General features: G+C 39.0%; 1 long non-coding RNA gene across 1 annotated transcript; it reads left to right on the top strand.

The window, feature by feature from the left end:
* Window positions 1-17,801: 17,801 nt before the first annotated feature.
* LOC121012672 (uncharacterized) lies at window positions 17,802-54,470 on the top strand. Its single transcript, XR_005782216.1, has 3 exons — window positions 17,802-18,008; window positions 24,579-24,700; window positions 54,275-54,470. It is a non-coding gene; the product is annotated as an uncharacterized LOC121012672 (long non-coding RNA).
* The last annotated feature ends 5,377 nt before the right edge of the window (window positions 54,471-59,847 follow it).

Below are 59,847 nucleotides of genomic sequence, written 5' to 3'. Positions count from 1 at the left end.
GAAAGAAAGAAAGAAAGAAAGAAAGAAAGAAAGAAAGAAAGAAAGAAGAAAGAAGAAAAGTTTAAAAAAATGGAGAACAAAGGATAGGACAGTTCTATTGGGAGTTCCTGCATGAGCAAAGGTAGGGAGTTGCAGAACAGGCAGTGCTTGCAGAAAAACAAAGTAATTAGCTAGTTGACTACTTGGGGTTGGACAATAGGTATGGACCAAAGGAAAACAAGTGGGATTACAAATGTCTGGGGCCCTGCTGGAAATAGATACATTCATGTATTCTTCTGGTTCTCAAGGAAAACATGGAAACTGTCTTCTTTGGATCAATATTGAAAAGTTGGCACAGCTAGAGGAATTTTTTTTGTTTAATAATTGGGCTTCACTGTCTCTCTCACCAGGTGAGAGAGGAGTTAGTTTCTTTTATAGTTAGTTTCTTTAAATATTAGTTTCCATGACTTCATTAACAAATTGCTAAAAGAACAGACATTTATTTTCTTACAGTGGTGGAGGACAGAGGTCCAAAATGATGTTAGAGGTCTAAAACCAAGGTGCCAGCAGGGCTGGTTCCTTCTGGAGGCTCCCGAAAAGAATCAGGTCCTTGTCTCTTCCAGCTTCTGACGGCTGCGCACGTTCCCTGGCTTGTGACCACATCACTCCAATCTCTGCTCTGTCACATTGCCTTCTCGTCTCTACTCAAATCTCCCTCTTTCTCTCTCATACAAGGACACTTGTGATTACATTTGCGGAAGATCCTGACAAGCGCTCTATATCCAGATCCTTAATATAATCACCCTGCAAGGTTCTTTTTGCCATATAATAATCACAAACTCCAGGAATCCAGACGTGGTTGTCTTTGGATACCGTTATTCAGCCTACCACAAACATCTTGGCCTCTCAGTTCTTTGGTCCTTCCCAGATGGACTGTTTGTGTCTCCAGACACTGCTGAGATGTGTTTGGCTCCTTGGGCTGCACATTTCTCTTTCAGTGAACTCTGCAGCCATCTGAACCAATCTCGGCCTTGAGGTCTGCGTCTCTTCTGTGGAGGGGAGAATCTGGCTGAATGATCCTTGAATGACAGGATTTGATGTAAATAACATGGGGCAGGGAATGGCAGCTGCTGATGTAGGTCTGATAGCTAAGCAATGCCAGCAATGAAAGGATCAGAACACATGGAAGAAGGTGCTAGGACATGTTGAAAATCCGGGTGCTTGCTGTTGGTACAGGGCCAGATCGATAAGAACAAGGGACAGAGAAAGGGCAGCTTTGCAGATAAATTTCTGCACACATCAAAGTCCCTCTTTCCAGTTTTGCCCTGGAGCCATCTTATTTGTTGTTTTTCCCTGCCCACGTCCAATCTGTCACACTAGCCTGCTGGTTCTGTCTCTTTACATCCCTGTGTCTATTCTTTTCCCATCTGATCATTTACATCTACGAGGCTCTGATTCCCTGGCCTGGTCCATGAAAACCTGAACTCCTCATGTTCGCCACTCAAGCCTCTCTGGCGATCACACCAGCTGCATTTCTCTCTTCATTTGTCTTGCTGGTCTCTTTTCTGTTTCAGTGCAAATGATCAATCCCTATCGTTTTCTCCAGGGACCCTTCCCTCTTACCTTTATCTCAAGGCCCAGTTGAGCTCCCTATTTGGGAGCTGGGAAAACTATCTTGCCTAGTTTTCCTTATGTCATCGTACATAGTACTTCTCTTTCTTTTCAGTGGTCGCATTTTCTGGCCTGCCTGCCTTCCACATCTCTGCAAAGTGACACGGCAGCCCCTAATCCCATCAACATTGGCTAAAATACCACCTTCTCCACTAGCTCTGTAATTAAATGGAGAGTCAGTGTGGTGCAGTCTTCCAGCCGCAAGGGCACTGAGTACTTTTACTTTATACCTCATTGGGTGGTGGTAAGGCTGGAATTATATGGCACGGGAGCTTAGAATAATGTGGGGATGTAGGATGCACTCAGTAAACATTAGCAGTTGTCATTATCATCATGATTACTGGTTAGTTCCCTTAGTTTTACACTAAAGATCAGTTCTTTCTCACATTATTGATCAGTTAATATACGTAGATCAGTTCTTTCTAGTTTGCCTATCTTGTCCATTTTTGTAGCAAGTCTGTATCAGTACAGACTACTTTTGAAAATGTGTTCTGCAGGGGCGCCTGGGTGGCTCAGTCGGCTAAGCGTCCGACTTCGGCTCAGGTCATGATCTCACAGTTTGTGAGTTTGAGCCCCGCATCGGGCTCTGCTGACAGCTCAGAGCCTGGAGCCTGCTTCAGATTCTATGTCTCCCTCTCTCTCTGCTCCTCCCCTGCTCATGCTTGGTCTCTCTCTCCTTCAAAAATAAATAAAAAATAAAAAAAAAAAAAAAAAGAAAAAAGAAAATGTGTTCTGCAGTTCAATGACTAATGTTTTGATTAGTGTCTAGCACAGGACAAAGCCTTTAAGGACATTTATGAAGAATCGCTCAAATATGATAATTCTTTAAAAAGAAAGATTCTAAAGAAGAAAAGAAACTATCGATGCCTCACACCACCTTCATCACGTGGTCTAATCGTTACCATAATCCAGAGCCATCAGCACACAGAGACAGCAGAAGTGACAATTTATCATGAGAGTTGGGACTGAGCGTTCTGACTTGATTGGACTTATTCTCTTAACCAATGCCAACTGTCAGGGATAAAAGGATGGATCATATAAGCAACTTGAATTTCAAAAGTGGTTTCTGTCTTCCTAATCTGATATGTAAGTTTATCACCCGATCAAGTGAGAAAAAGACCTGTTTAAGGATATGTCAGGTGACACTGTTCTTCAGATTGAACTGAGCATTCTCCTGATCCAAATCTATCAATGTGTAGACCTTCTGCTTCATTTGTATTCACTCCCTAAGAGTGTGCCATATGCACTTACAGAGAAATACACATCTATATCTGTAGGAGAGGGCCAGGCATCTCTGAAAAGAAGCCAGCCAGAAGGAAAAGGATGGATTCTGTCTACGTTGCTCACCAATGCATGGCATGAGGCACAACATGATGAACACATTGAAAGTGTGTCATAGAGGGGTGCCTGGGTGGCTCAGTTGGTTAACTATCTAACTCTTGATTTTGGCTCAAGTCCTGATCTCAGTTTGTGAGATTGAACCCCATGTCAGGCTCTACACTGGCAGTGCAAAGCCTGCTTGGGATTCTCTCTCCCTCTCTCTCTCTGCACCTCCCTTGTGCTCTCTCTCTCTCTCTCTCTCTCTCTCTCAAAATAAATAAATAAACTTAAAAAAAATAAAGCGTGTCATTGATAAATGAACAAGTGAATGAACTGACAAGTCCAGGGACCGTGGAGGAGACACGACTTCTCTTCCTTTGAATATGAGAACACGGTTCCTCCTTGTCTATCCTCTACTGTAGGTCAGGTTGAGCACAACTTCTGAGTGTCTTCTCTGTAGAAGTCTGCTTAGGCCTTGAGGCCCCTAAAGGCAGGGGTGGAACAGGGAGTATCACAGTTGCTCCATCCTCTCTCTTCAAGGTCCACAAGGGCTAACTTATGATGCATTAGCTCATTAAAGCCTTTATTCTAATGTAATTCCTATGCCTTTATTTTCTCCTTAAAGTGCAAATTATGAAGATTGCTTGTGTGAAAACTGACCTTTTTTTTTTTTTTTTACAAAATGTTTCCATACAGTCAACATGCCTTTGCAGTGTCATTTAGAAATATATTTGAGGCATTAAAAAGCAAAGGGAACTAGCATTATTTCTCTCTCATTTTCTGCAACAAAATTCCTACCCTTTTTTAAAAGGTAAAAAAATAATACATTTCTATACCATCCCCCAAAACAGTTTTTAGAAATGCTTGCCAGGTGCCAAGTAGTACTTGGTAGTGGATATTTGTTGGGATTAGCTGCCCAGCAACCACCTAGCTTTTCTACTTGGAAAGAATCCCATAGAAGTTGAAGGGAGACAGATATTAGGTTTAGTAGCTCCTTGGCTGCTAGAAGATAAACACATGAACATACCTGGTCCATCCAGTGCCCTCACCAGGGCATAGAATCCAGAGCCTATAATGTAAATACCTGAGAACGGCTTGGAAGTCTGGCTGACTCGCAGCGATGGTGCTCTGGTAAGTTGTAGGCCTCTATGGTAGCAGCATCCTGTATTCAGTAGGTGCTCATGGTATCCATGCCCATGGTGATGATGCACAGTAAACCACAATGGTGACCACAGCCTCCCGACCAGGTTCCTTAGAAGGCACAATTGAGGTTGTGTTTCTGGCTGCCTGGACTTTTCATGGCTCCTGACTTCTTCAGATCTGGTTTTAAAGCCTTCTCACTGATACTTTTGGAAGAAGATGGGTCTTCCAAAAGTTTCGGTGCAAATCGGACGACATTTATCAAAATTAAATGAGAAAATATGGTAACTAGCTCCTAGGAATTTATAGTTACAGATAAGCCTGTCTTTCAACAACCTTAATAACATATGTAAAAACGAAGATTCACAAATCCAATAAATTAAATGTGAGTTATTTCTTTCATCATAAAGGTTTTCTATAAATTGTTAACTCCCCTGTGGATTCCGAATAATGTAAGGGATATATAGACAATGCATTAAAATAAATATAGCTATCAAAATAGCCCACAAGAGGACACATTTAGTTAAAAAAATATGTAGGGTTGCAATGGCCAAATGGCAATCTTGCATCAGATGTCAAAATCTGAATTTGTAGGGAGGATGAGCAGATCTGAATTGTGGAGACTTGAAGCTCTTCTCCAGCCCGTGGTCTTCTCAGAACAACTGCTCTTTAGGCCTTTCCTCTTACACTTGGATTCCTGGATCTGAACCTCTTCAATTCAGCTGACAACACAACCCATCCTTTGAACAAAGCATTGCGGTATTTACCTAAGGATAGGGTAGAAGTGGTGGTTGTGGAGTTTATAGTTCATTTTAGAAGCACCGCCTTTCTTGATTTGCCTTCATACTGCGAGCACTTTGTTCCTCTTCGGAAAACATGTACTTATCATATTTCACTGTAATCAAGGAACCAAAAATAGTTCTGAAATGGGCTTAGCATCTTTACTCCAGGTGTGGAGTTTCTGTTGTTCTTTTCTGTCTTCAGGCCATGGTGTAAGAATCCACCTGTTGTTTAGATTTCTGCGGCAATGTCAGATGGTATGAATTCATCTGCACCCACCTAGTCGATATCTTAATTTTTAAACTATCTTAGAGAGAGATCCTAAGAGGAAATCATTCAATGGTGAAAATGAAGAAACATGACTCTAATAATGGATAGCACTTCACTTTACTACATGGAAATTTGAAAGTACTATTAACAAGAGTAGTAAATGAAAAGTATAGTCTCTGTTTTATTTGTGGTTTTCTTAAGCCTTAAATGATCCCAGATTTGGGGGAGGAGAAAGCGAAAGGGAAGTTCACTAAGCTCTGATATTTACATTTCTCCCAGTCTCTGTGCCTAAGAAAAATTTCCTGTTTAAAAATGTGTGTAAAAATCCGTATATATAAGTAAGCATATACTTATAGCTGAAGAACCTTGTCTTGATAACTGTGCTCCTATATTTTAAAACTACTATCAACTTTTAGGGGCGCCTGGGTGGCGCAGTCGGTTAAGCGTCCGACTTCAGCCAGGTCACGATCTCGCGGTCCGTGAGTTCGAGCCCCGCGTCGGGCTCTGGGCTGATGGCTCAGAGCCTGGAGCCTGCTTCCGATTCTGTGACTCCCTCTCTCTCTGCCCCTCCCCCCTTCATGCTCTGTCTCTCTCTGTCCCAAAAATAAGTAAACGTTGAAAAAAAAATTAAAAAAAAAACAACTAATATCAACTTTTAAAAATGCTGAGTTGATTGCAATTTCTGAAGCTTTAAAGGCAAATTTGGCATTGCTGGAATCTTCATTGTGCTGCTTCTGGGTGATGAACTGATTCTTCTCTGAAACTCAACCTTCTTCTCTCGAGCCCCTTCATGCCTTCCAAGCACTTTTACAAAACTTTGCTCTGGGTAAGTTGAAATCTTTGGATGACCATGTTCTTTCATTCCTTCCCTGCTACCTATAAGCTGCCCTCCTCCCAAATTCAAAGGAGCGGGGACTCTCCTACTCTCCAGCATCGGCACTTTGAATTCATGCCCTCTGCTCCCCCAGAGACTCCTCCATCAACCACCTCTCTTTTTTTCTTTAGCCTCCCTTTACTACTGACACCCCCTTCTTATGCCTCCCTCACTCTTAACATAGAAACAAACATATAGTCAGTTATCCCTCATGTGAGAGCCAAAACGCCAACATTTTATTAAGCCCTAAACATTCTCTGTGTCAGCTCTTTGAGGGACAAACCCAGCCCTGCTCTGTCTCTTACTCACTCTGACCCTGTGGTCTGACTTCCAATCCCACCCGCTGCGACAAGGCTCTGACACAGGCCCCCGATTATCCACAATCATGGAAGCCAACAGACTCATCCCAGTTCATATCTCACTAGATCTGCCTTATACTTGATCCTAATGGTCACAACCTCAAATTAAAAACTCTCCTTGGGGAGCCTGGGTGGCTCAGTTGGTTAAGCATCCCACTTAGGCTCAGGTCAAAATCTTGTGGTTTGTGGGTTTGTGCCCCACATTGGGCTCTGAGCTGACAGCTCAGAGCCTGGAGCCTGCTTCAGATTCTGTGTCTCCCTCTCTCTCTCTGACCCTCCCCTGCTCACTTGGGTTCTGTTTCTCTCCCTCTCAAAAATAAACATTAAAAAATTTTAAAAAGTCTCTCCTTCATTGGCTCCTCTGGCATTTCTCTCTTAAGGTTTCCATGCTTCCCCTCTGACCTCTCTTTACCATGTATAGATTTATTATTTTGGGCCAAACTTTTGGTATTCCCCAGGATTATGTCCTTAACACTGCCCTCTCCCCTTTATGTTTCCCACCAAAGCCCATGGTTTCATTTATGACCGATACTCTGGTGATCCCCTAATCCATATTGTTCATAGATCTTTCTGTCAGCCTCCAGCTCATATTTTCTGTAATGTGTGAGACACGTCCAAGACTTAATTTGTTACACTGTTGCTCCAATCCTAACTTTGCATCCTCCAGTGACCCTAGGAGGAAACAAAGACACAGCTTAAAACATCTTAGATATTTTCTGCATTGACCCTGATTCTGCCATGCTTCCCATCTGTTACTAATTCCTATATTCTGCCTTAAGCCAGATTCTCTGTAAACCACCATCTCTTTCTTGACCATTTCTCTAGTCTTAGTTTCAGGACCACATTCCTTCTCCTCTTGACCACTGTAACAGCTTCCTGAGAACTGGTTTCCGCCCTGCCTCTACTCCCTCTACTGCAATGCTCTTTACTGCTGCCATAGCAGTGTCTTCTGAATCACAAAACTGCTTATGCGACTCCTTTGTTTGAAAACTGTAAATGTCCCACATCCTTCATAGAGTTTTCAGGATAAAGAGCCAATCCCTTAGTTTAATGTGCAAGGTCTTTGTGTTTTAGACTCCTCTCTTCTCTGTACGATATTTCCAAAGTTTGTTTCTAGGAATACAGGGGGAAAGAGGGAGAGGGGTTCTTTCTTCCCACTGAAGGCCTTTCATATGTTAATGTGCACTATTAGTCTACCAGAGGTGATACAGTTTATAACCACACGGTGTTTCCTCAAATTGTTTGGCGGAGGCATCTTTTTTCCCAAGGACACTTGCCCTTGCACACTATAGTCTAGCCAAATGGAGATTCTTGAGGTTCCCAGGAAATATACTTTTTTTAAATATGAAATTTATTGTCAAATTGGTTTCCATACAACCCCCAGTGCTCATCCCAACAGGTGCCCTCCTCAATGCCCATCACCCACCCTCCCCTCCCTCTCACCCCCCATCAACCCTCAGTTTATTCTCTTATCGTTTGGCTCTCTCCCGTGAAAATATGCTTTTTTTCACCTCTGCCTCACACAGGCGTACCCCTCTGCCTACTGTATCTTTTCCTGATGGTTCCTATTTTTTTTGTAGGATTAGTATCACTGCCTCTGAGCATTCCTCCCTGCTTGTCTTCACCTCCTGGATCTGATTTTGAAATTTTTCCCCTGTGTGCCCGTTAAACTCCAAAGTGTATACGATGTATTCACATCTGACTCTGTAACAGTCAGACTATGTCCTATTTCACTTTGTGTCATAGGCATCAATATATATTGCCTGGCACAGAGTAGATGTTCAATAACTGTTTGCTGGATTTAAAATGAATAAATGGGTTGGGTTGGAGAAGAGGCAAATGTGACCCAACATATGGCATTCTTGTGGAAAGGTTTGTGATCAGGACAATGGCTGAAACCAGCTGTGCGCTTCTTAGAAGGGGAGGGCTGGAATGTAAGGGGGGAGAGTAGAGAGAGTTTAGGGAGAGAGGGAACAAATGTCCTGCTGGAGGAACTGGATTGGGGCCTTGCTTCCCTGCTAATCTATAATAGATAATTTAACAAAATCAGATTTTTAAATGACTTTTGTCTGATCATTAAAAAAACATTTACGTTTGTTGTGGAAAATGTGGAAGTCGCAGGGAAGCACAGTGAAGAAAATATTATCATTACTAAAAAAAAAAAATCGTTCTTAAGATCCAGGATGAAGTTGCCGCTCAGATCAGCAAAATTGAATTGTACTAACATTATTTTGAGACATGCTTTTCTTTATTTAATGATGGGCTATAATCATTTTTCCAGGTCATTTTATATTCTTACACAATGTGATTTTTAATAACCGCAGTGCATTCCATTGTATGCTTCCTCCAACTTTGTTTGATCATTAATTATTATTGGATATTAGGCTGTTTAAAATTTTTTACTACTTTAAATAACATCACGATGAAGGTACTTGTACTTAAGAAATTTCTGGGTCAAAGGGTTTGAACATTCTGATGATTCTGGTTGCAATTTGTCTTTTAGAAAGATGATATCAATTTGTACTTTAATCAACAGTATATGAGAGTGATAATTTTCACTCATTCTCATCAATTGGATTCCAAAAAGAATTCTCTCCTATTTGGGAGATAAAAAATGGTATCTCCCTTAATTTCAGGTTTTTTTTGTTGTTATTAATGATATTAGAACTTTATTCATTTTTTGACCATTTGTATTTTTCCTTTATAAAATGTCCTTTGTCCATCTCTATTGGGCTATATATTTTGATTTTATGGATGAATATGTAATGTGGATTAATTACTAAATTACCTTTTGAAACAGATTAGTGTTATTAAAATAGTTAACGATAAATATTATAGATGTTCTAAAACTAAAAATTTAGATGTCAGTAAATCCTTAAAACTAGATGGCAGCCATTTAGTCTTGGTAGTTCTCAAGAATGAAATTGTAGAATTTTTGGCCAATTAATTGCTTCCCTCTCATCTGTGTTCCCAGAATATATTTTATTTTATTACATTATATTTTTATTTTATTTTTTAATTAAACATGTTTTTTAATGTTGATTCATTTTTGAGAGACGGAGAGAGGACAGAGCATGATCAGAGGAGGGGCAGAGAGAGAGGGGGACACAGAATCCAAAGCAGGGTCCAGGCTGTAAGCTGTTAGCACAGAGCCCAACGTGAGGCGGGAACTCATGGACCGGGAGATCATGACGTGAGCCAAAGTCGGCCACTCAACTGACTGAGCCACCCAGGTGCTCCCCAGAATATATTTTAAATCATACCATATGCAAGTATTCTTAATTATGTTTTGACCAGCACGCTCTGTGTGGGCCTTTGAGTGAAGGACCATAGTCTTTGGATTTAGAAAAAGCTGGGTTAGAAGCTCCACTTTTATAGTTCGTGAATTTGAAATTCAGTCTCCCTAAAGTTAAGTTTGTTTTATTTTCTGTAACAAATCGGCTTAACAAACAATTGGGTTAATATCTTTGACACTGGGTTAGTGTTTAAGTGAGATATGATAGAAAAGGAGTCTAGCTCAATACTTAGAACATAGTAGATGTGCTCTAATGAACCTAATAATAGTATTTCGTGATTGTTTACTATATATGATCTGGACAAAAAAATAATAATAGTGCACAAGCTTTGGCAAAACTCTGCCTCATCCACACGAAGGAAGAGTCTGTCTTGCCAGCTTTGTTCCTGGCTCCATGTCTAAGCCTGGAGGTTTTGTGAGATCAGTTGGATGACAGACCAGACTACAGAGTTACAGTGAAAAAGGTGCTGAAGACAGATCTCCATGAGGCTGTGAGGCGACTGAGCCTCTGGCTGAAATAAACAGGCAAGATCTTCTGGCTCCAGAGCCTGTGTCCTTGCCAAATTTAATGTATTTTAAACCGAATTTTTTATATATTTCCTAGACTGAGTTCCCTTCCCAATCATCTAGTTTCTGTGAGCAGCGTCCCTTTGGATTCATCTCTATTTCCACTCTTTTCCTTAATTTGTCATCCTGTTGAGCTTTCTGAAATGTTTGTTAGAAGCTCCCTTTCTGCTCCCATGTCTGCTGCCTAGTGTGGGTCCTCATCACTTTTGATTTGGGCAAATGCAGCTGCCTGCTTTCCTGTCTCCCAACTGGAGACCCTCCATGACATGATTGCTCGTCATCTACGTCAAATCCAAGTCCTCTTGTTCTCTTAAAGCCCTGTCATTTTGTTACCAGGTTTGGATCCTTAGACCCAGCAATTATACAAACAAGGTTGGACCCCAAATTTAAAAGCACTGGCAAGTCTTTACTGGGGTAACAGCTGCAGCGGAAGGGAGACACGATCACGACAAAGGTGCCAGATGGACTCCCTGAACAACAGCGGGAAAATACAGGGAGTTGGGCACACAGGAACAGTTGACAAAACATGCTTATTCATACATCATATATTGCATTTGCATGTTAAGTCTTCACCTCTGGGGATGATTTTTAGCATTGTAATGAGGGGAAACGTCTGTGAAAAGTCACACTTGGCAGCCATCTTGTCTTGGACTAGTTTGAAGGGTCTAGGCTTGCTTCTTGGCTGGTGCTTTGCTCTGCAAGAAAAAGCAATAGCTGCCAGCAGGTTGTTCTGCAAGAAAAGTGATAACAGTCACCAGGGAGTGTCCCTGGTGCATAGGAGCTTATTTCCCGGATCCCTGACTCTCTCATCAGTTTGGCCCCTATATTCATTGTATTCAGTCACACTTTTTCCTACTCTCCGGTGTGACCTTTCTGTCCTGCAGAACACAAATCATGCTTATTTTTGGTGCCCCTGGTGCTCTTCCTTCTGCTCAGAACAACCTATCAAAATCCTGAGCACCTCTCAAGGCTTAGCTTGCGTTCTTTCCTCCATGAGGCTTTCTCAGATTTGTGTCTTACTTTTCTGCGTCCCTGTTCCCTGATAATTACATTTAAGGTCAATGGTTTTGTGTGTCGGTTTTTTTCTCTGCAGCCCTGCTGTGGAGACTCTGGAGGGAATGCTCATCTATGCACATCTATGGCTTTTCCAGTGACTGGTCCAGGTCTGGTACCCATACTTTCTATCAATGCCTTATGAATAGGATGTGGCTGCAATGGGGCAGCCCCAGACTGTCAGGGTCCTTTCTGCCCCTGAGCCTTCATTTGCTGCTGGGAATGCTCCCACCCTCTAGCGCATCCTGTACAGTCCTTGATGATCTGCCGATCTTTCTTGCCAACCACAGCTCTTTCTCTTTTTCTCTCCCAAAGATTTTTCTGGTGTATATTGATCTCCGCCCTTCCTACTCTGCGCAGCACAAATTGTCATCTCTATCCTTTTTGACACTTAACCGTATGCCGTTGGTTATAGCCACATCAGCGCTTCATGTTTGGTGAGCTGTGAGCATTTTCTACGTTGAGAAGCCTGGGGCCTGTTTTCAGGCTGAGGAGCCTCCTTATGTTTCCCTTCTTCCACTCTCAGGCCCTAGGGATAACTCAGCCTTTCTTTTGTCTTTGCAATAACCTCTACCTACTTTATTTCTTGGGCTCTTCTACTATTAACACTCGCTGAAGAGTCAGCCCCTTGTATTATGCAAACAAGCATATAGTTCTTTTAAATTTTTAGGGCTCAGCTAATAACTAAAGGGAATATGAATTTGAGGGAAAATACAGGGATGCTACACAGATATACAAAAGAAGCTACACAAATATAAGAAATAATATTATGCTTATAATATTTTATTTATCATTTCTGATATTGTTTACCAGCTGCAACCCAGAAAGGCTGCTTATCTCAAGCATTTTTCTTGTAATTGAATAACTTAGTTACTTGCACAACAGTTTACTATGCATAAGGCACCGGGATAGCACTGAGATTGGCAGATGGATAAGACAGAATTCCTGCCGTTAACCTACAAATATGCTCAAGCCGTTGTATTGGAAAAAGTACCAAATTCTCCTTATACCTCCTCATTTCTTCAGAACCTACAACGTAGGTCTTAAAAGTCTCATTTTTCCATTGGGCTCTTTAGTCCTTAAAGTATAATTAGAGGGGGAATAATGGGCTCTAACTAGCGTCTTATAGTTGCAACTTCATCATAACTATAAAATGTTGGAACTGGCATTTTTAATATGAATGGTGGAAGCTATACATGGACATGAGATTTATCATTCTAAGTAATTCTCTTGGGAGTCTACACATTTATTTCACTGATGTTGCTCTCGCTAAAAAACATTTTTTAGCATCTTTTTAGATATTGTTTTCAAACCAATCTGATCACCATTTAGGCAAATTATACCCAACACATTTTAGCTGCACTTAATTTTGTATCCTAAATAGTAGACTCTAGCTTAATCACAAAACTTATTTTTTAGGCTCAGCTTAGAATAACTTCTGGTTATTTCCAAAAAATATACATACGTACCCCCAGATGGTAAAAATTTGGCACTTTGGGGTAGATCTCGCATAAAATGTGCTTCTAGTTCTAAAAACAGATCATCAAATGGAATTCTCCGCAGGTTCTGAGCAAGGACAGAATGATTAAACTTTGTGTAAAGCTTCCCAAAGGGGTCATTTTGATTGACAATCGCACGCTAGGTTGGGTTACCTGGAGACAGACTTTGAGACGTAAAGTTGCCTGCAGAACGCGTCCTGGGAAATGCTCTTGGGAGCACTTCTTTACCCTGTAAAGAAGTGAGAAAAGTAGGACTGGGTAGAAGGGAGAAGCCGACTCTCAACGCAACTGTTGCATAGATACAAGGATTTAGGATTCTAGAAGACCATAAAACATTCCAATAAGTCATATTCCCTGAATATCACTCAAATTATACAAAAGACTAAGGCAATTTAGTAAGGAGTGTTGCTTCATGGATACGATATACACTGATCTGACAGTAAGCTTCTCATTTGATAAATGTAGGCCTACTAATACAGATCGAATTATGCCACTTAATAAAATGGTCAACAAAGGGCAGCCGGTTAGAGAATCCCAATGTAATTTAAATTTCTTAAGTGGATCGCAATTGCATTGTAATTACAGGAATTATTTCTCAGTTTCTCTACTTAAGTTGGTCCAATTTTATAGTTTGAGGTATATTTTGATTAACATTGACTCTACACCAGCTGGTTTATGTGGAGAAAGGAGAAAGGAATCTATGCTAATCAGTTCAGTTGGGCTCAACCAATGCCTGGAGTAAGGGGCAGCTGAACTCCCGTCTTAGCATTAGCATTTCAGTAAAACACTCACCCTGACTGATGCTTGTTACTTCGCTGAACAGATAATAGCTGAATGAATAAATGAATAAATAAGTGTATGTTATTTTACTGGTTCCAATTTACTCTCAAACAAGAAAGAGCACGATGAATGGTCAGCCTGCACCTTTAGGCTGTGTAGATAGGATGCTCTATTAGAACTTGTCTGGCTAAGTGAGCATAGGGGAACTTTAGTCCCTAAATTTGATAAATCAGGGTGCTGTCTTGATTGCAGGCCCTTCTACCATATCCACAAATTCTTTATCAAGTCCCCTTTCACCCAGGTCTCCTGTGCTTCCCTCTATGTGCATATACCTCCCTCGTAGCATTTAGGGATCCATGTGTCCATTTATCCCCACACTGGTTTCTGAGCTACTCAGTGGAAGCAACAGCTAACTACCCGAATCAGATGATAGGGATTTTAATAGCTTCACTTTATAAATGAGAAAGAAACACTGTCTCACAGCTACTCAGAGATGGAACCATGACTCAAACTCATGACATTGTATCTCTCTTTACCTGTGTCTGTAGAGAGTTATGTCCTAATCATGTCTGTATCTCCAATATGAAGAGAGTGCCTGACACATAAAGGACCTATAACATAATTTTCAGCTGCCCAAGTAATCGAAAGTTCCCTTTAATAAACTCAGCCATCTTAAAGAATATAATAGCTATAATTTTTTTTAAATTTATTTACATTTGAGAGAGAGAGAGTGTGTGTGTGTACATGGGAGAGGGGCATAGAGAGAGAGGGTCAGAGGATCTGAAGCGGCCTCTGTGTTGACAGCAGTGAGCCCGATGCAGGACTTGAACTCACGAACCGTGAGATCAGGACCTGAGCTGAAGTTGGACGCTTAATTGACTGAGCCAGCCAGGCGCCCCAAGGAATACAATTGACTATAATCTACATAGGTTTTCTTGTCCAACCGAAGTTGTATCCCACACAGACAATCCAGCATATTCTCTGCCCCTGTTGTTCTAGCTTCTGAGACACAGGCACCATTACTGACTCTGAGGAAGTATCCTTCCAACCTGTAACAAGATCCAATCTTTTCCCCTAGAGTTAGAAATCCCAGTGGAGAGACAGACCTCTTTTGGGAGAGGGGTAAGGAAAAAATGTAACTATTCATCTGGTAGGTACCAGAATTCTACATGGCCTTTCAAATCATTCATTTACCCTTTCATTTGTCCCCTTTCCTCATGAGGTCTATTACCAATCACCATAATGGTAAGAATAATCCCTGGTGCATTTGTAGGAGAGCACATGAATAGGGAGTATTAACATTAATTCTCAGTGCAGACTTTACTATTAGGGCTGCTGATTTGCTAACGAGTTGATAGGATGATGGAGCTGGATGCAAGATGAAGAGAAACACAAAATGAAGAAAAGCACTTATTCTGAGGGACAAGTCATTAGCCAAACTATTGGTACCTTCAAGGACTCCCAAATCTACGTGTTCTTATCAGGGTCACTGAAGACCTTAGAAGAAATCTTTCAAAGCTTGAGTGAACCCACCTGCCTAGGTAGCCAATTGGTCTACCAAGTTGTGTTCGCGTTCCAAGATAACGAGAGAGCAGCTAATTTGATTTCCCATCGGAATAAGGCTCGCTGGGCTGCAGATCACATTGGTGCACTGGTTTTTCTGTTAGTCTCCTGAAGGTCATTGTGAACTTAAATTAATTTTCTATTTCATTATCATTGCATGTTCCCGATATTTAGGCAGCAGAACTTTGTGATGGCTTCATGACTGGTTCTGCAAGGCTGATGGAAATCTCTGGCGATCTACTAGTTTTTCTGGCACAGTTTGCCACTTAACCATGCACCACCCCTGTCCTGTCCAGAGTTTCGATGCCACCCTACTTACACTGCCCTGCAACGTTGTCTGTCATAGTATCTGAATTCTTTGCCTATTCTTTTGGTGTGTGGAGGAGAATGAGAGTTGAGCTGAGATAAAGCATGTATTACAAAGACATAGGAGTTAGCATATAGCATTTCCTGAATGAGATTTCAGGACTTTGTAACTATTTCTTGCCTTTTAAGTTGAAGGAGATGCCCTGATGTAGAAGAGCATATTCTGACACTAGCTTTTCTACATTACGGTACAAAAGGTACCAACAAAGAGCACTCCATCTGGAAAGAAAATGCATATTTATCTTGAAGAGAATGATGGCAATCACAATAAAAAAATTAACAAAGACAGTATCCAAAGGCTGCTGTAACACATTACCACAAACTTAGTGACTTAAAGCAACAGAGATTTATTATCTGACTGTTCCGGAGGTCAGAATTCAAGGTATCGGCAGGGCTAAATCAAGGTATCGGCAGAGCCTTGCTCCTTCTGGAGGCTCTGTGAGAGAATCCATTCCTCGCCTTCCCTAACTTTCAGAGGCAGCCCATGTTCCTTTGCTCATGGCCACATCCCTTCAACCTGTGCTGCCATCCTCACACCTTCTTCCCTATCTCTACCCCTCCTGCTTCCCTTGTGATTACATTGGGCTCACCCAGATAATCCAAGGTAATCTCCCCATCTCAAGGTCTTAACTACATCTGCAAAGCCCATTTTGCCACGTAAGGTAACATATACAGGTTCTGTGGATTAGGGCAGGGATATCTGCCGCGGCTCATTATTTCTGCCTATCACACATACTATTGCTTCTGGTGTTGAATAAAAGATTTATTTGAGTAGATAAGAAATATGACCCCGTGCATGCTGAAAGACAGAATGGAGGTTAGTAGTACACCACGCAGTCATTTCACCCTGCTTCCCTCTCTTTGGCCCTCTTGTGTTGTCCATCTGCTACTGAACGTACATTAACATTATATTCATGCACTTGCTTGCATATTTTTCCTTCTTCCCTTATCTATGGACAACACTTAGGCACTTACACCTGTGCTATGCATGTGTCTACACATGAACATACAAACTCGACAAAGACCTCATCACAGTGGCAAAAGTGAACTCCCTTCTGAGCCCTTTCCTGGTAGCATCTGTAGCAGTGGAGTGCTTATCCAGCTTGGGATTTCTCATCTCAGAAATTGTTGAGGTAGGAAATAGCTTTCCTGAATCCTCAGGATCTCTCTGAGAACATCATTAGATGTAATTTTCTGACTACATTGTACTACAGAGAGCCTTCCATGTCTGGAATATCGACATCTTGTCTGCGTCCACCCTTTACGTCATGGCTCCAGGCACAATAGGAACTGGCTAAAATCTCAAATAATTAGTTTTTGATATAACAAAGTTTAAAACTCTGGTTACACTGATGCTACAAAAACCAAAAATCAACACACACACACATACATATATGTGAGAATGTTCTACTAACATAAGTAATAATTGTACATTTCAATAAGACTAAATGATTCAGAGGAATTATCAGGAAAGAGCTCAAATATGAATCTTGCTTGCTTATTTATTTATTTATAAATGTTTCTTTATTTTGAGAGAGAGACAGCACATGCACCTGAGCAGAGGAGGGGTAGAGAGAGAGAAAGAGAGATAGAGAGAGAGAGAATCCCAAATAGGCTCCACACTGTCAGCACAGAGCCTGATGTGGGGCTTGATGCCATGAACTGTGAGATCATGACCGGAGCCAAAATCAAGAGTCAGAGGCTTAACCGACTGAGCCACCCAGGCACCCTGAATCTTTAGTCTTTTAAAAAGTTCTTTATGTCTTTCCTTAAGGGAAAACTGGGTTTGCTTTTGCTAAGCAGTTTTTAATTTCCTTTTTATTTTAGGTTCTACGGGATGTATATAATTTACAGTTTTCAAGATGTTCGTTGTTTATTCTACATGAAAGTGATACAGTGTTATCATACATTTTAATTGATGATATAGAGTTAATCACTTTTTTGGTTCAGCGACGAATGTATTAATTTCTAAAGTGGTTCCTCATTCATAACCATTGTTTTAGGCTATTAAAATGAAGTTATTCTCAAAATTACTTTGCAAAAGGCTAAATATTAATTTTGCATTTTCTCAATCATGAGAGTTCTTTGAAACGTTCATGGTACAGAGTAGTATGAAATGGTACACCAGGCAGTACTGTGAATTCTCCATTATTCAAGAGTCTTTCCTCAAGCAGAGACTTCAGGCAATTTGAGACTTTGTGATCAATTGCTTGTGGCTATTTTTTGGTTTTCCCACTTACAAAGCTACGAACACTGTTTTTGTTTGTTTGTTTTTTAGAATAATAATTTAGGCCGGCTCTTGAGGAGAAAATTGCAATAATAATCAGTGATTGCAACACGTTTTAGAAAAATGAGAGATTGAAAAATAGATTTACTGTGTTCACCAACAGATTCACTGAAAACTAAGAGACAGTCCTGGAGTGTGGTCTAGCAAAGAAGATGATTCACCTGCAGATAATTTAGAATGTTCCGTGGTTTTTGCTCTGATGGAGGTAAGAACTGAGTGGTAAGATACAGAGGCATGGAACTGCCTCATTTTGTTTGGGAAAGCTAAGGCAAGCTTCACAGTAATGGTGTTTGAAATGTCTTTGTGTTCTTGTGCTTTTCCAGCTAGGGATATGACCGGGGGAGTGTACTGTGGATTGGCCAGCCAGTCAGAGGGGAGAGATGGGAACTTTTTTCTCATATAGATCATAAAATTGCTATAGGCATGATGAAGAAGTGATACAGGACTTTAAATATATAGACATATCTTGACAGTCTTATTCTGCTGAAAGTGAAGCAGCTGATAAGCTCTTGCCTGGTTTTGCTGGCGGGTTCCTCATTTATAGGTAGTAATGAAAGAAAAATGTTAGTGAAATCGCTTGTCCAATTTGAAAAGTTTTCTGACTTTGCAGAAGAAATTTATCAGATGATTTGATGACTGCAGTTTTGCACAGTGATAAGCCATAGACTCAAGTGTCAGCTATGCTCATTCAAATCCCAGGTATACTATTTACCAGCTGAATTACTTTGAACAAGTTACTTCTTTGAGACACACGATTTTTATTTGTGTAATGAAGAAAATGTTCATTCATATCACATAAAATTGCTGTCGGGTTTACACAAGATAGTGCTTATAACGTGCTTGGCACACAGTAGGCACTCAAGTATTTGTTGTTTTTATTATGATTAAAAATAACTTTAGAAAAGGGGCGCCTGGGTGGCTCAGTTGGGTAAGCAGCCAACTTTGGCTCAGGTCATGATCTCACAGTTCATGGGTTTGCGCCCTACGTCGGGGTCTGTGCTGATAGCTCAGAGCCTGGAGCCTGACTCAGATTCTGTGTCTCCCTCTCTCTTTGCCCCTCCCCTGCTTGCCCTCTGTCTCTCTCTCTCTGTCTCTCTGTCTCTCTCTCTCTGTCTCTCAAAAATGAATAAACATTAAACATTTTTTTAAAAAGAACTTTAGATAGGTATCGATGAACAAAGCCTGCATAGACCTGTCTTGCTATGCTGTATTACTCACGAACATTACTTTACAACCTACATGTCTGGCGTAAAAAGGCAGAACTGTCTTTGAGGAGTTGGAATCAATTATGTGTTAACAAGACCAACATGTATTTGGAATTTTTAACCCTTCTGCCATTAATTAATCTGGGAACTATGGTAATAAAATTTAAGATTTTTCTTCTTTTAAAACTAGCTGTGAATTGCATCTAAATTTACATTAAGTAGGCTATCAAAATCTTCTGCTTTTATTACAAAAGACTTGTGTAGTGGAGAGAGACAGTTTAAATGCATAAGGAATGAGGTAGAATAATGATTTGGTGCATATATTCTGATAATTACTACTTCCTTTCCCAAGGCTCCCCTGCGATAAATGTGCTGTCTTTTTAAACTTCATTAACAAGAGATTACAAATTTTAATGGGGTGCAATAATTTTACCTTAATTTTAGAGCAATGCATTCCAGGTATCTGATGTTCCTGAGTTATTTTCCCTGAAATAACCTCATGATTCAGAAAAGTTCTTTAAGAATTGAAATACTATATAGTGTTAGTACCAAATGCATTAATAATTTAATTCTCATGTTAGAAATCATTAAATCTTTAATAATGCAAGGGAAACAGTAGACAATTGTGTTCTTCTACAAAAACCAAAATCTTTTGACCAACTTTAAAAATTTTAGTAGGAATTTAGATTTTTGTAGCAGTATGTGGGGCTTAGTGGATAACACACTAAGAAAATCTGGGAGCCAGATCTAAGGGCCTAAACTGACTGGGCTATAATTCAAGAAAGCACTTGGACCATTTTAACATTTTATGAAAAATCACAGCAACAATGAATATGTTTCAATACTGAAAACGGCAGCTGTTCAATTCAGAGACCACCATGGACAAAATCCTGGCCTTTCATTCACTGGTCTGGCATCTAATCTTTGTAACATTGATTTTTTTTTTTCTTTTCTGATCGTGTTTCATATCCAGTGATGTTTATAAACCTCTGAATTTGAAGAATGATAATCTACTGAAGCAATTAAGTACACAGATCCACAAGTTTATGCAAAATCCATTTCCAAAGTTCAAGAAAGAGCTAAAAAAACTTTTCCAGAATGGTTTGCATTTAGAAGGAACTTCTAAGTGGGAAACAGAAATTTTCCCCCAAGAGAAATTGTCCTTTAAAACTGTCAAGAATAAACAAACAACAACAATTATTCTCTGGTTCTCGCTTCTCCAAACACTAATAGCTTTCCAGATTGGTCCTGTGGGATATGAGAAGCCTCTGCGTTTTCTCTAAGTAAGAATTTTTGGATTTGACTTCATACTTGTAATTTTTTTTCCTGCCTCATCATGTTATCAATTACACCCTGAGGCATTTTTCAGCTTCTGTTTAATTGATTTCCATACTGTTCTGTAGAGACTGTCATTGGTCATCAATTCCTTCAGAGTTTAATTAATTAATTAATTAATTATTGAAAGGGGGGATGGGTAGGACAAGACAGCATCTTAATATGTTTCATTATGACTCCTTCATTCAATATGACTTTCTATCCAGCTGATCCAATGGACTGGCTCAGAGAAAGGGCACAATTAAGATAATTAAAAAAAATAAAAATAAAAGAATTAGTAGATCCAGTCATCCCTTCTCAGCTAATTTGTTGGCCCTTAGGGATTTTACCTGTGGAGAAATTATGTGGCAAATTGCTTTCGGACAATCCTGCTGGAGTCAGAAGCTCTTTGTTCTTCAAGGTCTTCTCTCCCACCCAGCCTGATTAGCCCCTTGTCTCCTGTGACTTCAAGGTCATCTGTCCTCTGAAACCATTTCCTGCCCATGCCAGGAGATAAAATAAGGAGGGAGCTCCAGTACAATTTATTGGAAAGGGCAAGAGATTTTCAGTTAGGTAAGTTAGAATTTCCTTGATTTACAGATGGTTAAAATGAGTTGAGGAGGAAAAATGTTTTTCTATCTTCTTAGTTTTGTACCTGAGGACTGAAAATTAAATAAGAAAATACAGATCAATAGGGGAAAAGGAACACACTTTTTATAATTTTTTCATGCACAGGAGTTACAGAAAAGAAATGAAAGTCAAAGCAATGGTTAGACTTAGGTGCTTATATACCCCTTTAACAAAAAGAAGAAGGTTTGGGCTTCAAGGGACAATAAATTGTGGGGAAGATACCAGGAAATATATGGGAGAGCTAATGGCAGTTAAGAATTATTTTTGTGAGGTCCATTTATGCAAGCTCATCTTGGTGTCAACTCTCCATCTTCAATGACAAGAGTTGCTCCTCTCTACCTGGAATGGGGGTGAAGGGAATGAAGTGAGGGGGAGAGAAAGGCCCCTCCCTCAAAGGGAAATTTATGCCTTGATTTTAGACAGACAAAGGGAGGGCAGAGAACTCTTCCTATATCTATTAATTCTCAATTGCTTTATGCCAAAGTGGCACATGTGGATTGGCATATTCTGATCCCTTTCATGAGGATAATTATAGGTGACTCATCAATAATTGTCAAATTCCTTTGGATTTACCTTTCATCTTCCCTGTTCTATTCATACCCCCTCCCCACATCTTTTCACTCTTGGCCCAGAGAACTTTTTCACAAGGTCTTTGTATATGTCCCTCATTTCTATTACCTGATTTCCTAGATACAATCTTTCCTTTCTTACCCTCCTTGTATCCCTAAGTAAACTTAACTTTCTCTTTCTTATCTGGCTTTGCTGACCTTGATGTATGATCAGATCATTCCTGACCAACTGGATTCCTAGGCCTAACTCCAGCGCCAGCTCTTTTCTCCAGTGGTCATTCAATGTATATTACAAAGTCAAGGTCTCAGGGATGCATCTTGTCAAGGCATCTTCATCTATGATGATATTATCACCTGCTGAGAACTTCTCGGTGAATACAAATTAAAAAGAAAGAAATCTCTTCTGTATTTTATTCTTCATGCTGAGATACTTTTGAAAACTAGGTGACATATAATGTCATCAGTCTTATCAACCGTATTGGCTTTCTCTTTCTATCAAATAACTTTCAACTCATGGAGTAATGTTAGCTCCCTCTTACTTCTTTCATAATTAGTTATGATGAAGTCATCTCAAACATTTCTTACTTTAGCCATTTCTTTACTGTCCCAGACCATCCCTACCTCACGTCATATCTGAATAGTGCTTTCAGTATCTATCCCTTTAGATTCTATACTCTTTCCCTTTTCCAGTCTGCCAAATTGATCTAAATATACTATTTTTGCATTATGCTATTCTCCTGAAATACTTCCAACGTCTCTTTATGATCTAAGAGATAAAACCAAAGTTGTTATTTTGGACTTTCAAATATTTTGCAGAGCACCTGGGTGGCTCAGTCGGTTAAGTGTCCAACTATTGATTTTGGCTAAGGTCATGATCTCACAGTCATGGGATCAAGCCCTGTATTGGGCTTTGCTGAGCATGGAGGCTGCTTGAGATTCTCTCTCTCTCTCTCTCTCTCTCTCTCTCTCTCTCTGCCTGTCTCCTCCACTCATGTGTTCTCTCTCTCTCTCAAATAAATAAAAAATATATAAATAAAATATTTTTCAACCTAGATCCTTCTTCTGTCTACTTCTATCCTTATCATATCCTATACCTTTGAAAGAATTCTTTAACAAGGACTGATCAGGATTTTTTAATCACAGTTCATAAAAAACCTACATGGCACCCAGCCCTTGCATCTCAGACATTCCTGCCACTTCATTTCCATTATTTCCTCAAACCTTAAATCAAGCATTTGCTGACCATACCTCCTGGTTGGTCTGGAACATGCACAATTATGCCTGTGACCTCATTATATTTAGAATAAGTTCCCTCTTTGTCCTTCAAAAGTGTCCCGTTTTGGAAGAGAAATGATATGGTCACTCTACTTATGAATCTTTCCTTTTATATCCCAAACTACAGTGACTATTTCCCTCTAGAATCCATTGAGACTTTTCTGTCTAAAGCACATAGTATTGCCCATAATAAAATGTGCCTACTATATACAAGGTGCCTTAATATGTTATCTTTACTTGAATCTATAATCTATTAAATCTATCTTTTAGATAAGAAAAAAAACTACAAAGAGTGGTTTTAAATAACTTACCAGAGGCAGTTGTAGAGACAGTTGTAGAAGAACTTTGATTTACACTTTGAGCCATTTGTCTTCAGGGCTTGTGCCTGGTTCCTGAAGTCCAGGCCAGAGGTTTCACAAAGGACAGGGCCTATCCTTTATTGTGTAGAATTTATGGAGAGTTTCTTGCTTGAAGGAGGACTTAATCTATGTTTGGTTTTGGGTAAACCTCCGTATTTATAATCCAAAAGAAATCCTTTGAGGGCACTCATTTCCTATACTAAGTTTGAAGGCTGCTTCAGAGTGAACCCTTTCTTCCTACAACTTTTTTTTTTTTTTGCTTATTTATTTATTCTGAAAGTGAGAGAGAGAGAGAGAGAGAGCACGTGGGAAGAGCAGAGAGAAAATCCCAAGCAGGCTCCGCATTATCAGCACAGAGCCCAATGTGGGGTTTAAACCCACGAACCATGAGATCATGACCTGAACCAAAACCAAGAGTCAGATGCTTAACCCACTGAGCCACCCAGGCACCCCAACCCTTTATTTCTAAAATGATGTATATTGGGTAGCTCACTTACTTCTTCCCAAGTCAAATCTGGGGACAAGCACAGGCCTTGTGTTTCATGAAGCCTCAGGCCGGGGCTTCAGGGAATTTGGCTGGAACTGCAAATACGTTCCTCCAATTTGAGGGCTGCATCCTTTGCTTCACCTATGGCAACCCCCAGTTGAATCACATGGTGGTAGTGGTGGTGGAGTCAACACTTGAAGTGCCATTCAATTATTGGGATTTTTTTTTTAAGTTTATTTGTTTGTTTTGAGAGAGACAGAGAGAGAGGGAGAGAACCTCAAGCAGGCTCCACACTATCATTGTGGAGCTAGTACGGGGCTCCGTCTCACCAACCTTGAGCTCAAGATCTGAACTGAAATCAAGAGTTGAACACTTAACTTACTGAGCCAACTAGGCACCCTAGGAATTTTTTTTTTTTTAAATAAAACAAAGCCATCTACACACTCATCAGAAATTACTTATTTTAGAGTTTGCTGAGGAATACAACCATATTAATTAAAGTACTTACATATTGTGTAAGCCCATCTTAAAAAACTTTGCTGAAAAATGCCTGCAGAAAGCAATTGTCTTATACAAACCACACAGAAGTTGAACTAATCCTCTTCAAATGGAGGTGGACAAGGCTATTAACTTTCTGTTGTCCTTATGTCCCTTCACCTATCCTTTTAAAATTTTTATTAGGCGCTTTAATGTGTGGGTTGAAATCAATAGAGGACAAGCTATTAAAAATTATTGGCCGGCTGTGGCTCCTCACTAAATATTAAAGCAGCTTGGCAAATTAGCACATACCTCTAGGCATTAAGCCTGGGAGAAATAATGATCTAGGCAAATAGACAGTATAATCCAAATAGAAAATATGGCCAGCATGCTGCTTTGGGGTTTCCTCTGGCTGTTGTTGTTCACCGTTAACATTATTCTCTTTTTTGCTTTTATTAGTGTGAGGAGATGAGATGGGGAGCATTAACTATTGGAAGGATTCATTTTAAGGACATATTATATCAGGATCTAGATAGATATCAGAGCATCTTGGGAGAAATAGGAAACAGGTGCAGAAACAGGTGAGTGGATACTGCTTATTACTGCTCTGGATTAAGTGCCTGTGAGAAATGGGCAATTTTTCTGGGTGCTGTGTGCCTTGTATTCTAGGAGGACAGATAGACAACCTGTTAATGCAAACAATACAAGGAAGATTGTCAACTGAGAAGCTTAGGGCAGAGGTAGGGCTGTGCAGGCAAAAAAGTTATTTTCCCAAGTGAATGAAGAGAAAAGCAAGAGTGAGGCTGAATCTGTAGGTATATACTAGAAGCTGGAAGATTCAGGAGGAAGAATTAGTTCTGAGAAGGGATGGGGTCATCAAGAAGATTAGGATAAGATGGGAAATACCCAGAAGTCAGAAGAATTTATTTTGAATCAAAATTCCTTCATATACCATTTTTGTTCTTTGTCAATTTCAATATGCAACAAGTTAGTGTCTCAAATCTTATTGCTAAATGAGCAAAAGAAATAAACAATCCCACAATGCACCCCTGTATTTTTCTCAGTATGAAAAGTCAAGAAGTAATGGTATCTTTTGGGTGCCCACGTGTAAGATGAAGAATTTATGGTCAGTTATTCTGTCTCCACCCTAGCAATGACCCAGTCTTTGCTAACCTAATCTGGGCATTGAACCTAAGATTCCATTTTGCACCCCGTATTTTACTCAGAAAAGATTTTTAATGTTTACATTTTGCCTTATAACTACTGACCATATTTATAAAAGTCATCGAGACTAAACTCTGTTTAACTCATTTATAGCTTATAGGATACTTCCCCATTTGGAGATTATTAATTTTCTTTGGTCAAATGAATTATATCAGAAAGTTTTTCTTAGGAAGTTATATGACAGGGACTATTTGTTTTTGCACATGAACAATTTGACTGAACATAAGATTCTTGGCTCATGACATTTTCCTCTCAATGGTTTCACACGTATTGCTCTGTTATCATCTAGCATTTAATATGGCCAATGAGAGCTTTGAGGCCCACCTAATTTTTTACCATTTGTGTACTTTTGTTGACATGTATCAAGCTTCTGTTTCATCTCTTAAGCACAAACATTCCTATACAGGACAGATATTTTTCCTATAGTATAAATAATGAAGGATGGGTGTAAGGCACTGGGAATAAACCAGAGTTCCAGAAAAGTAGAGAAACCATACCATATGAAGGAAGAACTGATGGAGAATGTAGGTCACCCATAAGAATCAGGTACAAGAAGACCCAACATTATGCTGCACAATGATAAACTAGCCAAATGTCCCAAGAGGAAAGCTGAGCACCTAGAATAGTTCTCTGAACATCCAGAGATAAGTCCTCCTGATCATTTTATTGATTACAATGAAAAAATAATGATATCCAATGAGAAATAATGATACACAATAAAGCAATTACAAAACTGAGGCCAGATATCCTATGCCAAAAAGAGAAGGACATTTAGGTAGAAAGGGGGAAGTTCTAGGAATGGAGTTGGAGGTGGAAAAGTGGCGGGAGCAAAAAAAAAAAAAAAGTATTTCTGTCGGTACATCTGTCAGATGCTCTACCTTGTCATCAAGTCTCTGCCAGATCAGTCCAGAAGCAAGAGCTCTTGAGTGGAAGCTGTTCAATTGTGTTGATTAGTTACTAGAGAAGAGGGAGAACCACATATGGGTTACCTTAAAAGTGCCCTCTCTGGTAGATTTGGAGGCCTTTTAAATAGTAAACTTTGTGGGTCCTCATTTCTAGCCAAAGCACCGTTTGGAGATAGGTCAATATCTTATGATATTTTTTATCCTTTTATTTAAAATATACCATAATATATCTAAATACATCATTAATTGGCAGATTCTTTCAGTCTGCCAACTTACTTTTTTTAAATTTCAACTGAGAAACATTTTCTTCAGTTATGTCACTGGTTATTAGTTCTGTTGATTTATTCTTTCTTCCTTGATTTTCATATTTACCACATTCTCTTTTTGTTCATTTATTTGCCTCTTCCCCTGCTTTATGGGAGAGCATGTTGAATTTTAATTCTAGTATCTAATTTCAATTTTATTAGAATCTTTTCTTATCTCAACATGTTCCCAGTGTTTCTCACCCTTATCTTTTTATATTACATTATTTTCCTTTATGGATTTCTGTTCCTTTTTCATGGAATATGCTATTTTTGCACTGAAGATACAAAATGGTTTCCCAAATTAGATGTTTTTCCTTAATACATTATTTTCAGAAACATATCATCCCGCTGAGTCTTCTAGTCTTTTACAGACTGTTAATCAGGATAGGATAAGTTAACTTGTAATAGCAAACTAGCAAAAGATAGGATAAGTTAACTTGTAATAGCAATTTTTTTTTTTTTTTTTTTTTTTTGCCTCACAACAAAATTTACTTCTAATTTCAATGGTTTAATTTGTAAATCTAGTGCAGAGCTTACTGCGGATAGGATGTTTCTCCAACGTTCTCATCCTCCGTGGGGATACTCAGCAATCCAGGCCTTTTTGATCTACTTTTGCTGCACTGTCTTGGTGTTCAGCATTCACAGCCTCTGATCTCTCCAAGGAGGGGGAAGTATAGTCAAAAGGGAACTCTGACCTCCTTTCCTGCCACTTCTGCTCACAACCCCATTGGCCAGAACCAGTCATATGACCCTGTCTGACTGGAAAAGTGTGTTCAGGGAGAAGAGAGGGGAGAGCTGAGTGTTGGTGATCACAAATAATGCTTACCACAGCTATAACAAGAAGAAGACTGGTCAAATAAGTTTAGAAAACACCGTGTTGACCAAAATTCTATAGGTCTCCTCATGCTATGAATTCTCTGTGCTTTTGTTCCACTGACATTATTGTGAATGATCAAAATAGAGATATTGCGGGCCATCCTTCTTTCCTATACTTACATGTACTCATGCAGGGACCACAGCACTGTAGAGCATACTTGGGAGATGCTCTTCTTTCTCTGTCAGAACCAGGTGTTCCCTGCACTGTATCCAGGATTCAGGGAACTTTGGGTGGGCAAAACTTTCCCCTAAAGATATTCCTCTCTGTTTAGGTATATCTTAGGTTAAACAAGCATAATGCCCAAAGTTATGGTTTCTGTTTATACATGACAGGTGTGAAATAGGTGGGCACTGTACTTCAGAGTGAAGTACAGAACATTTTCTTCAAAACCCTAGCCTATTCTTTTTATGTTTTTCATGACTTAGTTGTATCTATTTCAGTTCAGATATCCCAATTTCTGATTTATTCTTTTCTTCCCTACTAAAACCTGGAGGAATTGGACTTCAACTCATTCATACTGATTTATAACTTTGACCAGGTGCAGTTTTCAAGCAGAGCCTCAGGCTTCCAGAATATGGATGGTGTGGAGAGGAGAATGGACAGTAGTGCAGGAAAGTAAAACAAAAGGGAGCATGTATTTTCCTTGAAATGTAAGCCACCCGAGGACTGAATTGTGTCTTCCCAAAAGTCATATGTTGAAGCCCTAGCCCTCAAAGTGACTATATTGGGAGATGGGACTTTAGGAGGTAATTAAGGTTAAATAAGGCCATTAGGGGAAGTAGGTCTAACCCAATCGAGTTGATGGCCTTATAAGTTGATGGCCACTCTCTCTCCTCCTTCTTTTCCTCTTTCTCTTAGCTTGTGCTTAGAGGAAAGACCATGTGAGGCCTGCAATGAAAAGGCAGCTATCTGCAAGCCAGGTAAGAACTCCCACCAGAATCCAAACCCTGCTGGACCTTCGTGTTGGACCTCCAGCTTCCAGAACTATGAGAAATAAATTTCTATTGTCTAAGCCCCCAGTCTGTGGCATTTTGTGATGCTAGCCCAAGCAGACTAATACAGAGGTCAAACCTATTTTAGCCTCTCCCCAAGGCTTAGAAATTCGGTCCTGTGGCATTGTCAGAGGTGACATCCTTCAGCTACTCAGGACTGGATTATTTGTGCTTTGGTAACCCTGGCCTCATCCAAGTTCAGCTGTAAGATGGAGCCCACATTATTGAAGCTCAAGTCTACTCTGATCCATATTGCCTGTACAAGGAGGTGGCCACCATTCCCACCATTTCAAGGGCAAGAGTTAGAGATAATGGTGCTGGATCTGGTGCTGGGGCTATAGGTGGAGAGAACTCACAAGTAAACTGTGCCCTAAGGTCACGGTGAATAAATTTAACTTGTAATAGAACACGTGAGGTTTTCAGGGTGTCTGCATGGCCGAAATTACACTTTATCAGGGAGCTTGTTAATACTGATTATAGATGTTGAAGGTGTTCAAAAGTTAGAAGAGAAAACTGATAAAAGTTTTATTTGCTTATATTAAAAAATACCAAGAACAGTCATTTATGCAGTTAGTTAGCATTTATGCCTTTTTGCCGTGTAGCAAAATATTATGCATCTCATCAAATTGGTGTCAAATTAACTGTGTAAGCTGCCATTGAATAAACTTCACACTTAAAGTCTCATGGTTCACAATTTAAAAACTTGGAGTGAACATTGACGTGTATCATTCAATTTGTCAGTGACTTGCAGTGTTTTGTCTTCCAAGTTTTGCATTTACAGCATTTGCTTGTCTTCCCAGATACACCAGAAGCAAATGAAAGAAAAGTTACATCCTTCTTTTGTATTTCCACTGAATACCTAGTAGATTCTTGTAAATATACATTGAATAAATAAAATAACATGTATAACAAAAATCAACTTTATTATCTGTACTTAATTTATTTTACAAATAATATTTTAAAATCCATCTTTAAATGTTAAAATAGAAAAAAAATAGAAATATTTGTGGAATCAGAGCATCAAAAGGAACTTTGGGTGCTATGCAATCTAGACCCTAGATTCTGGATTGAATGGTAAGCCAACCAGTTGGTTAAGATGAAAAGTAAATAATTTAGAAATATTGTGGTCAGCTCTCCTAATGTTTTACCATAACAATAGATTTCCAACTCTCAACGAGATCACTCTCCATGGGCTTTGAATAGTACCCCATTAAATATCTTTTTTATGCCTCTCAAATTCTTTTGGAATGAATCACTACATCCTGATGCTTTCAGGCAACTTCGTTTATGGCTCACTTATAGCCATTATGTCTTGTCTTTAATATCTCTTTATAAGATAGCAAACATCTTGTCAAAATTTGAATTCCTTAAGGACAAAGTTTGCAATTGCCTCTGTACAGATCTGCTGATTTCTGGGAATTTACTCGTGTAATCAGTATCCTGGCATATGCAAGATCATCACGGGGTTTTAAATCTGGTGACTAGTATCTCTTCATTGTTATATCTTTAATCTGAAAACAGAAGTGAGCTATGAAATAGAATTAAATTTATTTTTTTAAAAGTATACGTATAATTTTTGTTAAATGGGTTTTACTTTGAGATATACATGCTTATGAGATATACATGTGGTATATATAACATATATGAAAATCATGGACTTCATATCTATAAAATTTTAGGCTTGTAATATCTTATTTTTCATATATCTTACCTTCTTTGGCCGTTTTTATAAATGTCAAGCCTTTTCTGTCCATTTTCGTCTATTTTTTAATATTTAAATTGTAAGTTTTAGTTCCATTTTAGATATTCTACTTCTTGTACCCTCCATTACAGTCTCCTGCCCACAGATATCTTTGGTGGCTGTTCCTATTATTGACATCAAAGTTCAAAGGTCATCTCAGCAGAAACAGTCTCCATCATTCATCCCTAAGGAAAAACCAGAGCAAATAAAAACAAAGCAGCAAACAAAAAGTCATCATTTTTATTGCAGTCATTGTATCACATAGCCCTATGTTATTTTCCTTATCCATGAAAAACATGAGATGACCTTATTAATATCTTTGTTTCTTTGTTTATTCTCAATGACCCCCCCCCCCCCACTAAAATGCAAAATTCCATGTGACACAGGTCCTTGTCTTTCTGTTTTCAAGGAAGAAGCTCAGAGCCTAGAGTAGGTACTGCCTGTGTTAACACTGTAAGCCTGGAATAAATGTTGTTAAATGAAAGGAGTATAAAATCATGTTCCTGAATGTCAATGAATCTAAGGGAGATGTTTGAATTTATGGTGAGGAATGGGCTATCACACATGATAAACCAACCGAAGACCAGCACCAGCCTCCACTGAAGTCCTATGAAAGTGAATGAACGCCTGAGGGCTTCTGTGGGTGGTAGCTGCTCTCATTTGAGGATAGGCCTATCCTCCTTCAGCTTAAAGCTCTAAACACAATTTCTCCCCCATAGCTCATTTCTTCTATAATCCTTTTTGACGGAATCCCTTGCCTCATCCCAGCTACATTTCTTTCATGGCTGGGCTGACTGCCAATGGCCCAGATAAAGGCAGGAACTTGAGTGGAATATTTTGTTCTGGGTTGACTTTGACCTTGTAGCTGCTCGAACTTCTGGGAGAACAACAGTCTGTGCTGGATGTGGAGGTGGAGAGGTGTTTCCACATCTTAATAGCATCTCTGAGAGGGAGCAGGGGAGACACTTAAACAGCCTGGGAAGGAATCGGTCTTCTTGGAATCCCGAGAATGATAGAGCTTCTCCAATTGTGCACTCTCTCTTCAGCTGTTCAGAGAGGCACAATTTTATTACTCATGCTTGTATTTCTTTTCGAGTCAGGACTGACTTTGAGGATGTTCTGAGTGATAATGACAGAAAGATCATTCTGCTCAACCTTTCACTTAGGCATCTCCCTGGCATAAAGCGGTAGTCAGAAGCAGCTAATTCCTCTGACTTTGGCAATGCTGAAATAAAGGCTATTTGAAGTCATCCAGTTGGAAAAATAACACTAAGGCTCTAGAAGAGAGTACAGAAGAAGTAGAAATGGTGGAACTCTAGGACTGTAATTACTGCAAGTGGTCAGGTCAGCCTAAGAAAGGGTCTGTCTGGGATCCCTGTCCTAGGCACCCCTGCACGGGCTTGGAAGAGGCAAGTAGGGGGGAGGGGAGGACAAGACAGCAGAAGGCATAAAAACCTGGTTGCTGATGCATGAATAAAATCTTCAATGTTGAATATTTATCTGGTGATTCAGCCTCTATTCATCTTTATGATATGTTAGTACCAAAGGTTTTAAAGGAAAGGTACTATGCACATTAAAGATTCTATTTAGCAGGGGCTACAGAAGACCCAACCATCTCTCTCTTAGCACGTCCCCCACCCCCCCCCCCCCGCCCCAGGAATAACCATTTCATGATTTCAGGCTTTCCTATGGTCTGTTTTGTACATTTACAGTTTGGCCAAGCCTTCTGACATTCTCAGGGTACTATTCTGTGGGGGATAAAAAGCTAATTTGAGTTTTCTGCTATTCAATGTTTTTTTTTTTCCTTATAAAATCATCTTGTATCTTCCCTCCTCACAAAATTCTGGCAATCCAGATATTGTTGAGATCCTTTATAGAGCACTGACCTTTCCAGGTTGTTAAACTCTTTCAGCTCCTGGAAAAATAGATTACTTTAGATGAGGTCTAAAGGGCTGATGGAAGTCTTAAACTTACTACAATTCCCACAAGTAATGGTTGTTATAGAAGCCTTTCACTGGCATCGTTGTTCAAATGAATAACTGAGGGTGAGGGGAGAATAGACTCATTGGGTTGTTTGCCCTCATGCATATGAATTCATAAAACCAAAGACCTGAAGGGGCGAACATTATGAAATCAAAACCTCCATTTCCCCAGCCTCCAGGGAAGAGTTCATTCAAATATCTCAAGATAGAAAGTCGACTGTACTTCACAATCTCCATAAGAAACTCTGACACTTCCTGTAATAATACATCCCAGTGTCATACCAATCCTTACAGACAGGTGATTTGTCATGGAATCTAACTTGAATAATTCTAAAACTAGGCTAAAAATATTATTGTCCGTTTTTCTCTCTTGTGTATCCCCAGTTTCTTAAGAGAATGATTGGTATCTGGTAGGCACTGACTAAATATCTTTTGAATAAATAAATGGATAACTGAAAAAGTAAATAAAAATTAAGCTACACAGTAGAGAAGACGACGTGATTGTACAAGTTACCAAGTATGATTGAGAACATATTCTGTGTTTAGTGCTATTTAGACACCGTATGGAATTTGAAGATGTAAAATGGAAGAGTCCGTTAACCCCAGGTGTTGACTATTTCTCACAGTCGAATAGGGGTACGTCTACTTTCGCAAGTAAACACAATTCAAGGCAGATTACAAATGATGCTCTCACTGTAATCCAAAGTATAATGAGGTAGCATGAAGGAAGATATGTGTTTGTACTAGGATAAATAAAGATGGCCTTCAGGTAAAGATCATGAACACTTTGGCATTCCTGGTAGGATTGACGTTGAAGGCCCCGCCCACAATAGGGGCATATAGGCAGGAAAAATACATGATTGGATCCAGAACCATTGACTGTCTGGTGTGTCTTAGGGTCATGTGTGTCTGCTGGTGGTAGTGATAGAGGTGGCAAGAGCAGGTGAGAATGAACTGGAAAGTTTTGCTCGGGCCCCAGAGAGTTCAGAGTAGAAAAAGATCATTCATGTCACGTACCACCACATGTAGGCACCATGAAATCTGGAATGTGTGTCCATTTTATCTACAATTCTACCTGGGGCCCCTGGAATAATGCCTGGAAATAGTGGGTGCTGGATAAATATTTGCTGAGTGAACATAAAATACTATTGCTCTATGGATGGCAATCATAAATCGTGCCTTTGTGAACTGTTCAACTCTTATTTTCTCTGTCAAAGAGAAAAAATTCAACCTAAGAGAGGTAGAATAATTATGAATAAAGGACATTTAAGGTCAAGACAGTAAAATAACATCTAACCCCTTGAAACAATTTCAATATTTTTCACTGTTTAAAAATGATGTATTTGGGTACTGAAATTAATTTCAGATATAATTTCACAATTATTATCAATAATTTTTGAGAACTCATGGAGAACAATAAAGGTGACAGGAAAATGTATTGGCTTATATTGGCCTAATTCTTAAAAGCAAATTCTACCAAGGAACATACAAAATTTTGGTTCCTGGCTAAATTCTAGAACTCTAGATTATTATTATTAAGCAGTTTTGGTGGGTTTTTTTTGTTTTTGTTTTTTGGGTTTTTTTTTTTTTTTTGTATATGTTTGGGGTTGTTTATTGCAGTAGTTAACGTGTGCCATTCTTAGCTGGAAGGTGGTTGGAGAAGAAGCTATGGATGAAGGACGGGTCACAGATCTAAGTGAGTTTTAGCTGTGCACTTTCAGAGCAATGTAGCAGCAGTTAAATCAGCCTTGTGTACAGTCATTGGAAATGAGGTAGGTCTTCTAGTCCAGTGGCAATTAATCAATCAGTAAGACAGTAATCAAGTTGTAAATGGCCTAGATTCTGCAAACATGGACCGTGGCTGTGAAAACAAGGATAATCACTAGTTGGAAATTACCACTGAAACCGTAATCTGACAAATGCATACGTACTTAGTACCAACAAACAGAAGTTATAGTCAGACTAATTTAAATTAGTTCCCAACATAGTTTCAAATGTGCAACCAAGGCTTGGCCACTCACAAAAGTCCTACATTACAGGGTTATTTTCAGGTTCAAATAAGTGAATTCTTGGAAAGTGCTGAGACAAATGCCTGCTACAGAGTGAGGACTCAATTACTAGTCGTAGTACAATAAAAATTAAACATCTTTTAAATAAAACCTTCATAAAAATTTCACTTGTCACGAGAAAATGATAAACATCTTACTTTTCATTAATTAAAAAATGGGAATAAGCAGCGGTGAGAAGATTTGTTGATTTCTATAGTTCATTCATATATTTAGGCAATGAATACTTATTGTCACCTTCTATCTCCTAATATTTCCCTAGATACTGGGACAGGAAGACAATTAAGAATATATTTATTCTTGGAGCGCCTGGGTGGCGCAGTCGGTTAAGCGTCCGACTTCAGCCAGGTCACGATCTCGCGGTCTGTGAGTTCGAGCCCCGCGTTGGGCTCTGGGCTGATGGCTCAGAGCCTGGAGCCTGTTTCCGATTCTGTGTCTCCCTCTCTCTCTGCCCCTCCCCTGTTCATGCTCTGTCTCTCTCTGTCCCAAAAATAAATAAATAAATAAATAAATAAATAAATAAATAAATAAAACGTTGAAGGAAAAAAAAAAAGAATATATTTATTCTTAAGAAGCTCAATCTAGTCTAGGCTCTCATAGTAGCATGTGTAAGCCTTAAAAAACTTTATTGCACATATCAGATTCATTATTATCTCTGTTAGATTGTAAGCTCCTTGACAGCCAACCTATTTTCATCTTTTTATTTCCACCTTTTTTATTTCCATCTTTACATCATTGACAACTAGAACCTACCACCTAATACACATATATGAATGGTGACTTCTGATCGCATCAAAATAGACTCCAGTTATAAATACCTTGAAATGCAGAATATAATACAACACACATTCTTTTACATGCAAAGCTGAGCTTACAAGGCAGAAATGAAATCCTCCAGCTGCCAAGATCAGAGATGGATTGGGAAACTAGAGCCATAAGCTCAGGCATTGATGCTGTAGCTACTGTGGGTGACAGTGCCGGTCTCAGCAATGAAGGACTTGGGCTTTAATGCCAAGAAGAGCAGGGGTGAACTACCAAAGAATGGACTTCATAAAGAAGAAAATTGAGGGGTGCCTTGGTGGCTCAGTTGGTTAAGTGTCTGACTTCAGCTCAGGTCATGATTTCACAGTATGTGAGTTCAAGCCCCATGCCAGGCTCTGTGCTGACAGCTAAAAGCCTGGAGCCTGCTTCCAATCCTCTCTCTCTCTCTCTCTCTGCCCCTCCCCCACTCATGCTCTGTCTCTCTTTGTCTCTCGAATATGAATAAACATTTTATAAAAAGAGGAAAATTGAATCCAGAGGAATGACTGCTAGTTAGGAACCAAACATGAGCCAAGAAGTTGTTATAAATAAGTATTGGTTGTATAAATTATTATCTATAATGTTTAATCTGGGGGAGAAAAGAAGCAAGGTGACTTAAGATATCAATACAAATAGTATGTAAGATGGAGGAAAAGATGTGTGCTGGAGGAAGAGAGAGAGAATGGTCAAATTTAGACTTTTTTAGGCCAAGTATACAAACTAAAAATTTAAATGTAATCGTCAATAAATAGATTTTATAAATTCTAAGCCAGGAGGGAATAAAAAAGGAAGAAAATATAATTGATAAAAGTCAGAAAAGAAGGTAAGGAAACAAGAAACATGGTAAATCAAAAGCACCAAATAAGGTAGTAGAACTAATCCCAATTACAGCTTTTAAATAAAATAAATTTACAATGAGAAAATAGAGGTTTTGAGATTGGATTTCAAAAATGTAGGATATCCTATTTAAAGAGACATAACAAAAGGGCTCAGAAATTCTGGAATAAATGTAGAAAAAGATAATACGAGGCAAATAGCAAATCAAAAGGAAGTTGATATATCTATATTAATATCAGAAAAAAACACATACATTAAGCATTGTCTTAAATGTATGTAATATATTACGAGGTCAATTATAGGGCTTATCTAAGTTACATTTGGAATATAAGTTTTTATTCCAATGATGAGGAATTACCATTTTTCAGAGCAAAGATCTTAGATTCATGATTCCATCTGGGCATGAATTATGATCAAATATACTAATATTAATAACAACAGCTAGCAGAAAATAACAATGATAGCATTATCTGCCAGCCACTTTATAAGTGTATTTTATAATTTCAAGTTTAAACAATCATCTGAAATATTTACTCTCACTAAACTCCCATTTTTAAAAAAAACTGAGGTTTAGGGAAATTAAGAGCTTTTTCTCAGTGACATGAGCCACCCTGGAGTCAAATCTAAGCCTGAGACATCTTGCTTTTATCCTGGATGCTCTGTGACCTTGGTTGGCATAGAAACATCTTGATAGATAGGTGAAGAGCCTTGGAGACAGATGAGGACAGCACAAAGTGGAAGTGAAGATCCCATGCACCGGGTGCTGTGACTAGATGTCCACCAGTGAGTCATCCCAACAATGTGAGAAGACCCGAGAGACAAGGACCTTGCACTTTTAGAGTTCCTCATTTTGGATGGGGGACTCAGAACACTGGAGTCCCAGAGGCCATGGATGGCTCCTAGGATGGAAATCTTGAGCGCCGGCAGTAAAGTCATTTTGTTCTGAGACATCTTAACCACCCCTAGGGCCACCACCAAGAATTGTTCCCTGTGTGAGGGCAGTTGGACAAGGGATCTATTTCCTGGGCATAAGGCTTCATAATCCCCAGGAGGAAGGGATTCCTTTTTTGATCTCACACAGAGACTGAATGGGCCAGGGGCATTTCCAGCTGTCCCTTTTAACTCTGCGAGCCCAAGTACCAGAGATATATCTGAATCCTAGTTTTTCCCACACATACACTTCTTTAGGTGTCTATAAAGTCTGTTTTGAAGACTTGTCTCTGCAGCATGCCTAGAAAAGTCTGCTTCAGTTATAATATCTTAGAAACGAATGTCTTCTGATTGGCATAAACCCATTCAGGCCATTCCAGTCTTCCCAGTGCAAGTGTCCAGTATGCTTGAAATGATGGCTGTCTCAGACAGCAGTGAGTGTCACTGAAAGCATCCTTACCACCCATCATTCCACGGGCGAGGGATGTTTAAATGCCTCATGCATCTGGCCTCTTCTCCTGACCCCATTTTCCAGGCCGGAATCCAGTATGAGCCACACCATTGACACTTGAAAGCCCTTTTAGCATTTCAACTTCTAACTTGAAGGTTATGTGGTTTCCCACTGAGCCCAAGTTCAGCACTTGTCTCTCTTGTTCCACCACATACAGTCCAATGCTTGTTTTACTTATATGTACAGCAAAACCCTGGTTTGTGAGCATAATTTGTTCTAGAAACATGCTTTTGATCCAAAGCACTTGTATCTCAAAGTGAATTTCCCCAAAGGAAATAATGGAAACTCAGATGATTCGTTCCACAACCCAAACATATTCATATAAAAATGACTACAATACTGTAATATAATACCAAATAATAAATAAAGTACAAAATATAAAGAAAAATAAATTAACCTGCACTTACCTTTGAAAACCTTTGTGGCTGGTGTGAGGGAGACAAGAGAGAGGAGGCTTATTGTGTAGGATGACTTTCACTGTCACTAACAGAATCATTGCTATCTGTTGGCTCAATGGAATCTTTTTGTTCATGGGGGCCATTGTATATGCTCGCATGGATGTTAACTACAGTACAGTATTAACAAGCTCCTCAAATACTGTATTAATGTCACTGGCAATAAGGCAGCAGAGGAAAGGGTCTATATCTGCAGGCAGCCTGATCTAGAACGAAGTAAAGCATTCCCAAGCTCACTCTTGTATGGAAAAGCAAAGGACTGTCCATCAGTGCTTTGAAGTGACAAAAACTACACTAGTGCCAGTTGTGGGCACCTTCCAAAGTTCTGAATAATCACAGATTTCTGCCAAACACTGAAGCCTGAGACCAAAAATCCAAGTATAGGGGATGACATCTCACAATCCCGCAGTAAGAGAGAGAGAGAGACAAAGAAAGAAAGAGAGAAGAACCATTGGCTCAGTTGTGATCATGTGACATTTGGAATCATGTACTACTCATATTGCAAGACATCACTTGTATATCAAGTTAAAATTTATTAGAAATGTTTACTCACCTTGTGAATACTTGCAGAAGAAGTTACTGGACAATCCAATGTTTTACCATATTTGCCTTCATAATTTATCTGACTTGGGAGGTCAGAGAGGATAATGTCATTCACTAATTCAATAACCATATGCCTGGCCCTCTTCTAGATTCTGAGGATCCCATGGCAAACCTAGCAGTCAAGTTTGCACTGAGCTTGCCTGTAAGTTACATGCAAATGCATACTATGAGGTGCTGATAAATGCTAAGTAGGAAAATAAAGTAAGGCAAGGCAGATTAGGGAGAATTCAGGTGGGGGATGTTATTTTACATTGAGTATTCAGGGAAGGTCTTCCTAATATTTGGCAGAAAGAGAGAGCTAGGGAAAGAGTGAGCAGAGTTAGGTTATGTGGAATGTGTGGAATCTGGGGAAAGAGCATTCTAAGCAAAGATAAAAATCACCAAGGTCCTGAGGCAGGAGCCAGGCTGGCATTTTCGAGCAAAGGTAGGGAAGCCAGTGTGGCTGTAAGAGAAAGAGAGATGAGAGTGTGGAAGCAGAGAGCTAGTAGGGAGCCAAGCATGGGAAGAACATCTGGGTATAAGGGGGCCGTTTCAGCATTGCATTTCTAGCTTGAATGTTGAGTCTGAAGTCAGTTTCTGCAAGGCTGTTTTTTCATCTTTGATTTCCCTCACTAATAAGGTGCAAAGCCATGGAATATTCGAATGGAGGAGTGACAAAACCTGATTTAGCTCTAAAAGATCCCTCTGGCAATAGCTGTGTTTATATCTTCCACTGAATGAAGCATAATGTTTTCCATATAGTAGGCTTATTAAATAAATACATTAAATTAAAGAGAAATTTTGATTTTCCAGGATCATTTCTAGGCACCCTTATTCTAGATTTACAGCAACAAATACACGGATATTTAAAGTGGCTCCAAATAGTTACTATTGACATGAAATAAATAGTAAACACCAAAATGAAAATAATGGAGTCTGATTCTTCTATTTTTTTTTTTTTGTCCTTCATTCCTTATTTATAATGTAGTCAGATTGTTCTGGGAGATAATAAGATGCATTTGAGCTGAATAAAAGTATGACATCAGATTACAGGAGCTTGTGTTCAGTTATTTTAAAGTCTGAGGTACATTGTAATTAAGCCAAAGAATAAAAGGTAGAACTTCAATGCATATCTGAAAAATAATGTAATCTTCACTATCAGTGACCATCAGTTTTGGAAATATTGCTTGTTTATTTTTTATTGTTTATTTTATTGATTGTTTCTTATTTATGTCAAAGATAGAATTTGAGTAGAAAAGTATTTCTTTTCTGCTTTCATTGAATCAGGATGATATACCAGCATACCAAAATCTTCTCTCTCTTTTCTTTTTGACTTTTTGGTATTTTTTTATTCCTCGACACTTAGGAAATTTATTGGAACTGAAAGTAAAATATGTGTGTCCCAGGAAGGTTGTTAGAAATTGTGATAATGCTTTCTTTGGCTCCAGTCTAAATTGCCTTTTAGTGGCACTTTTTTCTCCACATGTTACACTACAGTTGACCTCTGAACAACGAGGGGGTAGGGATGCAGACTCTTCGTGTACTCAAAACGCCACATATAACTTTTGATTCCCCCAAAACTTAACTACTGATAGCCTGCTGTTGACTGAATCTTCAACCAATAACGCAAACAGTTGTTTCACACATATTTTGTATTTTGTATGTATTATACACTGTGATCTTATAATAAAGTAAGCTAGAGAAAATGTTGGTAAGGACATCAGAAGAGAAAATACATTTGCCACTTATAGTACTGTACTATAAAAACAATCCATGTATAAGTGGCAGTGCAACGATGTGTTGCTCAAGGGTCAACTGTATTCTCAAAATATTTTCTTTTAATTCAACCCGTATTGATTTGCACATTTTGAATGTTTAACTATCTTATACGGCAGGAGTGCAGATAGAAGGTTAATGAAAAGGCCAGTGTTAGAGATCCAGCCGTCCAGTGTTCTTCAGCAAAAGAAATGTTAAAACAAGAAACATTCAATTAGATTTCAAGATGGCTTTGTCAAAAAACATGCTGCCAATAAACTGTGGAAATGCAAACAACAGACTGTTGGAGCCAAGAGGAAAGAGATAAGGTCTGAAAATTGCTGACTGTGCTAAAAAAAGCTGAAAGGATTAAAAGGAATAAAAGCATTTTCAAATATATTGAAAAAGAGAGATAGAGCACCAGAAAGTAGGACTGCAAATGAATAGGGAGGGAGAAATCCATGTTAGCTAAAGTGGTTCAAGACTGAACTGCTTTTAAAAATCTGAGTCTGACAAGGCAAACACACTGTGGGCAATTGGGACATAATGAAGACCCAGTTTATTAGAAAATAATTTAGGCAGCTGGTGGTGTTTCTGCATTCTGATGGAAAGAACTTAGAATCCCCAAACATACCTGCCGCTACCTGTACTAAAATGTCTGTAAAGTAATTTGCAATCTAAGCTGCTACCTTTATCCCAAAGTGAAGTCTGATTCTGCCTTCAGCCTCTGAACACCTCCATGAAATTAAAAAATCACATAGAATGTATAAAGTCTCAAAGGACTGATAAAAATACCAGGATACCAAGGCTATGAATTTTAACCCTACTCTGGCTATTGTCTCCCTCAATGTCACTGTAGATCTGTCTACATATGTTTTCTGATCGATAATAAGGATGATTATACTCACCTACAACAGTATGTGACTTAAGAAAGTTTAGCATGTGTCATAAACAATGTGTTTGTATAATAGATCATAAGAAAAGAGAATAGATTCAAGTCAGTAAGAATTCGGTTGTGAAGTTCAGTTACCCCATAGAGGCAACGTGCATAAGCGACTAAGTGCATAGTGTGTGGAGACAACTACCTAAGTGTGAATCCTCTTCTTAGTGCTTACTGGCTGCGTGACTTAAGGCAAATGACTTAACTGCTCTGGACCCTCTTTTCCTCATTTGTAAAAGATAAGACATTGTGCTCAATATTTTCAGTTATTATCAGAGCAAAACCTTCCTAGACTTATAAAGAGAATTCTGGATTTCCAAAGTTATATTTGTGCAAATGAGCTTACAAGAGTTGGACTTAGAACATGTTTAAAGAGTACAGTATCTATCAATAGAAGGTGAGCTAATGCAATATAAAAAATAAGTGTTGTGTAGCCTTGCATATGTAAAGATTAAGCACTGAACGTTGCCTTATCATTTGTTTGGAAGGAGAATTGGAAAATGCATGAAAAATCAGTCATGTTTAGCAACCACAAATGGACCATGAGCTCATAAAACTCAAAGAAATCTTGAAAAGTCAGTTAATTGGGTATTAATTTAATCCATATTGGAGGCAATGAATGCTGTGTATTTGTCTTTCCCATCCTTACATATTCAGGAAGATAGTACTGGACACAGTCCATAATGATCAGTTCAGTTGTTCAAGGACACCCAGGGTTAGAGGTGGAGCAGGGTTCTTGACCCAGGTTCTGACATTTCTGTTGGTCACAGCTCATACACTCTGTGATTGGAAACCACTTTTAAAAAAATGCAGGAAAGAGGATTCCTTGCTAATGAGAACAGAAGCCATTGTTGACCGCAGAACTTGAAGGGTCACTCTCAGAGCTCTGGGACCAGCAAAAGTTACCCAGAATGCAGTATTTACATGAATTAGACTAAACCATTATTGAGCTTTTCACCAATTGCCAGATGCTGAGAAAGAGCCTGGTCATTTGAAGGGCAGTAAGATAAAATTTCTGTCCTGGAGAAGCTCAAATTCTGAAATAGCATTATATCAGAAGTAGGATCAGAAACATTCATTTATTCAACATATATTTATGGAAGTTCTATGTAGCAGGCACTGGTCTGGACATCAGAAGCAGGAACAAAACAGATATAGGTCCATGACTTTATTACATTTGCTTTCCATTGGTGAAGGAGGGAGCCAGGTGGTAAATAGTAACATGATTGCCTCTATTGTAAATGTGGGATTTTAATGTATCGAGGTGAATGAGTGCTGATATGGAGAGGCTAATGCCATTGTAAGATATATATATATATATATATATATATATATATATATACACACACACACACACACACATATATACATGTACATATATTTAAGTTTATTTACTTATTTATTTATTTATTTATTTATTTATTTATTTTGAGAGAGAGAGAGAGACAGAGAGAGAGAAGGAGAACTCACACAAAAGCACCCATGAGCAGGGGAGGGGCAGACAGAGAGGGAGAGAGAGAATCCCAAGCAGGGTCTGCACTACCAGTGCAGAGCCCAACTCAGGGTTCGATCTCACAAATTGTGAGATGCTGACCTGAACAGAAATCAAGAGTTGAACTCTCACTTGACTGAGCCACCCAGGTGCCCAGAAAGAATATTTTTGTTACTTACATTTCCTGAGAGGAGGGGATACACTATGCCATTCAGGGCTCAGGTGGAAGCACCAGTGCCAGCCAGAGGCAGAAAAGGAGCATGGGAAAAGCCCAGGTGCGTCCTTTATTGTGTTTTCCATAGGAAAGTCAAGGCAGAGCAGGGTTTGGCTAGTTGGAATAATTCCAGCAAGCTTTGGGGCTTACAGATTTTCCTAATGGCTCTCTGGTACCTTGTCCTGAGTTTATTTAGGGCCAAAGAATATTGTTTGGCCATGTAAGGATTCAAGGAGATGGCTGAGGTGTGGGCTTTGGATTGATTAGTTTGCATGTGAAAGACCCCTGGACAAGGACTCTGCTAGTCTAGGAATTGTCTAAACATGAGAAGAGCAAGTTTCTTTCCAGTCAGTGAGTCCACAAATGCCAGATCAAGAATACAGAAAATAGGAAAATATATGTACTATGATTCACCCTGTGAAGAATGGATGACGAGTAGACAAATACAGAGTCTAAGAAAACATAGAACAATGATAAACAAGTAGAATCATCCAATGTGTTGTAAGGTGATAAATGCTACAGAAAAAAAAAAGAAAAAAATTGAGCTTGTCTTGGGACTTAGGGAGTCCTGGTGGGAGGCATATGAATAGATTGCAGTGTTAAATAATTTGGTTGGGTCTCATTGAGAAGGTGAGATTCAAAAAAAGACCTGAGCCAAAACTTGCTTCTAAATAGAGATGTTAATATTTTAGGATTATAGCAGTTACTGAAATTTAACACACCCATAACATAAGTCATTTACTTATTCATTCAGTTGGCTCTCAGATGTTAAACAAATTAAGCATTACTAAACAGATACAATGGCGAGCTAAAAAAGACATAGACTGCCGTCTAAAAACTTAACATCTAGTTGAGGAAACAAATATTGATGTCATGAACTCACAAATAAATGTTTAATTACAAGTGGAAAATAGCTACACAATTTAAGGGAGCCTGTAATAAATGTGTTTGATCTAGTTAGGGAAGTTAGGGAAGCCTTTACTGAGATCTGAATTATAGTGAGATATTGACTAGGCAAAGAAGAAAAAGAAGACTATCCAGGTATAGAAAATATCATATGCAAAATCCCTGAGATGGAAGATGTTTGAGAAGTGGTGAATGGAAAGAGCAAGGTAGACCACGGGGCAGATGAGGCTGTAGGGGTGTGTAGGGGGAGGCTGGGAATCATGCAGGCCCTTCAGGCCACATTAACAGTAATACATTTTCAGGGTTCCTTGGTGGTTCAGTTGGTTAAGCATCCAACTCTTGATTTTGGCTCAGGTCATCATCTCACGGTTTGTGGGACTGAGCCCCATATTGGGCTCTGGACTGATGGCCATGGAGCCTGCTTGGGATTCTCTCTCTCCATCTCTCTCTCTCTCTCTCTCTCTCTCTCTCTTCTGCCTCTCCCCTGCTTGTGCTCTCTCTCTCTCTCAAAATAAATAAATAAACTTTTTTTAAAAAAAAAAAAAAAAGAAAGTTTTATAATTTCCAGAGAACAATGGCCAGTGAAGGAAGGACTTTAAGCTGGGATATCTAACATATGACCTGATTTGGCTTTGAAAATGGATGTAGGTAGGACAGCGAGAAGTTGGAAGTCCAGGTGAGAGATGATGATAGCCTGGAACAGAGAGTTGTGGGGCAGACAAGAGAGAAAGAATGGTTTGGTGATGGATTAGATAGAGCAGTGATGAAAAATGAGGCATCAAGGGTGCCTTCTGGTCTCTAGTGCTTGTGGTGGTGCCATTCATCAAGACAGGGGGCACTGGAAGAGGATCAGGTCTTATGATGAAGATCAAGGAATTGATGTCAGACACTATGTGATTGAGATTCCTCTGAGATATGTTTGAGGAACACTCAAGTAGGCAGTTGGTTTTAGGGCTCTGATCTGAGGAGGGATGCAGCCTAGTGATACACATTTGGGAGGAATTAGTTTATACATGTAATTAGTATATAGGAATTAGTTTATACATAGGGTTGGGTCACATTTCCAGGAGGGAGAACATAGAGTCAGAAGAAAGACCATCTGAAGCCTGGAGGACCGAACACTTCTTTACCTGAGTAGAGGAGAATGAAACTGCAAAACAAAACAAAAAAAACAAACAGACAAAAAAAAAAGTAGGCATCCAGTGTTCTTCAGGCTGCAAACTTCAAGGTCAGCCCAGGAGAAAGCATGGATACATGAAGAATATCTGCCCTCTGATTAAACTGATTAGACCTGCTTAGAGCTCCTTTTTCAGATTCAAACTCTGAGCCTCTACCCTCACCCAGGAAAGCCCCGCTGAATCCTAAACTTTCTGCCTATTACCTGAAACATCCCATTGCTCATAGATGAAACCTTATTTAAAAGCCTTCTCTCTATGGAGGCAGGCCGAGACAAAGTCTATGGGCCCTGGAGCAAACCCTCTTTTCTCTCCCCTGCAGGCCATTTTGAGATAAAAGAAAGGAGGAAAGACTAACGATGTGCCCTTTGAACATTTCTAGCCTCTTGACCTATCAAGGAACTCTTTGTTTGTCTCTCTGCTTCCTATTGGGGGCTGTATAAGTTGGACATTAAAATACAGGCTTTATAGGTAGACAAGACCTGGTTTAAATCCCAGGTCTACAATTAATTTGACTATGTGAAGCTTGGATTTCTTCATGAGTAATATGAAAGTGATCATACCCACCTGTTAGGTTTATTATGAGGATTACAGAAGATGATATAGACTATAGGGGAAGAAATGTTTTCCTTCCTACCCTTCTAGGTTCTGTGGCTGGTCCAATAATTAAATTGACATAGATAGATACAAAGAAGAAAAAACATACATTTGATTAGTACATAAACATGGGAATTTCACAAAGATAGGAGACTTCCAAAGACAGCCAGACAATCGAGACTTCTATACCATCCTGAGCTAAGGGATGTGTTCCGGTTTGGGACTTCTAGGTGAGGGAGAAGGCAATTGAAGGAATGTGGGGGGTAGAAAAATGGTAAACAGAGGTTGCCTTGCTATGTAGATGAAGTCACTCAGGTGAAAAAAAGATGTCATCTCTGGGAGTTGCTCTCCCTGGAACAGGTACCATTTCTAAGAGAAATTCCCTTTATAAATGTAGATTTCCCTCAAATATGGGGACATTTATACTTTCTTTTAGGCCATTAAGGGGGAGATAAGAGCTTTTCCTTAGTCAACTGGGTGTTGGTTGCCCTCAACTCAAAATAATCCAGATAACAAAGTGGTAACTTTGGGCATAGTATATTCTGAATCCCTTCAAGGTAAAGTGTTTTAGTACAGTACTGGAACATGGCATGTATTCAATACATGAAAACTATGGCTTTATTTATTCTTGACACGCACTCTGATTTCTCACCATTTTTAGTCAGTCTGAGAATCACCACCATTATAGAATTGAGAGATAATGTAAAACAAAAAATCAATATGCTCTCAAACTGTAAAATTTTATGGAAGAGAAAAAAGAAAGGAATCCCATGGAAGCCTAAATATTTATTTGCAGCAGATTTATTAATCTCATAGTATTACCCACAGGTTCACATGCATCTAAACCTACTTCTGCACATGTATGCTTCCTGCACAAGAATGTCATGGTTACACTATCCATCCAAAGGGGCTTTGACATACGTCTCTGCAGAGAATTTCATTGTAAGATCTCTAACCCTAGATCCTCTTGATATCTTTTTTAGGAAATACAAGAAGTTTTCTTAGCTCTTTCCATGTAGCTTATTTATCATTCTATAGATGATAACTTTTAAAAATTTTTTAAATGTTTATTTATTTTTGACAGAGAGAGAGAGAGAGAGACAGAGCATGAGGGGGGAGGGGTAGAGAGAGAGGGAGACACAGAATCCGAAGCAGGCTCCAGGCTCTGAGCTGTCAGCACAGAGCCCGACGTGGGGCTTGAACCCACAGACCATGAGATCACGACCTGAACCTAAGTCGGACGCTCAACCGACTGAACCACCCAGGTGCCCCTGTAGATGATGATTTTACCATCTGACATTCAACAGTGTCAGAGTCTGTTCAATCTTGCTTGAATCTATTAACCAACGCTTAGCCAGTGCTGGGATATGACTGAACTCTGGGAATTTCCTGAGCCTTGTTCAAGCTGGTCCCAAGTTTGTCATTCATTCTTTTCTAGTCAGATTTCAATGTCAAGAATTGATATGCTAAATCATGTTTCCAGGTGGTCTCTGAAAAACCATTAATTCTTTCCCCAAACTTCCATGATTGACTGTTAGTATAAGTACAGTTGTTAAATTACAATTCCCTAATCATTACTGATAATTGGTAATGTGTTTATAGAGGTAATTGTTATTCTTAACTTTGCTCTGATTTATGATCAATAATTGTTTACCATTGCATTTATAAAATTAATAGTAAAATGGCCCTTGAAACAGTTTGATCTAGATGTACCAGTCATTTCTTCTTCAATGTAGTCTTCCTGGTAGAAGCTCTAACGAATCAAGTGTGACCTTTGTAGGAGAAGACACATAGGATAGTGTTTCATTGATTTAAAATTTCATTTTAAGCCCCTAAACCTCTCTTTCAAACTGATTAACTTCTTATGAAACAGCTGTTTTATTTCCTTTCCTCACATGTGCCCAAACTCCATGAAGCCATCTGTGGGTAGTGACATAGTCTTGAATGGGACCCACCAAAGTAATAGAGAGGAGTCTTTCTCCAAAATAGTTAGGCCTTATATTTGGTGTCAGAACTTTTCAGCATATAACCTTGTATAAATCACTTGACCACTCTAGGCTTCATCAATAAACAAGTACGAGAACACTTCTTCGTCCAATCATCTGAGATTTATGGAAGCTCTTCTTCGCTAAATGTAAGTTTTATAAACTGCAAGGGCCTTATACAACTGTAAGTTGTTATTAGCCAACTTTCTTTTTAATCAATACATTGGGAATTTAAATTTACACACACACACACACACACACACACACACACACACACACACACCATTGTGATCTCTACATGTTTTTTATTAGTTCCTTTACTAAATACCTGTGTTGCCTTCTGGTACAGATACAAATGAACTAATAGAACACATACACACATGGGATTCTCCCCAGTAGAGCTTCCCAACAAAGCTTAACTACAAAGAAATTCAGAGAAGAAGGTGAACCTGCTCTATAATACTCTTTGTGTCTATTCTAGATTTTTGATTAGTGCATTGCCTTATGTCAGTTATTTTTACCCCCGTTTCTGGAGGCCTTAAATCTAACCTCTTAGATTTTTCCCTACTATTAGTCTTCCAAATGCAGTCACTTTTTTGGTATGATATTGCCTGTGAATTAAGAACAAGATGATGCTCAATATTATCAACAATTATTTAATTTCTTCTATTGTTTACATTCATCTTTCCTCATGTGCTTTATCTCTTTATACCCCTTCTCTTCCTAGCACCTCATATGTGGCTAATGCTTAGCACATTCTCTTTGGAATAGAGTATTATGGAACTGGAACCTGAAAACAATAATTTAATGAGGTATGAAATTCAGGAACAGCTATTAGCAATTTTTTGTATGAATAAAGAATCTTAGTTTTGCCTCCTTTTGCTTTCCCCACACTGGCAGAATGGAGATTGGAATCCCCTTTGTTAACCTCAAAACTTTGGACTAAGATACTTTACCTCTCCTTGTTTTGTTTTCCTAATTTATGAAAATAAGGGGGTAGATTTGATGATCTAGAAGGCCCTTTTAGTGCCTTTATCTTAAAGTTGGGTTCTAAGTCATAAAATATTTACTGTACCCCTGTGTGTAGTGCTTCTAACCCTAAAGACACAAAGAGTCATAAAGTACCCTCCCTAATCTACCAAAACTTCATAATCCAGCTGGAGGGTTAGCAAATGCTAATGTGAAGATAAAGAAAGATTCAATGTCAAACTTGCTAACTCCTCCATGACTCACACACAAAAATAAGTCTTATGGGTGTGGACAGAAAGTCACTGTGTCTCCAAAGTATTGACAAATGGATTGACATCCAGACCTCACAATTTCAAAGTAAGGAAGATGTCCCTCAAGTTAATAATGGCTACAGGACAATATTAAGAGGAAAAGAACAAAAGTTGTTTCTACTGATAGAAGGGAAAAGCTCATATTAAAAAAGTCAATTAAAAGGAAGAAAAATATCAGTGGTAGAGGTGGTACTCATTCAGTTTAAAACTAATGTAGAGTGTATCATGAAAATCTATAGTAAAACATTTCAAACTTTTTTCACTTGTTTCAGGGTTCTGTATTCATTGAACACGGAGTGAAAATAAAAATCAAAGCAAAGCTTTCAAAGGACAGAGATATGTAGGCTAATGGACAATTTGTCTGAGGGAATGGCTTTTAGGGCTGAAATTTCTCTGTGTGTATTTTCCTCAGAATTTAATGTTTTTAAAGATGGTGCCCTGTGAGTTACCATGACAACCTGTAGATATCATCTTTAGAAGGCTAAGGCCACAGATCTCAGCTCAAAGTATTATATCCACACACTTTTAGAAAAAGCCTGTTGATGCACTTTGGATGGGCTGAACAACACACACATGGAGTGCTTGCTGCTCTAACGGCTCATTTCTTTGAAATATTTTAACATGGCTGAAGCTACTTCTATAGTGTTGACGGACACCCTCCCTCTCATTTCATCATTACCTTTAAAGTCTGAAGCATACTTCATTTTCAGCTCTTTGTTGAACTTCTACCAAGACAGGCAAATGTCAAGGCTAAAGCTCATTTCCTGTTTTACATGCTTCCTTCCAAAGACAGTAAAGGTTCAAGTGTTGTTGGTCCTACTGCGATTTTAGAGCTGTTCTTTGTCATTGGGCTGTGTTTTCTCAGGATAGTATCCTTAGTCATAAAGCTGGGCAAAAAGCTGACAACTAATTTGCAGTTGCAAAGAAAAGGACTGGAGGGTACAGATGAGGTAAAAGTTCCCCAAGGCTTGGCTGGTTTCTGCCACCTTTGTAGTCCAAGGTGGCTGTCTGGGGCAGCAATGATTATGGACGCTGCTAAACAGTCACCTTCTTAGACAATCAAGTTCAGCAAATTCCCCGAGACAGAATAATGATTGTGATCATATGTTGTCTATGTGTTTTTCACTGATTAACCATGGGATGGGACACGAAGATACTTAGTTGAGTAATTGAAAACAAATATCTTCAACTAGTTTAGGTAAATGAAACATTTTTTTTTTAGAACCTGCTATTTAAAAAGATATTGATAATGCTCATTGCTTGGTGGGATTATTTTGTAAGCAGTCTGAAACTCAGACTGTCAGCTGCACTGAGAAGTGGCTAGGTGACACAGCGTTCAGTGACATGAATTTGGTTTTTCCCCCTAAAGTTTCATTGGGTACCCTCGCTTTGGCTAATAGGGCATTTCTTTGCATTTACGAGGACAGATTTGGAGTTTGAATATCACATGGGTAGCTGAACCTTCCCAGACCAGAAGCACCATATGGCTGTGTTCAAAATCATTTGGTGGAATGTGATACATTGAAGTTCTCTCAGAGACTTAGTGTTTTGTAGTTATGGCCATGGTAATCTCAGGCCTTAAGGATGTCAAATTATTTGATGAGTATGAAATATTTTGCCCTAATTTTCAGTGATTTTTTTTGGTTATGATTATGATTACGATTTTGTAGTGAAGACTGAATTATATAAACATTGAATACCCAATGTTTTATTTGTAAGAATAATCTTTATATATCACATGATTGCTCTGCAAGAACTTAATGAGAATAACAGAACAACCATAATTTAGTGTAATTAATGAAGCGAAAGTTCTTGTTAGGTCATTCAACTAATGTGACTGTTGAAGTAATTGGGCTGATTTTTATGGGCTTTGGTGTTGTCTTAGTATAAATGCATATTCCTAAGAGTTAATGGTAATTATGTTTTAAGCTTATGAGAATGCACTTAACAAATGATTTTCAAGGGTAAATTATCTTCACGAGGCAGAGGAAGATTGTGCTCACCAAATTCACTTAGATAAATGAAGAAAGGCTTAAAGGAAAGTCTGCATTACATTTCAAAAAGTATTGATACTGAAAAATGAACAATGAATAAGTTAGAAGAATATATTTGAAATGATTTTTAAGACTCATCCTAGTGAAAGTTGTGTTCCCAAATTGACAAACATTACCATCACCAAATAAGGCAGCGAAGTATTAGATGAGATGAAGCTAATACCTGGGTGTCTTTCTCCTTCTCTCTTATCTTTCTCTGTCTCTCTAATAATGCTGCAAAACAATACACAACATAATAGAGTAATTTTATATAAATTGGCCTGATGTAACAGAGGAAAAAGCATAGAATGGGATTATTGACAACACCAGTTTTTAATTCATCACTAAAAATTTTACTTTGAATTGTAACAGAAACCATGATTTTTACCTTATCACTCTTTCTAAATATTCATGAGAAATATCATTTGCAGTTATAAAGTGTATAGGCAATACATTTGCCATTGGCAAACTGAACATTTCTATCCTGTGAAAATGTTAACAGACTGACAATTGTTACTAGTGAGAAAGGAGAACGGATTCAGAGTTCATGGAAAAGAGGAGGAGCACTAGGGTTTGAAAAAAACTGAAGTCACATTTTTCCCCTTATAGAAGGAATACAGCTTTGTATTCAGTATTTGTTGTTTGCCTCCCCTTCCCGACAGCAGCTTGGATTTTTCTCTGGGAATCTGTGTCTTCCTAATTTTCTTTCCACTTGGTATGAGTAGGGCTCCCAGAGAGACTAGGGCAGAGCACGTGACCAGCGTCAATCAGTGCTTAGCATTCTCCCACATGTAATTAGTTTATTTTGAGCACATGACTTAAGGCAGACTGATCAGAATGGATCTTAGGAGTTTGGCTGTGCATGTGAACTTGAACCTAAAATATTCAGCCCCTAGAACCCGGACCTCAAGGGACAGCCTTTCTCAGAAGGAGTCAACACAGGAAGTATAATTTAAAAGAGAAATAGAATCCTGATAAACTACTTTGAGCCCCTGTATTTAGCCACCCTTGAGGCAATGCTTATCCCAGAACCACTGCATTATGAAAGCCAATAAATTTTCTTTATTTCATAAGTTAGTTGGGCTGAGCTGTGGCAAATAAATCCTAATACATACATTGCTCCCCACGGGAAAATTGGAAAACACAGAAAGGTGCAAAAAAATTATAATCACCTTTGATTCAATTTTAATATATTTTCTTTCTCTTATTGCTACATAAACAGAGGCAACTTTGGTTACAGTTTTCATGTATTTTTCCATTTTTTATCCCTGCATAAACATAAGAATTTTAATTTTTATCAATTCAAGTTATTTTTATGTATATGGATATATGTTTTTAACATAGAGATATATATCACAAAATTAGAGTTATGATATATTAATACTTTTATATCCTTGTTCTCATCTAACATTGTGTCATGAGCATTTCCCCATTTCATTAACACAATTTTTAATGGTGGAATGATATTCCATAATATACACAAACTAGTTTAACTTTTCCATTATTTTTGGACATTTATGTTATTTTCATTTTTTAAAAACCATGTTGTTTATGTTATTGGTAAGTAAATATTTGTCCGATTTTCTATTCTTTGGGTTGGTTTCCTTGCAGGGACATTATGGACCTTAAGTGGATGTATTTTTAAGGACTCTTGATATATACATCAAATTGGTTTTCAGAAAGTTTATACTAATTTATATTCCCAAGAATTTTGCCAAACTAGGGCATCATTATTTCTTATCATATTTACTAATTTAATAGGCTCTCATACTGTTATATTAGAATTTCTCTATTTTACTTTTGGGAGGTTGAATATTATTTTTTCATGTGCTATTGATCTTTCCATTTCTGTAGTGAATCGATATTGCTGTCCCTTCCCTATTTTTTTTAAGTTTATTTATTTATTTTGAGAGAGAAAAAGAGTGTGTGTGTTCAGGGAGGGGCAGAGACAAAGAATCCCAAGCAGCCTCCATGCTGTCATGGAGGAGGCAGACTCGGAGCTCAATGCCACAAACCCATGAAGATTATGACCTGAATCGAAATCAAGAATTGGACGCTTAACTGACTGAGCCACCCAGGTGCCCTTTGCCCCTTTTCTTAGTTGTTGCATTTGAGTTGTTTTTATTTTTTTCTTAATGATTTTAGCCTCTTGTTTTTCAGTCAGTGATTGCAGTAAGTAATGTCGTACCATTAGCTATTTTGGTCCTTACTGGTACATCACAAATAGAGTCCTTGGGACTGTCGACTGCCCTAATTCCAAACTAACCCTCAAATAGATGTTTCTTATCTAAAAGTAGCAACCAATTTGGCTTTCTCTAAAATGGAGGGTCAGGCAGTGAGTTTGGCACCAAAAGCTAAAACATGCAACTTCAGCATTGCCCATTGTTATTGATTTAACTGCACAAAGAAAATTTGTGTCCTGTTCATTATGCAGCATTGTAGCTCGCAGATGTGATTTTTATTTAAGGCATTTGTTCGGTGTAAAATTCTGCTGGAGGGTTTGAAACAACTCTTTCTTCCCATAAACTGTCATCTACCTGCTTGCAACTTTATTTACTAGAAAGAACACATTCTGTTTTCTGAGGGTAGTGTTGATTTTTCTTCCAGAAGAGCAGTGCAACACCTTGTCAGTTCTTACTCAAAAGGTTGTTTCCTCATATTTTGATGTTAGATCATTTCCCAGAGATGAGAGATAAGGAAACAACTTCTGAATACAAGTCTACAAAATCTCTGCTTTCAAAACCTGCTTTTATTGACTGAGTCAACTTGGCAGTGGATTTTATTACTGTATAGTACAGAAATCTCAATCTAAAGAAGGAGGAGGAGCCAGGTGGGGGGAGGAAAAGGGGAGTGAAAAAGTCTACTCAGTTAAAACTTTTATGAAAAGCCAAAAAAGTCTCAGTTCTGCTTTGCTTCTTCTGATGAAATCCTAATTGCTGACAAAGACTTGCTAATTTCACTATGAGAACCCATATCATAGGTAATGTATAATTTTGTAATAAAATATATCTCTTTTATTATTTTCTTGACCCCCACCTAATAATTGATCATCTAAAAGTGTTTAAAAAGTGACACAGAGTCATTTTAGTGCAATATTTAGTGCTGTTCCCCATATTTAGATACATTAATGGGGTTATAACATTGCTCTTCAGTGTGAATTACCACAAAACCTGAGCACTTCCCATTACATTTTCCTCACCATTTATTATCCAGCTTTGATATCTTGATTATATTTATTATAATATCTGCTAAAATTCCTTTCTGGCAAGTTAAAAGGCATATGTTAGGAAGAAGTACAAAATCTTTTCTTTCTCATGGTTTTAGCATATGTTTTGGTTCTGATCAGCCAAGATTGGATTTGATACCATTCTTTGTAATTTGTAAGTATAAGATAATATAAATATTATTATAACCATGTTTCAGTTTAAAATTTCCTGAGAAGAAATAGGTAAGCGAGCCAACAATTACAATACAGGGTGACAAATGATATTGATTCATTCAAGAAGAGGGGATTGAGATTTATGAAGTCAAAAAAAAAAAAAAAAACAAAACAAAAATGCTTATTTCCAGGGTTTCTCCTGTTGTGGCCTCAGAGCTGTTGGTTTTCTTCTGCCTCGTCCACTTCTCCAGGCAGAAGTACATCAGTGGTTGATTTCCCCAGAGCAAGAAAAGAAGCAGTAAAAGATTTGAAGGGATACGTGGTAGTGATGCAGGGAAACGTGCCTCGAAGCTGCAGAACTGTGGGCTGGTGGGGACACCGCTTCATAACCAGGTAAGGAGAAAGAGGGAGGGAAATGGTTGGGGACTCTGTTAGGAAGAGGGAGGAAACCTTAGAGAATTCAGAAAGGGAAGATTGGAGAGGCTCTGGCGAAGTGCTCCATAGAATGGAGTAAAGCCTGAGCAGAGAAAGGTCCCAGGCCCACTGCCTTAAGCCTAGCTCCAGCAAGGAGCTTCTCTCCTTCTCCTCTCCACGCGACTTACCATATTGCCAAACACCAGTGTGGTTCTGGCCTAGTCATGTCATTCCCGGATGACCTCCAGCCTCTCGCCCTCTGAGCTGTGATTCCTTCTGCACCAGAGGTCTCTTTCTGAAACACAGATCAGATCCTATGTCGTCTGATTTGAAATCATTTTGAATGGGTGAAAGACGAGTGAAATGTCTCCAAAGAAATTGTATAGTAAGCACGTGGAAAGATGCTTACTGTTACGATAATTAGGGAAAAGCAAATCAAAACGACAATGAGAGAGCACTTCACATTCATTAGGATGGCTATTACATATATTAAAAAAAAAAAAACAGAAAATACCAAGTATTGGTGAGGATGTGGAGAAATTGAAACCCTGGTGCATTGGTGGTGGGAATGTAAAGTGCCTCAGCCACCGTGGAGAACAATAGGGAGGGTCCTCAAAAAAATTAAACAAGTAGTTCCCATTTGATCCAGCAATTCCACTTCTGGGTGTACACCCCAAAGGAGTGCAAGCAGGAGCTCAAAGACGTTGAGAGCCCCGTGTTCATGGCAGCATTCATTCACAATAGTCGAAAGACAGAAACAGCCTGTCTTTTGGTGGGTGAATGAATAAACAAAACATGGTATACACATACAATGGAATATTATTCACACTTAAAAAGGAATGAAATTCTGGCACATGCTATGACATATGTTGAACCTTGAAGACATTATGCTAAGTGAAAGAAGCCAGTCCCGAAAGGACTAATATGAGGTACCTAGATAGGTAAACTCATAGAAACAGGAAGTCAAATGGTGGTTGCCAGAGGATGGGAGTGGGGGAGGGGGATGACTGTTTAATGACTAGAAAGCTTCAGTTTGGGAGGATGTAAAAGGATCTGGAGACGGATGGTTGTGATGGTTGTACAACAATGGAAATGTACTTAATGCCACTGAACTGAACTCTGTCATTGAACCTGAAAGTGATTAAAATGGTCAATGTGATGTTGCGTGTATTTTAAAATAAAAAATCACTTTGTGGTCTCCCATTAATTTTGGGATAAAAACCCAGTGTATTAGCGTGATATATCTATCTTTCAAGATACGATCCCCAGCTCATTTTTCCAGCGTGTCTAATGCTTGGCACTTCTTTGTCCTGTAAGAGTCAACTCAGCTTTTATCACCTTCTCTGGGAAATCTTCCCTGACCCACCTCGCACATCCCCCAGTAGCAGGCCCTACCTTCATCTTGCGCGGGTGAGCCTCCTCTTATCTATCATAGCAGTCTGTGTACTCTTTCATCTATCATACTGAATTCAAAATTTTTAAATTTGTTCTTATCAGTAAGCCCCCATTAGGCTGTTAGCAACTTGAAGGTGGGGACTGTCTTTCATCTCTGTGGCTCCACTGCTTAGAACGTGGCTTTATGCCCTGTAGATGCTTAGTATACCTTTGCTATCTGAATGAAAGAATACAGCTGATTGGGGAAGAAAGGGAAATTCTGCAGCTTGAGCCAAGGATTCTGTCTGTAAAAAGGAATAATAACAGCACTCACCTCTCAGGATTTTTGGAGAATGATGTGACGTTGGTAACATTAGTAAAATATTTAGAAGAACACCTGACCCATAAGTACTCAATAAATGTTAGCGATTTTTCACTTTTATTATTGCATGACCTACGAAACTTTTAAAATAAGATTCTCGTATTCCTGGTGCTTGGGTGGCTCAGTCGTTAAGCATCTGACTTCGGCTCAGGTCACGGCCTTACGGTTTGTGAGTTCAAGTCCCACATCAGGTAATCTCCAGCCCTACTTCAGGTAAAATACAAGCCCCACTTTGGGTGAGCCCACCTTCTGTCTCTCTCTCTCTTTCTTTTTCTCCCTCTGCCCCTCACTTGTGCCCTCTCTCTCTCTCTCTCTCAAAAAACAAAAAAGATTCTCATATTTCCTTTAGAGTAAGGATTGTCAAAGGGAAAGATGGGGTAGAATTTAGCAAGGATATGCCAGAGACAGACACCAATCCCCCTGGATTCCAGGCTCTGCTGTGGTTTGCCTTCAGAATTGGTGAGAGGCATGCCTGCTTGGTCTGAGCAGATGGGTGGTGGTATGGAGGGCTCCTATTCCAAACCAGCCTTTCCTGATATGGTTGTGGCTTACACCACCCCCGAGCCTGTCAGCCTTCTTGATACTCAACCTCCTTCAGAGGTGGCACCTCCTTTGGGTGCACAGGGGACTTTCCTTAGGAGGAGGACCCTCGAGGCCACTTCCCACTTGAAGATCGCTAGTGTGCTTGACAGCCTGATCTCCTGCCCAACCTCACTCTCATAGCCCAATACCACAGGTCCCACAAAGCAGGTGGCGTTTCCATTTGGGTTTCCTCTACTCCATCAGGGTAGTTTCTTGAGTCCAATTAAGAACAAGGAATGCGCTCAGACTGTATTTATTGCCAGATCCTTCCTGAATTTTCCAAGTTTATTTTTCTCATTTCTCCAAACTATGCGACTGTCTAAAATGTGTATCAAAGAGGTATATGTCAAAGAACACTTCTAAAATTACACTATGATTTCTGCTGGTGGCCTTTTCTCCTTGCCCAGTTAGAGCTCAGGGAAAATCTGAGGAGATATCCAAAAGTATGTTTTATATGTGGGTCAGAGGTGTTTATTTTAGCCTAAAGGAAATAAGGGAAGATCCTGGATCCTGAAAGAAGAAATAGCTTTACCTGAGAGCACATAGAGGGGGCACTGAGAAAGCTCAAATGTTTGACCAGGCCTTTCTGCTTTTATAATAGAATGGAAGCAGGATCAACAGCCTGGAGACCAAGAAGATAAACATTCTGTAAGGTTTTGTAGCACAATGATTGTTTTTCTGAAGTGATTAGGACTAAAAGTCTGACAACAGAAAGAGCCTGTGTGCTTGACTTTGGGGCCATAAGGAGGAAGGAAGCCGTGGGAATGTCAGCCCTTTGCACTGCTTGTTGTGTGTGTGTGTATGTGTGTGGTCACAAAGAGAAGAGTAAAGCAGACCGAGTCCTATGGCCATGACAAGGTGAAAGAAAGCACATACAGGTGGCCCCAGGGCTTAACTCTGGAAAGACATACTCATGTGGTTTCCAAGTAAGCACTAATGGCAGTTGGCTCAAGAGCAGCCTTGAGCTCTACGAGAGGGCGAGAACTCTCTTGTGAATGTTTATGACATTTCTGGTGGTAAGTGCCTTTCATAGCTTGTCCCGTAAGCTGTGATTGGAAGGAAATGTGATCTCCTTTCCCCATAATTTTACACTCACTCTCTTTATGCTGGCAAAGGCCATGGCTGACTCTGCCATTCCCCTAATAAGACACCCTTGAGTGGCAGTGTGGTTCTGATGTTCCTTGAGCAGGCAGCTGGAGATCATGGTGAGGAGCAGGGGCATCTCTGTCCTCTGCAGGATGTGTGGAAGATGGGATTGAAAAGAAAATGATATAGAAGAGAACAATGGCATAAAAATTTAAATTTGGATGTGTCCAGGGCTATTCAGAAGGATGATATTTGGTCCAGGGCAGTGACCGCAGGGCTGGCACACATCCTACCCACTCACCTATTTCACTCTGACAGCTGTCATCTCCATTCAACCCGAGATAATTGAGAGAGCCAGGAATTACATGCTTTATTGCATTATCCAGGCCATTGTTCCCCTCTATTAGTAAGGACATTGACCAGAGTTACATCTCATGCTATATCTATTATGATTTAGACTCTGCCTACATGAATACTGAAGAATTGGGTCAGACTAAAATTTACTAAGTCCTGCAACCAAAATTTTAGCAAACTGTGTATATGTTAAAGGTCAGAAAATAGGTCAGTGAAATCCAAGATAATAGGATAATAGAAACTGTCTAAACTTCTGGTAGTCATACATTATTTGAGTAAATAAATCAGAATGACAAATCCGATTGTTAGGAATATGGTTCTATATATTCAGTATTTATTTATATGAAACTTTCAGATCCATATTGAAGCATTAATTTTAATACTTCAACACATCAAACTTATGTACATAATTGAAAGAGTAAATAACTACAGACTCCAGTGTTAAGAAACTTAAAAAACATTTTTTAATGTTTATTTATTTTTGAGAGAGAGACAGAGCATGAGCATGAGCATGAGCATGAACATGAGCAGGGGAAGGGCAGAGAGAGGGAGACACAGAATTCAATGCAGGCTCCGGACTTTGAGCTGTCAGCACAGAACCTGATATAGACTTGAACCCACAAACTGTGAGATCATGACCTGAGCTGAAGTCAGACACTTAACCGATTGAGCCACTCAGGCACCCAAAGAAACTTTTTACTATGGTTGTTTTTATGTGATAAACAAGCTTTTTCCTTCTCTTTTCTCTAGATATTAGTGTTACCTTTAACTCATTGATTATAGTACACATAGTTTAATCTCTTAAAGAGCATGAGTATTGATATATTTATCTTTCTATACTCATGCACAGTCCTGAAACAAGAAAAGAGTCTTTATACAGAGAGATTTCGCTGTGATGAACTCTTGTCATTTGATCTTTGTGAGAAAGAAGGTAAACAGTGTTAGGTCAGAGATTTTTATTTTCCATCTTCCTTTCCTGAAAAATAAAATAGTTGTGTATCCCTGGAGCTCTAAACAGTTCAGCAAATTGAAGAGTTAAATATGTGCTTAAGTGTGATTCCAAACCATCTGACATAGAGAAAAGGGACAATGTTTTGTGGTATTAGTTTAGATTCTGAATCTCTAACACTTGTATTTATAACTTAAATGATGCAAAATTTTCAAAAATGTTAAAGAAAATTCAGAATTGCCTACAGCTTTCATTTTAGAGGGTATTTTATAAGAAATTCAAAAAGAAACAAAAAAAAATTAACTGTACAACATTTTTATTTTTAATACTCAGTAGAAACCAGCATTAATTCAAAGGACAAAAAATAGACTGGGGGAAATATTTGCATTAGATATAGATGTGATAGATAACAGTATATCCAGAATATTTACTATTCAGCAGCAGAGAGATCTTTATAAATTAAACTATGTCAGTCTTTTGATGAAACTCTGACCGGCTCATTTTGCTGAGTAACAGCCAGCACAATTACTATGACTGAGGAGGTCCAGGGTAATCTGATGGACAGCTACTTCCTGCCTTCCTTACCTGCTTCCAGTGGGGGGGGGGGGGGGGGGGGGGGGGGG

This window comes from Herpailurus yagouaroundi, unplaced genomic scaffold (genome assembly GCF_014898765.1).
Source record: "Herpailurus yagouaroundi ecotype Mexico unplaced genomic scaffold, PumYag 197, whole genome shotgun sequence".
NCBI classification, from domain to species: Eukaryota; Metazoa; Chordata; class Mammalia; order Carnivora; family Felidae; genus Herpailurus; species Herpailurus yagouaroundi.
Note: the sequence above shows the minus strand (reverse complement) of the source record. Positions and strands in the feature narration are given on the sequence as shown.